The sequence below is a fragment of the Hylobates moloch genome, unplaced genomic scaffold (assembly GCF_009828535.3).
Source record: "Hylobates moloch isolate HMO894 unplaced genomic scaffold, HMol_V3 SCAFFOLD_13, whole genome shotgun sequence".
Lineage (NCBI taxonomy): Eukaryota > Metazoa > Chordata > Mammalia > Primates > Hylobatidae > Hylobates > Hylobates moloch.
The window spans coordinates 50,604,365-50,672,391 of NW_026652288.1; the positions used below are offsets into that span (position 1 = coordinate 50,604,365).

General features: G+C 51.0%; 5 protein-coding genes across 8 annotated transcripts in view; all 5 read right to left on the reverse strand.

The window, feature by feature from the left end:
- Nucleotides 1–12,850: 12,850 nt before the first annotated feature.
- On the reverse strand, nucleotides 12,851–52,599 carry HOXC4 (homeobox C4). Of its 3 annotated transcripts, none has more exons than XM_032173524.1 (4): nucleotides 52,070–52,599; nucleotides 15,612–15,728; nucleotides 14,523–14,967; nucleotides 12,851–14,039 (listed from the first exon to the last, which is right to left on the reverse strand). In XM_032173524.1, exons 3-4 carry the CDS (start codon nucleotides 14,959–14,961, stop codon nucleotides 13,684–13,686), a joined length of 795 nt encoding a protein of 264 aa, XP_032029415.1. In that variant the 5' UTR covers nucleotides 14,962–14,967; nucleotides 15,612–15,728; nucleotides 52,070–52,599; the 3' UTR covers nucleotides 12,851–13,683. The 3 variants fall into 3 exon arrangements, 2 of the variants coding, with proteins under 2 accessions (XP_032029415.1, XP_032029416.1); XM_032173525.2 differs by lacking the exon at nucleotides 52,070–52,599 and adding an exon at nucleotides 16,086–16,137; XR_009209248.1 differs by lacking the exons at nucleotides 12,851–14,039; nucleotides 14,523–14,967; nucleotides 52,070–52,599 and adding exons at nucleotides 15,162–15,465; nucleotides 16,006–16,096.
- On the reverse strand, nucleotides 34,176–36,486 carry HOXC5 (homeobox C5). Its single transcript, XM_032173531.2, has 2 exons — nucleotides 35,960–36,486; nucleotides 34,176–35,258 (listed from the first exon to the last, which is right to left on the reverse strand). The coding sequence occupies exons 1-2, from the start codon at nucleotides 36,411–36,413 to the stop codon at nucleotides 35,044–35,046; spliced, it is 669 nt and encodes a 222-aa protein (XP_032029422.1). The 5' UTR covers nucleotides 36,414–36,486; the 3' UTR covers nucleotides 34,176–35,043.
- HOXC6 (homeobox C6) lies at nucleotides 38,700–52,599 on the reverse strand. Of its 2 annotated transcripts, XM_032173530.2 has the most exons (3): nucleotides 52,070–52,599; nucleotides 40,607–40,952; nucleotides 38,700–39,866 (listed from the first exon to the last, which is right to left on the reverse strand). In XM_032173530.2, exons 2-3 carry the CDS (start codon nucleotides 40,758–40,760, stop codon nucleotides 39,559–39,561), a joined length of 462 nt encoding a protein of 153 aa, XP_032029421.1. In that variant the 5' UTR covers nucleotides 40,761–40,952; nucleotides 52,070–52,599; the 3' UTR covers nucleotides 38,700–39,558. The 2 variants fall into 2 exon arrangements, with proteins under 2 accessions (XP_032029421.1, XP_032029420.1); XM_032173529.2 differs by lacking the exon at nucleotides 52,070–52,599 and having other exon boundaries at nucleotides 40,607–41,087.
- A 4,042-nt stretch (nucleotides 52,600–56,641) lies between these two features.
- On the reverse strand, nucleotides 56,642–60,405 carry HOXC8 (homeobox C8). Its single transcript, XM_032173528.2, has 2 exons — nucleotides 59,671–60,405; nucleotides 56,642–58,315 (listed from the first exon to the last, which is right to left on the reverse strand). Exons 1-2 carry the CDS (start codon nucleotides 60,104–60,106, stop codon nucleotides 58,023–58,025), a joined length of 729 nt encoding a protein of 242 aa, XP_032029419.1. The 5' UTR covers nucleotides 60,107–60,405; the 3' UTR covers nucleotides 56,642–58,022.
- Nucleotides 60,406–65,996: 5,591 nt separating this feature from the next.
- The window catches only part of HOXC9 (homeobox C9), a 3,183-nt gene continuing 1,152 nt past the window's right edge, over nucleotides 65,997–68,027 (reverse strand). Inside the window, exon 2 of the mRNA XM_032173526.2 lies at nucleotides 65,997–66,914. Coding sequence (XP_032029417.1) covers nucleotides 66,670–66,914 — 245 coding nt within the window. The 3' untranslated portion in view covers nucleotides 65,997–66,669. The remainder of the gene's footprint in view (nucleotides 66,915–68,027) is intronic.

The window sequence follows — 68,027 nt, forward strand, 5'->3', positions numbered from 1 at the left end:
ATGGACACATGCACACACATACACGGTACCACACCACACCACTCTTATTCCTGCCTTTTGGGGAGACAGAGCACTAATGATAGAGAACTTGTGCTGACAAGGGCAGGGGAAAGGCCTTGGGATGACTTATCCCAGGTACACATTTTTGTGAATGTGACTCAGGTTGGAGTTTGGTCAATATTTGGCCTATTTGATGGTATGTGAGGGAAAGAGCCAGACTTGGAGCTTGGCCGTGTTAACTGGTCAGTAGTAAAACTGTCTCAAAATGTATTTTCACACTTCTGGGCTTTTCTATTTGGTTCCAGAACCTGCATGTTTGTATCCCTGCATGTTTATATATGTTTGAGTGTTTGGGTTTGTATCTCTGTTTTCCTGCATGCCTGAGTTTGCTGATTTGTATGTGTATATTTGCATCTGCCTCTGAGTGTTTGCATATGTTTGTACATAGCTGGTATATGGGCAGGTGGGTTTACTTGTGTCTCTGTGCAATCTCCTTTTGGGTTTCTAGATGCTACTACATGTATCTGCATGTCTTTGGAGATCAGTAACTCCAAAGAGACCTCAGACATCTTTCAAATGCCTGGCGAGCCGAGGAAGAAATCTGATGCTGGAGAATGGCTTGGCAGGCCCTCAGCTCAGATTCCTTCTGGTTCACTCTGATTTTCATCCAAGATGAGGTCTGCAGTGTCTTCCGAGGATGCCTTCTGGCTGCCTCCACCACATTAGACCTCCAGGGTCCCCTCTCAGCCCATTCGTAATGGACCTAATAAGTAGAGGGGAGGAGCTGGGGGTGGCCTGGGATTTTAAGATAAAAATAAAAAAGGAAAGTTCATCCTCTTCTCCCCATTCTCATTTTCTATTATTGACATTCATCAGCCCTGAGCATGAGACAGAGCGGAGTTAGCCACTTAACATTTCTTTTTTCTTTTCTTTTTTTTTTTTTTTTTTTGAGACGGAGTCTCGCTCTGTCGCCCAGGCTGGAGTGCAGTGCTGAGATCTTGGCTCACTGCAAGCTCCGCCTCCTGGGTTCACGCCATTCTCCTGCCTCAGCCTCCTGAGTAGCTGGGACTACAGGCGCCCGCCACCATGGCTGGCTAATTTTTTTGTATTTTTAGTAGAGACGGGGTTTCACCATGTTAGCCAGGATGGTCTCGATCTCCTGACCTCGTGATCCGTGATCCGCCTGCCTCGGCCTCCCAAAGTGCTAGAATTACAGACATGAGCCACCGCGCCCAGCCTCCGCTTAACATTTCTTAGATCTTTTTTTACTTTTAAAAAAGTAGGGAGGCTGAGGCAGGAGAATAGCTTGAACCCGGGGGGTGGAGGTTTCAGTGAGCCAAGATTGCGCCACGGCACTCCAGTCTGGGCGACAGAGTGAGACTCCGTCTCAAAAAAAAAAAAAAAAAGATCTAAAGAGTTTTGCTAAGAAATTTTAGGTAGGTATTATAATCATATTGTGGTTATGTTATTAATAAACTTTAACTTTTAAAGGTATTCACTGAAATGTTTACTATGTAAAAAATTTAATGTCTGGAATTTGCTCCAAAATGTAAGAGGTACTGTTGAGTAGGGAATAGATGAAATTAGAATGGCTGTGGACTGATCATTGTTGAAGTGAAATGATGATTATATTACTAGTGTTTGATTATATTATTCTCTCTACTATTTTATTTGGACTTTTCCATACAAGAAAAGAATCCTAAAGCTGGGCATAGTGCCTGTAGTCTCAGCTACTCAGGAGACTGAGGTGAAAAGATTGCTGAGCCCAGGAGTTTAAGGCCAGCCTGGGCAATATAGTGAGACTCCACTCCCAAAGCTAAAAAACAAACAGAAAGAAGGAAAGAAAAAAGAAAGAAGAAAGAAAGAAAGGAAGAAAGAAAGCAAGAAAGAAAAGAGAGAAAGAAAAGAAAGAAAAAGAATCATACTCAGACATCTCCTACTGTTTCCCCACCAGACTCCTCATCCTGAGATGTAGCTGAGACTATCATTATATCCCCCCATTATGTGGATGAGGAAGTGGAGGCTCTCACTGGGTAAATGATTTGCTTGAGGCAGCTAGGAGCAGAAAGCTTGGCTAGAATTCAGACAGACTGACTTCCCACTGAGGCTTCTTCTCATAGGATCCTGCATAAACATGAGCCTCATACAGCCATAAAATATAGAATTTGTGAATAAATACCTATCAGATTAATGAAAGAATTGAGACCCCAGTTGCTCATACATTTACACGGGGCTTTCCTAGACAGGTATATGGGCACCCAAGGTTCTACATTTGCATCTGCAGAGACACATCTACACCTCAGCTCATACAACGATGCTTTCCTTGGTTGTACACTTGTAGACCACTAATTTTTGAAAAGGTATGTTAGAAATGATGTATAGGGGCCGGGCGCGGTGGCTCACGCTTGTAATCCCAGCACTTTGGGAGGCCGAGGTGGGCGGATCACGAGGTCAGGAGATCGAGACCACGGTGAAACCCTGTCTCTACTAAAAATACAAAAAATTAGCCGGGCGTGGTGGCGGGCGCCTGTAGTCCCAGCTACTCGGAGAGGCTGAGGCAGGAGAATGGCGTGAACCGGGGAGGCGGAGCTTGCAGTGAGCCAAGATGGCACCACTGCACTCCAGCCTGGGCGACAGAGGGAGACTCCGCCTCAAAAAAAAAAAAAAAGAAATGATGTATAGGAAAAAGAAAAAGAAGGGGACGAGACTGCTCCCCTCAGGTGTGCCTGTTCTGTGTGCTCATGTGACAAGCTGGGCTATCTACCTGCTCTCAGTGGGAATGTACCAGCAGGAGACCTGGAAGGAAAGAGTATCCCTAACAGTGGATATATCCAGCCCAGAACTACAGACACGTGGATAATTTGATGAGGAAGGAGAAACACTGGCAGACTGATGCCTTGTACAAAGCAAAGCTGTAACTTTGCATGCAGGAATACAAGACATGTTTTCTCTCAGATATAAATATGTTCAGATAAATACAAACATTATATATACTTCATAAATGGTTTGTGCCTGGCACACATCCACCCTCCACAGGCATGTTTTGCAGCCATGTCTGTATAGAGAGGGATTCTGAGAGGGTGAGCATAGGTCTAGGAGTCAAAGGACAGGAGTTCTGGCCTACTGCCCACCAGTTGCTGATTGTGTCATCCTCAGCAAGTCACATCAACCCTCTTTGGCTCAGTTTCCCCTTCTGAAAAAAAAAGATTGATATTAATAGTCAAGCTGCCCACCTCAAACAATGCTAAACATGTGAAAGCTATTTTATCTATAAATTTATATTTTACTCTATATACTCAAGCTAAACAATAATGAATAATGCACCTATGACACACATAGCAAGTCTATCTATATCTATCTATCTTCAATCTATCTATGAGATAGAAAAATTGAGTAACTTACCTAAGATAACACAATTCAAATACAGCATGAAATAGTGAAATGATGATGGGTTTTGTAGTCAGAAGCACCACTAAAGAGCTAAAAGGGTGTCCAGTAATATTATTATAGTGGCTTCTGCTGGTTATCATAGTTGGTTAGCTCAGTGGTTCTTAAACTGTAGTCTAAGGATCCCTGGGGGTCCCAGAGACCCTTTGAGGAGTTCTGCAGGTCCTTCCTGCCTTGGTTATATGTCTGCATATGAGGCTATGTACTTCAGATACTTCAACCAAAACAGCATATCAAAATAAACTGAATGCAGAAACAGATATGAGAATCTGTCTTCTATTAAGCTAAACATTAAAGAGATGCAAAAATGTGAAATAATGACATTCTTCACACTAAATTGTTTTGTTTGGGAAAATATAGTTTTGTCATAAAAGTTATTTTAACATATAATATTTATTACTTTTTAAACAATTTAAAAATGCTTTTAGTTTTAATTTTTAGTAAGGTAGATATTGATAGGTGTAACCCATAGAAATAAACAAAAGCTCCTCGAAACTCTAATAATTTCTTTTTTTTGGGGACGGAGTTTCACTCTTTTTGCCCAGGCTGGAGTGCAGTGGCGTGCTCTCGGCTCACTGCAACCTCTGCCTCCCGGGTTCAAGCGATTCTCCTGCCTTAGCGTCCCGAGTAGCTGGGATTACAGTTGCCTGCCACCACGCCTGGTTAATTTTTTGTATTTTTAGTAGAGACAGGGTTTCATCATGTTGGCCAGGATGGTCTCGATCTCTTGACCTCATGATCCACCCACTTCGGCCTCCCAAAATGCTGGGATTACAGGCATAAGCCACCACACCTGGCCTGAAACTCTAATAATTTTTAAGCGTCTAAAGGGGTCCTGAGACCAAAAAGTTTGAGAACCACTGGGTTGGAGCCTGGTGTTGATGAGAACAAGAATCTGCCTAGGTGAGACCAAGCCAGGTAGCAAAGCCCAAGCTAATCTAGGTCCTGCTTGCCCTCTGCTGACACGACCCCCATACTCTCACCAGTGCTCCTTGCCTATCATGAGCAAAGAATTGGAGTGGTTCAGAACACCCACTCTGGGGCTAGGCTAATCTGACTGGAGTCTGGGCTCTGCCAGTGGAGCACATCCTTATCCTCCCGAGGCTCACTCTGCTTCCTTTTGTGTCAAATAGGAATATAATAACTTCCTTACAGTGCTATTATAAGGCTTGAATGAGACAATGAATCTAGTCCAGTGCCTGGTATATAGCAAGCACTTAAGAAAATGCCTGATGATGTTACTAATAATAACAGATTGCACTCACCGAAAGCTTATTCTATTCCAAGCAAGAATCTAAGTGCTTGTCATGCATTAATCCATTGAATCCTCTAATACCACTGTAAGGCAGTTAACAACCCTAGGAGATAGTTATTTGGCAGTTGCTGCTATTGTGGAGTGGTTGTTTTCTAGGTCCTACCTATGGGCAAAATAGGATAGATTGGAGTGTTAAATAAATGTTCGTGGTTTTGATTAACCTTGACACAGAAGTGAGAGGGTTAAGTGAGAGCTCTGCTCTACTAGAGATTAAGCGAGAGATCTGATCTTCTAGAAAGTCTTCTGACTCCTGCCTCATTCCTCTTTAGCCACCCCAGGCCTAAGGAGCCAAATTATGGGATCAAGAGTGAGACCTTAGGCCACATGGTCTCAGCAAAGAAGCAGGCCTTTTAGAGCAGTTTAAGGGCAAAAGGGGCGAGCAAAAACCTCTGGCACCAGTGACATCAGTGGTAAGTCAAAGAACTCACTTCATAGATGCGCTGGTTGGGATGTCATTCTCTGTCATTCATTACTTCTACACACACACACACACACACACACACACACACACACTCTCTCTCTCTCTCTCTCACCATCACCTTCAGCAAAGTCACCTACCCATGCACATGTGAACAGAAAAAATAAAAAATAAGTATGTTAAGGTCCTTGAATGTATGTGTCACATATGTTTTGAGGATATGCCTCTAGGTAAATGTGTACAGAAAGGTCTGTGTGAAATTATAGACTGGAGAGAGGGATTCAATCCAATCTTCTCTTCTGACTAATTAGCAAAGATGCTATCACAAAATTCAGGCTCCTACCTCCTGTATCCTCCTTAGGTAAGGTTCCCCCAGACAAGAACAACATCCTGGGCTGGTCCAGGTCTGCCCCAACCAGAGTGTGTGTGTGTGTGTGTGTGTGTGTGTGTGTGTGTGTGTGTGTGTGGTGTGTGTGTGTGTGTGTGTGTGTGTGTGTGTGTGTGTGTGTGTGTGAGAGAGAGAGAGAGAGAGAGAGAGAGAGAGAGAGAGTAGGGAGTGGTAAGTAGGTAGTTTGCCTCTCAACATCATGGAAACTGGGTGGCAAAGCCACTGGGAGCATGAATCTGGGGCTCTTGGCCAACTGCTGCTCTTCCACGATAGAAGAGGAGGCAGGATCCCAGGCACTGGCTGGATCTCAGGATGGAGCTGGAGGGAAGGGAATGAGGAAGGTTTACTCTTTTCTACCAGTTTTCAACTGTGGGCACCAGGACAAGGACCTTGGGATTATTCCAGTCTGGTGCCCTGGAGATACAAAGCGGGTTTTTGCTAGAGACAGGTCTACCAAGCAGAGTTCAAAGGCCTTGGGCCTGAATTATCTGAACTTGGACCCAAGTGGATTGACTAAAAAGGGGAAAAGACAGGCTACTGTCTACCTCGATTGGGTTTACAACACTCTCTGTATATTCTACGGGTATGAGTGGACGGAAGGAGGATGTGAGGGAGTAATTTTTTTGTTTCTTTTTTATTTTTTGAAAAACAGAGAAAAGAGGCCCTCCAATGTGCACAGTACGGAAACTGCCTTGATCTTCCTAGTTTAGATCAGTGAATTCTGGGAGAGATTGGAGGGGCTTTCTTATTGCTCAGAAAATGACTTTGCAATTAAGGGAAGGGTCAGAAAGGGGTGATAAAAGAAATGGCCAGGTAGAGGTTAGAAAAGGACATCTGTCTATGGTCAGAATATGGATATGTTCAAAATCTAGAGCCCCCAAAAGCCCAACAGAGGACTGGGGTAGTTATCTAAATAGTTCATCACCAAACCCTTCAACCTTGGACTCCTTGCTTTTACCTGAAAAATGGATAATTGTCCCAGGCAGAGAAGAGACTGGTCCCTAGGGGCCAAGACTCAACTCATTCAATTCCAGGACCCTCTCCAGCTGGTAGAATGAAAGAAAAGTAACTGGGGAGGGGCCTAAAAGTTTGGCCTCAAAGGTATCTGGACGTTGGTGTATCAGAATAGGTCAGAGGCCAGAGGCCTTCCCTTTGGGGGCTTTTTGACTGCTTGAGGTGGAGGGAGGGAGAAAGAGGAGGGTGTTGGGGGAGGGTCAGACAGGAACAGATGCTTTCAGATCTAAAGAAACAATTTGGGGGGTGGGCAGGATCAAACAGAGGAAGAGGAGGGGGAGGAGGGGGAAAGGAAAGAGAACAAAGGTATAGTGGAGATGGGAGCCTCTTCAGTGGAAGAGAGATGAAGGGGAATCCGGGTGAGATGGCCGAGCCAACATCTGCCCCGGCTGTAAAATTTTGTTCTATTTGCTGCTGGCCCAGGGGGCACTCTGGAGTGGTCAGATCAGCCCCTGAGGTGGCCCGGACTGGAGGCTCAGCCAGGAACTTTTGAACCTCAGCTGTCCCTCCCAGACTGCCACGCACCACCTTTTGGTTCTTCCTCTGCTTTTACAGTTGGAAGGGAGTCCAAGGATTGGAACCAGGGCCAGGACAGGAGGAAATATGGAACTCGGAAAGCAGCAGAAATGCTAGGCAGAGACTCTGAAATGGCCAAGAAAAGACAGACAGAGCTGGAGGCAGTCACATTCCAGAAAGGTTTGAAATTATCAGAGACTGAATCCTTGAGGGGAGGTTTCCAGCTGGGAGGCCCACATCTCCCCATCACACCTGAGCTGGGTCAGGTAGGATAGCGATGAGGTGGGGAGGCCCAAGCAAGTGTGTATTATGAATATTCCTTGCCTCCCTCCCCCATTTTTTCCTTTCTGTAAATCGGCTGCCCTTTTGTTCCTCCAGCTAAAACTCAAGCCCCATTCGGTAACCTTATTTTCCAAAAACTATTCCAGCTGAATGGAAAGACTCCACATGGACAAACTTACAAACACAATGGTACCACCCAAAGGGGCAGAGCCTCAAATAAGAGCCAGGCTATCACTGTGGTGGGGTGAGATCGCCTCAACAAGAACAGACTAGTTCGGAGGACTTCTCCCAAATGACACACGCCCAGCTCTGTCCCTGCCCATCGGATTTGAGAAGTGTTTCCCCTTTTACAAAAGCCCTAAGCCTAACCTGACACCAGAGACAAAGGCCAGGGAACCGAAGAGGGCAATTCTCCCTATAAATGGGGGAGAAGGGGACATTCTTGGCTGGAATTCCTCTGATGGAGGGGATTGTTGATTTGATGGCCTGGGATCCTTCAGGGCCGTCCTGAGTCCCGGGTCGAGAGTGCTTCTACTGATAACTAGATTTCCCCTCTCCATCCCCACAAAGATCCTGAGAGGGTCCCATTTCCTGCTCTTATACCTCGGGGAAAACTATCTTTTCATTTCTGAAGAAAACGAAATCTCATTATTTGGAGGTGGTAGCGGTAGGGTATCGGTCAAGGAGCGATTGAGGGTCCTCTCAATTTTCCACGAAAAAATGGAAGGTGAGATAGGAGGAAGAAAGGAGAGGCTGGGATCTAAAGGGCGAGACCCTCGGGCCGAGCGGAGTTCACCGCGCAGTGAACCCTCTCAGCCGGCCACGCAGCCCGCGCTCCCTGCCCCGCGCCCTATTGTCCGCCCAAGCCTGGGGTCGTGACCCAGCTGAAGGCGACACCGCGCCCAGGGCGGACGCGGCGTGGAACCCAGAGGAGGAGCCTGGCTGCCGCCGGCCCCTAAAACCTCGTCTTTGCCCCTGCTGGCCCCATTTCGCGATCCTCAAGACCCCGGCCTCTGAGAAGCGGAGCTGGGACACCTCCACCCCGTGAAGACAGTCACATTTCGCCACATTCTCTCGCGGCCAGGCTTCCCGGGAAGCCAGAGCTCCAGAGTGGAACCTAGGGTTTGGCTATCTGGCAGTGCCTCCTGCACACTCGGTTCCAGGGTTTGTTTTTGCCTGGAAATTAGAATACTGTATACTTTTGTCTCCCGATCTTTGAGGCTGGGAAGAGAGAGAGTCAGAAAGGAGGAGTGAGTAGAGGCCACACTTTTTTGGCTTCACTCATACTCCATCCAGGCAGGCAGAGCTGACCCTAGAGGATGCTGCCTATTCAGGAATCTGAAAATTGTTGATGGGGCCTGGAAATTTAAAATAGTCCCTTCCTCTTTATTAGGCTCTGTAACCGTATTCGCCCGCAAACATACTCTGATATTCCCCACCCATCCTTGTCTTCCCTTCCTCCTGATTTATCCTCTAGGCCTGGCAGAAAGTGGAAGCAGGAAGATGAGGCTGCAGAGGCCCTTGTCCCGGCAGGCCTGGATGTGGGCTCTGCTGGATTGGCCCTGCGTTCAAAGAGCTACAGAACTGACACCAGAGAAGAGAAGAAAAACCCGGAGGAGTGGAGGGAGAGCCAGGGGCTCCTGGCCTTGGAGGGCTGATGAGCAAACCTCCAGATCAGCTTTAGTTTCTTTCTGCTCCCCAAGCTCCAAAGGGGTCTGAGCTCCTTGAGCTGCACAGGTTTCAAAATGTTCGAGGGCTCCTCACAGGTCTGTGGCTCAGAGTTCACCGCCCCCATTTTTAATTATCAAGAGGCAGCTAAAACTCCAACACCTGGAGCAGCCACACGCTGCAGGAGAAAAATCAAAATGGGGCTGGCAATGCGGGGTGCAGAAAAAGCAGGCTGAGAAGGGTGGTCAGCTCTATCAAAAACGTTGGTAAGAGGCAAAGACTTTTTTTTTTTTTTTTTTTTTTTTACCAAATCCCCCAAATGTTTATTTTGGGCTCCTGCCCATCCAGATAAATCAAGCTAACAGATTAGGAAGTTCATAAAATTGTATTCTTAGGTAATGACATCCAGAGAGGTAATAAATATTCCCTCTGCTCTGGTGGCCGCTGGAGTTCTGGTGTTCGGGGATCTTCCATCTCTCCTTCCAAGCCAGAGAGGGGTCTCTTGGAAGTGGAACATTTAAATTAAAATTAGCTCTCCATAGCTGCAGTGCCAGACAGAAGCTGTGGAAAACCCGGAGCAGTGGTTTTATGAGTGCAATAGCTTGCTCCCCCAGGACTGGGCAAAAAGCAGAGAAAAAGATGGTACAGTTGCTCCAGCGCACTGCTCCTCCCCGTCATAGCACCCTTGATCTTAAGGGTCCCTTTCAGAGTCAGTCTCCCCTAATCCTAGAAAAGCAGAGAAGGACACCCTGGCCTCAAGCTCCCAGCAAACATTTTAATTGTTTTCACTTCCCTACCACTCCCCCGAACACACACACGCACACACACACACACACACACACACACACACACACACACACACACCCCTAGCTGTGGGAAGCTGTCTCTGGATTTCAGTCTGCCAAGTCCAAGCAGAAAGAAAACTGAAGCACAGATTGCAGAGAAAACTTTGTAGGAAACTTCACACAAACAGCAGCAAGAGACCCTCTGAAAGGCAAAGTGCCCCTGTCCTTTTCCCTCAGTCTCATTTTCTCAGACTCTCTTTTTTGAGCCAAATTTCTTTACTCCCCAGGTACACAGACTCAGCACAGAAACGTCTTTTTCTCCAAGCAGAACTCCTCCACTCACAATTGGATTTCCCGCCTTCCCTGCCTAAGACCGGGAGTTGAGACAAAAATTGAGTGGCAAATGCAGTTTAAACTTTTGTGCTCCTCACTCCCAGAGCAGACCGAGTGCTAACTACTTACATGTCAATGGGATCTTTGGCCTGTGGGGATCTCCTGGCGCTCGGAGAGAAGGAACCCTGGAAGATTGGTGTGGCCATTTCACCCGTCTTCTTTTTACTTAGCCATTGAAGAGAGAGGGATACAATGCACTTACAGGCATTCATGCGTCTTGCCTCTCCCATTACTCTGGGCAAGAAATCCCCAGTCCTACAAAAGCAGTGGCATCCTATCTGGAGACCAGGGCTGAGCAAGGGCTGGCTTGGGAGGGTCAGAGATGGGGGTGGGGGAGAGGTCAGAGGCGCTGCCGAATATAAAGGCAATGGGAGAGAAAATGCTGTGTCCTCCCCGTGAACCTGGGCTGTGTCCTCCCCCCAGCCTTTCCCCACTGCTCAACCCAACTTAAATAAAAGCCCAGCCCTCAGCTTTCCAGCGAGGCTGTAGCAGCATCAGGCAGAGCAGCAGGGACCAAGACCGCTTGAGCTTGGGGCCCTCGGTCCAGACTGGCCCCCCACATCCCACCCCTGCCCTGCCATTCTGGGTGGCCAAGTCCAAGGCAAAGGAGAGCTTTGGGGAAAGGGTAGAAAATGGAGCCCACTGGAGGGAAGGCCAGAGGCCAAAATCTTCAAACTCAAATGTAAGGGATTTTAGTTTGGGTTCATTTGTCAAGAATTATGGATTTCTGATGTTTCCCCTTTTCAGACCAGAAAGAACAGAAGAAGACACACAGAGAATGACCATGTATGTGAGGGAAGAGGAAGGAGAAGAAAAAGAAGACATAAAGAAGGAGAAATAAAATAAGTGTTCTGACCTTTTACGCTGCTTTTCCTGAACTAGAGTGTCCCTTCTGCAATTTCGGGGAGAAACTTAGGAAATAAAATGTAGTAATTTGCCCCCTCCTCACTCTCATCTCTTCCACTTTTGGGAGGATAGGGATAGACTCCTTGAAAGCCACACGAGCAAACTTAGGAAAGAATCATGGATCTCAATTTACCCCTTCCCTGCTTTCCATCTTAGCTCCTTTACAGGCTTGAAAAGACACCCTGGTGCCCTTAGACCTTCCTTCCCTTTTCCCAAGCACAGCTAGAACCCCCTTTTTCTGTTCCAAGGGCAATCGCCTCAAGACGATAGGGCTACAGTCAGATTTGGCCCCTAATTCACTTGATTACATAAAAAACTCCAGATAATTGTTGGCCTGCCTCCTCACACTGCAGGCAGCATGTTTTGTTGTCTCCAGGGTACCACTGAGGGAGGAAAAGTAGACTAAAGGACTAACAGATTCCCCCCAACACACACACGTGTGAGGACATGCATACACACACACACACACACACACACACACACACACACCAAGTAACATCCAGCAAGTGGTTCAAAAGGAAATAAATTCAAAGCACAGTAATGTGATTTGTACAACTTAGTCCTGCTGTTGCCTTTCACTCCAGAATTTGGAGATAGGGGGAAGGGGTATCCCTGGCTTCCCTGCATACCCTAGATCTCTTCTCCCTCTGTCTTCTACTTCTAATTGCCTTTCTTCCTAAAATATGGATAAATCGTCCGAGAAGAAGGTCACCAACAGCTGTCCTCCCATCTTCTCCTAACAAACAAGCAAAAAATTAAGCAGGCCTTGCTAGGGCCTGGTTCTCAGGACCAGAATTATTTGGGAGCCTTTGGCTTGAACGTATTATTCAGGTAATTCAGGCAAGATTTTTTGTTTCTTTGTTAGCCCCAAGGAAACAATTTTATTTAATTAATTTATTTCTTTACAGCCAGAGAAGCTTGTTCAGGCTATCCGCATACGCTGCCAGGACCTGGGAGGTTATAGGAAGAGAGGGTGGTCCTTGACTCTCCCTAAGTCTCTTCACAACACCTGGCAGGTCCATAATAAAAGTTAGAGAATAAAAAGGTAAAAGTCTTTTATTATCTCCAGGCATCAGCCTTTGAGGCCTATCCATAACAAGGGTACCTCCCAGGCCTCTGGCCTCCACCTTACCCTTTTTTCCAAGCCTAAACAAACAGAGAAGGCATCCTGACAGGTCACTTTGCTGCTTCAGAATCACCAGCTCAAAACCTTTCTTCTTTTAAGAACTCAAATGTTGAGGGGATGTCTTCCTTAATCCTTCATCCCAAAAAAGCCCTAAAAGATGAAAGAAAACTCTTCCCCTTCCCACTCCCTAAACTTGCCCTCTTGTCTACAAATTAGGCAAGCCTACTCAGCACAGAGGAGGGAGAAGGGAAGAGAGAGAACAGACAAAAAGAAGAAACTGTACCTAACTATAGAAAAGTGAGACACCCCCCACCCTCAGCTCCACTGAAGTGCCCCCAGAGGAGTCTGGTCTCTCTGCAGACTCAGGGGGAAGGAAGGGGACTGGAGAAATCAGCCTTAATCTTCCACATCCCCTCTTCTGAAGATCCCATACCCCAACCCCCTTGCTGCTTCTTCTAAGGACATTGGAAGACTAATGGAGAGCTAAGATTTGTGTGTTTGTTTAAAGTAAACTTAGGCAACTATAGAGAAGATGGGATGTTACCAGGCCAGAGAGAGGAGGGGGATAAAAAGAAACCATCAGACATTGACGTAAAACTAATTCACATCCACTGGTTTATTATTGATCACGGGGCATTTCACATCGACACTAAAATTCTTTATTGCAAGTTTTACAATAATCAAGTAAATTCAGTCCAAAAACACAATAACCACGATGGGGGTGGGGAGAGATTCTACCTATAGACTGCCTCTCTGAACTGAAAGTTCATTTTGATTTTCTTTTGGCTCCTCAAACTGAACAGCTCTGAGAGGCTCTCCAGATGCATTTAGCTTTGTCTGCTGTCTTCACCCCCTCTCCTCCCGCACCCCCCCCAACAATAATACAAAAGAACTTCATAGCTTTGTTCTCCTTAAAATGACTTCCCCTCACTAACCTCCCCTGGTGCATTTTCAATGCAAAAGGCCTAAGGAAAGAGGGGGGAAGGAGGAGGAGGAGAAGGATGAGAATTGGCTTTAAAATTTCTTTCCTTTTTTCTTTTCCTCATTTCTCATTTCCCCAGAAATTCACCCAAACCAGACCATCACACCTTGCAATATATAATTTTTGCAGCTTTTTTTTCTTAAAAAATAAATAACCCCCAAAATGGCCTTTAAAAAAAAAAAAAACACCCAGCAGGTACCATGCTAAGACAACATCACATGCTTGAAAGGGTCCTTAACAGTGGAAGGGAGAGGAGGGCAGGGGGCTTGTTTGTTTATCTGTTTTGTCTGTTTGGAACTGACAAGGGACAAGGTGAGAGGAAGAGAGAAAAGAACCTATATATATATATATATATATATATATTAAATTCTATAAATAAGAGTCAATTTGTGTGTGAGGGGAGGGTGGGGGCATGGGGTGGGGGCAGGGGTGTGAGTTATGTTTTATAACCTGGTAATGTCCTCTGCCCGTTGCTGCTCCGGCGGCGTGGCGCTCTGGGAGTGGTCTTCAGAAGTACCCGGGGTAGCTGCCGAAAGGGTGCTGGGCGCAGCGCCGGCCGGGGGTGCTGACCTGACTTTGGTGTTGGGGAGTCGGTGGTCCTTCTTCCATTTCATGCGACGGTTTTGGAACCAGATTTTGATCTGCCTCTCAGAGAGGCACAGCGAGTGGGCGATCTCGATCCTTCTCCTTCGGGTCAGGTAGCGGTTGTAATGAAACTCTTTCTCTAATTCCAGGACTTGCTGCCGGGTGTAGGCTGTCCTCGAGCGCTTGGGTTCCCCTCCGTTATAATTGGGGTTCACTGGGGGGGAGGGGAAAAGCAAATAGTGGGGTTCAGAGGCAGCAGGCTCCCCGCCCCCCACCCTCACCCCATCCTCAGCTCTGAGGAACAGGAGGAGGGAGTGGTGGAAATAAAGTCATCAAGCTTAAATGGGTTATAAAGAAGTTGAAGGAAGCTGAAGACTTTGTAGTGTAATAAGAGGGGAATCCTCATTGTAACGACACTGAATTATTTATGCGCCCTTAGAAAGCGAGCATAGTTTTCACACATACATAACAGATCGTAGCACATGGCTCGGACTGCCCAGAGTAGCTAAGCCATAAAATTTATGGGGGATGTAATTACCCATTCTCGCTCGTAAATCCAGTTCAATTGTGCTAACCCAGAGTCGCTCCTGGAGAGAGAGGGGGACGGAGAGAAAGGAGGACGGGGGCCAGAGGGGGCCGAGGAGGGTGGGGAGTGCTAGGGAAGAAGGGGGGGGGAGCAAAAAGCAAAGTTGCCTACCCGTGCTAACGTGAATTTTTTTCATCCATGGGTAGACTATGGGTTGCTTGCTGGCGGCGCTGGAGGGATGGTCGGGGGCTGGCTGGCTGCAGGCTGGCGGGGCTGGGGACGGGGAGGCGGAGGCGCCTGAGAGAGGCGCGGGCTCGCAGAGCGACTGTGATTTCTCGGGGTGGTGGTGGCCCGCCTGGGCCGGCCCGTGGCCTCGCGAATTGCCCGGCCCCTGGAGACTGGTGCAGCTATACTGGCGCTCAGGGTAGCTAGGGCGCGGAGGCGGTGGTGGGTACAGCTCCTGGTGGTGATGCTGGAATCCCGATTCCCTGGTCCGGCCGTAATATTCCGGACTGTGTTCAGGGATGTAGCTATTTTGCGAATATTCTTCGCATGGAGGAAATTTCGGATCGATGTAGTTAGAGTCCATCAAATACGAGCTCATGATCATTAATTTCTGGAGTGGAAAATAATTTTTCTCGCTTTGTCGTTTTTCTGCTCCATAAAGCCCTCCTACTAGCTAGCGACCCTGTAAAGTTACTTTCACCATGTGACTCCGCCGGCCAATCACACGGAGCAACTCAGTCCCCGGATAAGGAACCGAATCGCTTTATTCAAAATGTATCCAATTTTTTTGTGTGTGTGGTGGTGGTGGTGCTGGGGGGGCGGGGGTGGGTGGTGATGTGGGGTTAGCTGGTAGGGGTTGGGGTGCCCCCAGTGCACATCCCGCCAGACTGACAACCCTCCCCTGCAAAAGGAGATGGGAAGCTCCCGGCTCCCCTCCAAAGCCCGGGCATTGGGGGGCTGTTGGGAGGCAGTGATTCAGCCCCCGCCCAGGGTCTCCCCTCAGGCCTCTGCTGGGCCCCGTGGGCCTCGGCTTCTGAGCTTTTCCAGAGGTGGTCTCCATTCATGGCGATCGTGTCTCAGTCTGTGTAGGTCACCGGGCAGCGCCCCTCTTTCGCAGGAAGAGGAAGTTGAATGAGGACTGGAGTGGAGGTTGGATGGGGAAGGGCCCAGGCTGAGCCCAGGAGGCTGGAGAGCCTGGAGTGCTCCCCATCCAAGGATACCAGAGTCCAGCCCCTCTTCCCCATACACACTCACCCAACCCTCTGGCCATGGGGCAGGCGAGGCAGGGTCCCAGCTGGACCAGGCAGGTAGAGGCAGCGGGATGCAAATGATTCTGACGTCATTTCTGAAGGTCTGGGGGTTGAGCCCCCGCTGAAGAGAGACAGGAAGCGGTTGGCAAAAGCAAAGTTCAGAAGTCTCGCCTTCCCCTGCTACCCACTGACCCTCCCTGCCCCAGCCCCAGAGCAGAGGATCTCTTCTACTGCTGGCTCCTGTTTCCACTCCCCATTCAGCCAGGCCTGCTATTTTCTAACAATTATCTCCAAGGAGCTGGGGCAAGGAGGAGAGCTTTCTGCCAGGAGTCAGTGCCCTGTGATGGTGTCCAGCCAAGACCCTGAGAGTTCTTTCTCTGTCCCCACAGAGGGCAGACCTAGCTAAGAGGGAGGCCTGTGTGGGTAGAGCCTGCTTGCTTCTGGCTAGGAGCTGTATCCATGTAACACGTGTGTTTACATGTAAACACGAATTCCTAAGGGCCAGCTCCAGGCGCTTTCCAAAAACGGAAGGCTAAGCTAACCAAGTTGGGGAGGCAGGGCCAGTCTTGGGGGTCTCCAGCCCATTCACACCCCCTGCTCTCTCTCTGCCACCCACTCACAGTAATACTCTGATGGAGGGGGGTGGCAGGGACATAGAGGAGGGAGGGGGCCAGGAAAAGCTGCTTCCCTAACCATCCCCCCCCAGCTAGGGGTGGTCCTGTCATGCCACCAATTCCAATTAACTGATCGCCCATAACTCAGAGTTGGGGAGGTAGCGGAGGGGAGAGCCCAGGGAGGGAGCCGGGTCCCCTTGTTGTACTTGATAACAATTATAGTTTAAAATCATAGCTTGCCAGGGCTCGGCTATATTTTACTTGATAACAATAAAAGTGACACATAAAGTTAACTGTTTATGTTTTATTTATTAGACTAAATCTGCCAGCGGTGGTAGGAGCGCTTGCCTCGTCGCTACAGCTTTTATAGGGCTGTAAAACGTCATAAATCAGTCTCGCGGAATCGCCCGCACTCTTTGTGTCGGCGGCGGCGCGGGGCTGGCGGCCGCTGGCTGCCTGCTCCCTCCTTTCCACGAAAAGTCGTAATGTGATTTTTTTTCTCTCTGATTTTATTATTATGATCGCCGCCGTGATTAGTCAATCTACCTTTAATTCGCCGCCCTACGCTGCCTCCTCCCAGCCCAGCCTGGTTGACACTTGAATAAGTACCTTTTAAAACGGCATAACAACTATTTGAGGGTTTAATTAGAACATCTGCAATTAAGGGAATGAGGAGGGGAAAGGGAAAAAAAATAAAGCCCTTGTGAGAGATAGACTGAAGGCAAGAGATTCCCATCCTTTTCTCATCACCTTTGGGATGTTGGAGAGGGTCCCCACTTCCAAATTAGGGCTTCCCCAGAGGGCTGGAATGAGAGGGAAGCTGGACCACAGCCGTGCCCAAAGGGTGCCGATTCCCGCCTGGGCCCTCCTTGCCTTCCCTCCAATGCTTAGGCCCCTACCCCCACCCCAGGCTCAGCAGGGCCAGGGCTTAGCTCCCAAGGAGCTGGTGCTTGGGGGTCCCTGAATACTCTCTCTCCAAGAGGACAGTGCCCATGCCCACTGTCACTGGGCCAGGTGAAGGAACAGGAGTTCCCCAGAGGCTGACCACCTCTAATGGAGATTCCCAAATTCTCAGAGTTGGCTGAGAACCCTTGCCCACTCTTGTCCGGAACCCTCTGCATGTGAGGACAGGCTGGTTTCGTTGGAGAGGAACTTGAGACTGTGAGTGAGGGGGTGGAGGAAGGCTACTGCTTGGTTAATAGTGGTTTGGGTTGTGTGAGGGTTGTCTTATTTTAATCATTGGTGGTGGGGGTGGGTTCGTTATAAATTGCTGGAAGAGGGCAAAGGGAAACCAGTGCTGAATCCTAGTACCTAAGTCTGAACTGCAGTCCCAGATGGCTCCACGGGGAAGTCCAAAGCTCAGCAAACTTTGGTACCATGTGGAGAGGGTTGATGAAGAGGGAGGAAAACTTCCCCTTCCCAAGCCCAGTCTCCCTTCTAGGCCTGTACCTGGATACGGCTGCCTCACCTGGAAAGGTGAGCTGTGAGCCTGACTCTCCTCCTCTCAGCCCTCACGCTCACGTTTTACCATCCCTGCCCCGACCCTAACCCTGTTTTCTTCAATCTTCACCCTCCTGGACTTGTTAAGGAGTCCTCCCCAATATGTTGCCTGTCACATCCCACCCCCCCCAGGTTTCTGAGCTTCTGCAGGTGGGTCAAGGAGACTGACTTTGGGCCAGTTTAAGTAGTAGACACAGAGGGTTCAGATGCCCCCAACTGAATGTCAAGTCTGTCTTTGGTTATTATGGTTAACATATATGCATGCACACTATTAATATTTATTAATATATTAAATGCCTCTTTATGCAGCTATAAATATGTAGCGTTTTCATTCCAGGTTCGTGCAGCTAATTCAACATGCACATCCAGAAAGTGAAGTCTCCAAGATTCCCCCAAATGTGCCCACACTCATCTACATCATTTACAAAACAACAACAGCAACTCCCTTTGGGCTCCTATAGCTTAATAGCAAGGAAGTCGCCTGTCACATGGGTAAAATACCACACACATACAGACAAACATTTTCACCTGGATATTATTACAAGCACAGAAATAAAATCCATTCTAAGGGCTTTTGCACTTAGCAATGGCTTCATTGGGAGGGGGTGGGGGTACTAAAGCAGCTCTCATCTGTGATGAATCCTTGTATCTGGTCCTGTCTTCTTTTGTGTTTCACCCTCCTGCCTCCCGCCTTGCTGGCCCAGGGACTGCACCTCTGCCCTGTCCTCCACCTTACTTTGCCCCAGTTTTATTTATTTTTATTTTTTCTGACTACCTTTTGTCAGCATCCAAATGCTCTCTGAAATTGCCCCTCCACCTCAACTCCTTTCTAAATCTCGATGTGGTTTCTCTTTCGGAAACATGTTTCAGTACAAAGCGCTTCCCTTCTGACATCGCTGAAGAAAAATATGTGTCCATTGTGTGTGAGGCCTTATTGTGCCTGGATTACCATACTGACCGTTGGATAACCCATATTCCTCCCCTCCCCAGTAACAAGCTGCCAGCTGAGAGAGCTCAGCGGCTCCATAGATTTTCTGCTGTATTAAAATTGTATCCCTCTCTGATTTTTCCAAGGGAGAAAAATAAATGAGTAACCAATTCAGGATTTGGAGGGCAAAGGGAAGGAAAATGAGGGTCATTCCTTTCCCCACTCTTTGAAATGCAGGGTTTATGTGTGTGAATGTTGTTGTTGTTGTTGTTGTTGTTGTTTTAGGGATTAAAAATTGCAACATGTCTGTTTCCTTTCACTCATATAAATTGACTTTTAGATGGTATGCAATCAGGCAATTCATTTCACTTTGATTTTTTTTTCCTTTGGGCAACTTGAAAACCCCAAACCAAATCAAGGCTCATAGCCCATTTTTTTCGTGTGTGTGTGTGTGTGTGTGTGTGTGTGTATGTGTGTGCATGTGTGTGTGTGTGTGTGTGTGTGTATGTGTTTGTCGCTTTCTAATGCCAGCAGCCAGGGCTAATGTATGCAAAAGAATATGCAAATGCTTAATTGATTTTTTCTTAAATCTCTTGTCAGTAAAAGTAATGAATTGGTCTAAAATGATTTTAATAACCTGGATGTGTCACCAGAAAATACTCAACCTTTTTTCTTCTCCTGGAATCGCTTATAGTCTCAAAAAAAAAAAGCAATCATGGAATGTTAATTTGCCCCCCTTTAAAATATTAAAGATGAATTTCTCTTGTTTGTTTGGAGACCATAGGCAAGGTCCTCTCATGGATTTCCCCCGCCTTGCCTTTGCCTTCCTTGGAATTCAATTTTCCTCAAATCTCGTTTAAAGTGGCTTTTTAAAAAGTGGCCGCATTTTAATATTGGTTAGACAGAGTGACCTGCATTTCACCTCGGGTGTTTGACTTGTTCCAATAGGTCACTGCCATGGGGTTATTGATGGGGAAACTCCATTGAAATTTGTCTCTTCGCAAATGGCCTTTAGATCTTCCAGCGAGTTCAATAACTAGTTATAATGTGGAAGGGGAAAAATGAAGGCCCTGGGCTAACGAATTTGATGTTTCATTTTTATGCTGGAGAAATTGTTAGTTAGAGGTTGGGTTCTCCACCACCTTCCTCCCTCATCCCAGCCTCATTGGCCCCCACCCCTCTTCAAGACTGCTGGATGATAGCCTTTTTAAAACTTGGTTTGGGGTGTCCCTTGCTAACTTTGATGCAAGCTTTAATTCTTATTATGAAAATTGTTGTTGTTGAAAATTCTGATGTGTGGATGCAGGAACCTTGCTGTGCTGCAGGTTTGTGACCTGAATTTCTTGCTAGGGAGGGGGACTTTTATTTTTCAAGGAACCTAAATGTGGCTTGAAAAGATCTAGAAATCAGGCTGGCCTTAGGTTAGTTTATGGAGGGCTCCCTGGCCTGGTACTCCCAGTATTAAAGAGATGACAGGAAGCTAGAAACACTTTTAAGAGTTGATGAGGGTATCTCAAAGTGCCTTAATCTGTTCTTGGCCTCTGATCTGCCAGAGACCCATGAGATTAGGCACCCAAGACCAAAGAAGGCAGAGACTGGGAAAAACTAAGGATAGAGAGAATTCTACAGTAGGCAAGGGAATCCTGGGTCCTCTCCAGGGTCAGCGTGAGAATTCATGGGGACTTGGTCGGGTCACCTCTGTTGCTTCACAAGAAGGGTGCTCCAGAAAAACTCAATTCCCAAAAACCGTGCTTTTTAGTAAACTGGATAGAGCCGAGGAAAAAGAAGTGGGGTGATGGAGATTTTATAAGGTTTCTCTTTTTCTGGAGTTTTTAAGGGAGGGAGAGGAAAAGGCAGAGGAAAGGATTATTTATTTTATTTTCCCCAACCATAGTGAAGTTGGGGAACCCTTGACTCTTCCAGAGAAACCTCTGTGAGAAAGAACTTTGGAGAGCGCGGTCTCCTGGGCTGACCCAGCCATACCAGATCATTACCATGATTAACCTCAATAATAAGAACATCTTCCCCTCACAAAACACAGCTCCCGGTGTGCCTTTTGTTCTCTAGGAAAGGAACTGTTCTTTCTCCTTTCCTGCCCAAAGGGGTCCAGTTTGCTCAGCCCCAAGCTCTCCCTTTAATAACCCCGTCTGCCTCGCACACCCCTTCCAAGCCTCGGCCCATAGATTGGAGTCTTTCCGGGCATGCCTTGAATCCTGGGTTGGAGGAATCAAGGTCGAGAGAGATTTCTAAGTGCCTGAAACTGGAGTGTCACCTCCCTCCATCCCCTCAAACCCAAAGGCAGCATCTTGATGCCATTTGGGTTCGCAAACTTGCCTTGGCAAAATCGTGGCACCAGTGGGATCTGGGAAGCGGCCTTCAACTGCAACTGCACGTCTCAACCCCACAAAAATGGGAAAGTCGGAGAAGAGGCCGTCGGCGGCTTCAGGGTCTGGCCTGGGAGAGGGCACCAGAGTCTGCTCTTCCTAGCCAAGCGGGAATCAATAGCGATGTGTTATGAACTTCCCCGAAGCCCCTCCGCGCGCTCTGGTCCTGGCGGGCGAGCAACGTCCCTAACTAAGCCGCTCGCCAGCCTCGGCCTGCACCTTGGCCGCCTCCTCCGAATCCGGGACCCCCAGCCTCGGGCCTCGCCCCCTCCCTGTTTTAATTACGTGATTGATTTCCGCTTTGGCCGCCTCGGGACGCCTCTGCCTCCGACTGTTTAAATCTTTCGGCTCCCTTTTTGTATTTCAGAGTCCTCCCGGCGGGCTGTAATTTAGAGGCGGCCCCTCGGCGGCCGGCGCGCCCCTCGCGGCCTGGGTCCGGGGCGGGCTGCGGCCTCTCCCTACATTCCAACGAAATGTTCCTGCCGCGGTGCTCGGGCGACCGGCTCTGCAGTGGCCCCGCGGCGCGGGACTCTCAGGCTGTGGTCCTGCCCATTCATTCGCTTTCTGAATTATTTTGTGCTCCATTATTCTCTGATAGGAAAACATTTCCTGTGTGGGTTATCCCTTCAGGCCTGGCCTCAAAGCTGGGCTCTCCGCGGTCCTGTGCTTTTCTCCTCCCCCGAATGAGGTGTGTGTTGAAAGGTCTGGATTGAGCCCGGAGGAAGGGGGACGCCTGGCTCCAGGCTTGCGGGGAGCTCGAGCCCCTTCGCCCCAAACACCTGGGCCCTGAGCTGGCTGGCGAGAAGCACCAGAAGAGACGCGAATTCGGCCACGACTTTAAGCCAGTCAGCGCGAGAGGGACCACAGGGCTGGCGGTCCCCGCTGCGGCCCCTACCCCGCAGTAGGCGGTGGATCTGACTTTCGCTCCACAGCCCAGAGGCCCCCTCACCCTGGCAGCCCCAGCGGGCACCTGGCAGCAGCCTGGGGTGGCTGCGCGCACCTCCGCCCGGGAACACGCTGTTCAGCCCCTCCACCCGAGGGATTGAAGGTGAGGCGAAGGAAGGGAAAGAGGGGAGAAATTGATGAGAAGAGTAGACTTAGGTTGGGGAGAGAAAGGGGAAGACAAGAAATGAAGAAAAGGAGCCCCTTCTCCCACCGTGGCTGACTTCTTTCTCTTTCTCTTTTTCCTTCCCAAACTGCTGGTTTTCCACTTAATCTCTCATTTATTTACAACAAATAAACATTGCTCTGCTTATTCGCCCACGTTGTGTTCATTCTTTGATCTTTTCTAACGAGGCAGCAATGAGTTATTATTAACAGTGTGTGTGTGTGTGTGTATATATATATATATATATATGGCAGGATATCTATATATATATATATTTCCCTCAAGGAGAGAAGGGGATTGGGAATGTCTTTCTGACTAGGAAGAAGTTCAGTGACACTTGAGTCGGCCACAACCTTCTCCCTGTTTCCTGACCTACGACACCCCGGTACTTGCCCCCCAGACCCTCTTCCCCACAGCAATGTTGCCGGGTAAATAAGAGTCCTCCTGCCTGGCTATTAGGATTCTGGAGACGTTGGCATCTGTTGCAATCATTAGTCAAAGCCGCGGAAGCCAAAGGAGCCGAGGAGTTGGACAGAAAAAATCTTGGAAATGATATACAGGAGCCGCCGAGGCATCAATCCCAGCCGATAAGAGCGGGGCTGCTGGGCGCAAGGTGGCCGCTTAATTGGGCACTGGGCACCGAGAACAACTGGGCAGGAGGAACCTATGGGTTGTGCAGTAACCCTGGCATCATTTGGGCACCCTACAAAAATAGTTGGGAACTTGGTCCCCTTTTCCCCCACATTTCAAAGGCCCAGTTGCGGGTGTAGGGAGATATACAAGCCCCTGTCAGCCTCTTGCCCTGGGGATCCAAGAGGAACTGGGCTGGAGGACTCTCCCCTTTCTTCTCTCCCCCTTCTTTTTAGTGGCTACCTTGAGAGGTAGGGAGCCTCAGCTTGGATCTCAGGTCACAGAGGCAGCCTGGAGGCAGGCTATAACCCCTAGAGTAGGTTTTCGAGGGACAGATAACTTAGTGGGACTAGATTTTGGAGATGGCCTTGGAAATAGAGACAGAATTACTTGCTTTAGTAAGCCAAACATCCAAAATATATTTGTTCCCTACCCCCACTCACCTAATATCTTTGTATATCACAGACACAGAGATAGAGAGGAGACAGAGATGCAGTAAGTTTAAGTCCTTCTAGAAGGGAGATCTATGCCCCTATACACAGATGCACGCATTATGAAACCATCTCTAAACATATGTTCAAACATGTAAGTTTTTCAGCAAAAATGCAAAGACTGTAAAGATCTCTAAATATGTAGCTTCAATATGTAGCTATTTTATGGGTTAGGATCCTTGCATAAACCTAGATAAAATTTTCAAAATAGACATTGAACACACACATAGTTCTTTCCAACCAACAAAAAGTTTCCAAATATTCACCTAGGTGTTTCAAGAGAGCTGTACCAATACATCCTAGCATATACATCCAACCACTATAGAAAGATTGGTGAAGTGCACACAGGAATTCGACCAAGGACTGTTATGTTCACTATGGATCTATAAATCTAAAGATTTATAAATCTGCATTTAAATGTGGAGCAAAAAGGAATATAAAACATACATCCTGATATAGACATAGAATGATCTACAAATACGTTTTCACATATATAACTATGGGAGCGCTCAGCTCTCTGTGAAGATTATTTGCATGGAGTCCTAGGAATGAAGAGGAATCTCTAGTTCTTGTGGGTTTGGAGTATCCCAGCCCAGGCTTCTCTGAGAAAGAAATGAGGGTGGACTAGAGCCTTCGCAAGTACTAAGAGGGCCCAGGAACTCATATAATCTATGACATATTTCCAGCATATAGGGGCATTTTGCTGGCAATGAATATAAGCCCTGATGCCTGGGCCTGAAAGCTTCCTGACCTGATCTGGCTTGAACTAAGGCTGAGTTAGAGGGCTCTTTTTTTTTTTTTTTTTTTTTTTTTGAGACGGAGTCTCGCTCTGTCACCCAGGCTGGAGTGCAGTGGCGCGATCTCGGCTCACTGCAAGCTCCGCCTCCCGGGTTCACGCCATTCTCCTGCCTCAGCCTCTCCGAGTAGCTGGGACTACAGGCGCCCGCCACCATGCCCGGCTCATTTTTTGTATTTTTAGTAGAGATGGGGTTTCGCCGTGGTCTCGATCTCCTGACCTCGTGATCCGCCCGCTTCGGCCTCCCAAAGTGCTGGGATTACAAGCGTGAGCCACCGCGCCTGGCCGAGGGCTCTTTACTTTGTTTTCCTTCAGCTCCATAGCCCCAGGCACAAGGGAGGGACTTGCCAGCGAGGGAGTGGGGGATCCTTAGGAGGGGAAGACTCATTATCATTAGGAAATGGAGCTATTTAGGTAAAATATATTGTTTGTTTGGTAGATAGAGATGTGAGAGGGCTAGGGGCTTACACATACACACACACACACACACACACACACATACACACACACACACACCCCTGCACCCATCTTAATTACAAAAAAACCCAGGGACAGACTGCAGAGTTTCCTCCATTCATGCAATACACGATGGGGTTCCCCTATGCTCCCCTCCCATCTCCTTTTTTTCCTAGCTCCCATGAACTCTTCCTCTTATACATCTGAAGTTCTACCTTGTCAAAGGGGGTTTGGGGCTTGGGGAAAGAGTGACAGGGAGGGATCAGCCCCAGAACAGAAGAGTCCTGATATCTACAGCCAGGCTCTGAGGCTATTTACCATCAATGTTAGTTCCTTTGTGACTGAGGGGTTGGGGGACCAGGGACTGCATGGGCAAAAGGAAATGAAACGTTGCATTATTTTTTAGGGGAAAACTTTGAGGGAAAAAAAAATCACCAACTAGCCTTTTAAAAAAGAAATTGGAGGCAGAGGATTTTGAAGACTCCAGATGCTCTGTTATATTTCTCCTTTAGTTTACTGGGGAAGGGAGGCAAGGAGGGGCCTCAGGTGGGCTTGGGGAAGTGCAATCCAATCTACCAAGCCAGCTTTGGGGGAGAGTGATTTACAAAGCAAAACCTCAGATGCTACTTCCTGAGAAGTCACCACATCAAAACACCCTCCTCTAGGCGTTTATGACCCTGTCTTTACTCCCAACAGGAAAAGCACCCTCAATAAAACCTCAGCCCATGCCCCCATCCTCCACCCAGGGGATGGGGAGAGACACAACATAAAATGAAAGACCTGACCCTTACTACTCCTTACACACACACACGCGCGCGCACACACACACACACACACCCTGTGTTTTCCAGCCAGAAAGTTGACTTTTAAAAGAAGTATTTACTAGACAAGATTTATCTCTAATGTCTGAGCAAGGGAGCCCTGAGGAGTTTGGAGTTTGAGCTTGGAACAGAAGGAGAGGGGGATTAGATCAGATAAGATTCTGGCCTCCTTAGACCCTCCATGTCTCTTCAACTCCCAACAACTCAATCGGGGCCAACACGACACTGAAGATCACAGAAAGCCTGGCTGCCACCATCCCTGGAGTCAGCTCTAGGGTTTGGGTTTTCCAGAAAGGCAGAAGGAAGGAAACTCAACAGCTGCTCAGGGCTTGAGGGGTGGGGGTGGGGTGGGGAGGACAAATGGTTTCCAAGCTGGGCTGACGGGAAGAATGGAGTGGGAGGGAAGGAGTGGGAAGCTGGTTCCATGCTGGTTACTGCATCCAGCCCAGGCTTCTGACCTCTGCCATACCATCCTTGGGCACATGTATGTATTTCTGTGTGTTCAGGTATTCTCGTGTCAGGGCCAGGGGCTAGGGGAAATGACAATCTTTAGACGGCAGAACCAAGCCTGAACTGCCTCTCTGAGACCTGTGGTGCAGAACTGAAAGGATCCTAGGTGACCAGGCTACACATTTCACCCAGCCCATAAGGGGTTGCAGATCACTGTAGAACTTTCTCTGTACATGTGTACAGGTATAGAGAAGCAGCCTTCTCCCTGCACTGGCTCCCCAGCATGCCTGGAGCAGTGGACTGGCTCAGGGCCCAGCCCCAGTGTTCAACCTCTTCTCATAGCTGCTAAAATGTGGTCCTTAGAGGCTGAACAAGGTCTTCATTTTCCCAAGTCCCACATTGCACACCCAAACCGCTTCCTCTGAGGTATCTCTGTTCCCTTTTTGCCTCTCAGTGAACCTTGGGATTGGGAGAGGGAGATGATTACAAGGGTTGTGTAGGCCTCAAAAATAAAGAGATTTGTATCACCCAAGTTCCTCAGCCCAGACCTTGTCTGGCAGTTCCTTGGGCTCCTGGAGCCCCATCAAAGCAGCTAGCAGAGATATTATCAGAACAGACATATCAATATGGGTCACAAGGAGCCAATAAAAGTGGGGACGGGTAGGAAAGGATGTGACTTTCTTGGCTCTCAAACAGCATCGTCTTCTGCTTTAATTGAATCTCTCACCCCAAAACCCTAGTTTGGCATCCTGATTCCAGATTTTCTTTCTCCTTCACCTCAAAGGGCTTCAGGTGCCCTATTCCCACTAAAGAAGAGGCTCAGGGTGGTGGTGCTCATCTTCTCAGCAAAAAGGACCTAATTAAATCCTAGAACAATGATGTTTCAGCATTCCCCCTCTCAAAAACTCAGTCCAAAGCAGTTACAGACAGAGAACAATAGTCAAAAAGAGAAAGTTTACCTAGATATTAGGAGGGGTCGAGGCACTCATAAAATCTCTTTTCCCAGTGCTTGTGTGGATAGAACCAATCTCCCCCCGTCTTTGTTTCCTAACTCTTCATGAGATCTGGTACCCCAGTGTGAGAAGTCCACATTGAGGGTGAGAGTTGGTCTCCAACAACCTGCCACACCATTCACTGGGGAAGAATAAGTGAGTCCTTTAATTCTAACTCATAAAAGAGGCAAATGGGGCCGGCCATGGTGGCTCATGCCTGTAATCCCAGCACCTTGGGAGGCCAAGGCAGGCGGATCACCTGATGTCTGGAGTTTGAGACCAGCCTGACCAACATGGAGAAACCCTGTCTCTATTAAAAATACAAAATTAGGCCGGGTGCGGTGGCTCACGCTTGTAATCCCAGCACTTTGGGAGGCCGAGGCGGGCGGATCACGAGGTCAGGAGATCGAGACCACGGTGAAACCCCGTCTCTACTAAAAATACAAAAAAAAAAAAAAAAAAAATTAGCCAGTCATGGTGGCGGGCGCCTGTAGTCCCAGCTGAGGCAGGAGAACGGCGTGAACCCAGGAGGTGGAGCTTGCAGTGAGCCGAGATCGCGCCACTGCACTCCAGCCTGGGCGACAGAGCGAGACTCCGTCTCAAAAAAAAAAAAAAAAAAAAATTAGCCGGGCATGGTGGTGCATGCCTGTAATCCCAGCTACTCAGGAGGCTGAGGCAGAAGAATCGCTTGAACCCAGGAGGCAGAGGTTGAAGTGAGCCGAGATCCTGCCATTGCACTACAGCCTGGGCAACAAGAGTGAAACTCCGTCTCAAAAAAAAAAAAAAAGAAGAAAAGAAAAGGCAGGGTGCAGTGGTTCACACCTGTAATCCCAGCACTTTGGGAGGATGAGGCGTGTGGATTACCTGAGGTCAGCCTGGGCAACATGATTAAATCTCATCTCTGCCAAAAATACAAAAATTAGCTGGGTGTGGTGGTGGGCACCTGTAATCCCAGCTACTTGGGAGGTTGCGGCAGGAGAATTGCTTGAACCCAGGAGACAGAGTTTGCGATGAGCCAAGATTGTGCCATTGCACTCCAGCCAGGGCGACAAGAGTGAAAGTCTCAAAAGAGGCAGATGGAGCAGTGTGGTTGAAGGTAACTTGGGAAGTGAGGGCTCAATGATTTCTAGAAGAGCTGCTCTTTTTCTGGCTTCTCATCCTTATCCTTCCCACCTGGCCTGTGGCATTGTCCCCAAACCAGCTCCACTCAGAAGACAAACAAGGAGTGGGGTGTTGACAAAGCCCAGCTCAGTCCGGACTATCCTTCCCATTCTTGTACTCTTAATGCCCCCAGGGGGTGCTTAGAGGTCCAGGTGTCACAGTCCATCAGAACTCCTGCCCCTTAGCTCAAACAGGGCAAGAGATCAGGAAGAGAAGGGGAGGAGAACCCAACCAGAAAATTCACTCTGAAACAAAGCTCTAGAGAAGGAGCTGGGGGAGAATGCCTGGGTCTGGACCCAGCAGTGGACTGGCTCAGGGCCCAGCCCAAGTGTTCAGGAAACACAAGCATTTCTGTCACAGCTGTGCACTCCCTGTGCCATCAGATGCTCTTACTCAGCAATAGTTTCTCGCCTATTGCTTGTTCTTAGCCTAATCCATGTAAACTCAAACACTGAAATCCACACCTTCAGTAAGCTGTACCTTTTGATGGCTATTGGCCAGGACATAGGATCATCACCTAGTCTATTATTACTATTATTATATCCTGTTAAAAGAATGGAAAGGGAAGGGTTTTAAACAAATCCATCAATTATTTAATGTGGAGAGTGAGGAAAGTCGGAATTCTCTGTGCTCATTCCTTTCCAGAACCCTTAACCAGCTCAAAGTAATTCGGCAAACGAAAGGTACCAAACAGAACTTTCAAAAAATCTCCACTTTTGCTCCCTTCCTTAACCATGCCTGAGGCAGTCTGATAAAGCTAATGGCTATTGGAGCATTTCCAGAAAGATAAATCAAAAGGGCTCTCCTCTCACCCCACCTGCCCTCATGAAAATCAGAAGAGAATGAATACTTATAAGTGTATGGGGAATAATCACAGCCAGAATTTGAATTCAGGGCTGGAGTTCATATCCGCATTTGCTCTATAGTCTAATTTAGAGTCTACACCTACAACACCCAGCAAATTGGGTAGAATCACGCTGACGAACGTGGGAATAATCCAGAGGATGCCCCCACAACTTCACATCCTTGTGCATTTGAGATTGACTCCCAGATACAACTTTGTAAGCAACTGAGGAGACAAGCCAAAGACTCCTCAGAGCTGGTTCAGGGACTGAGAGAGGAGGCCAGAATATGCTGGGTATCACTCCAGCCTTCCAAATCTGTGATAGAATAAACCCAGGAGCTAAGGCTGTGGTGGGAAGGGAGGGAGGGAGGAAGGAACAGGGCCGTATGGGAAGAGCGAGACAGAGACCCAAGTACTTTTTGCTAATTGGTTGGTGGGGACCATGTGACCCTGCTTAGTGCATTTCTGATTGGTTGCTTGACCTCTCCTTGGGTTAAAGAGCTAGGAACAAAATTAAAAGCTTCCCGGGTTGGCTGGAAAGCTTGGCACCTGATTGCATGCCCATCCTCCGCTCCGGAGAGACTCCAAATTAGGGTTTGGGGTAGTGGGTGGGAAAACCAAGAATTTCAGGCCTCCTTTGTGTTTGCCCTGTTTCCAGGTGGAACTAGAAACTGTTTTTACAAAACAGTAAAAAACTGAGGCAAACTATTTGAGGGGAAGGAGAATCAATTATCACAGGAAGAGGGGTGGTATTTAAATGGAACATTTGAGCCTAAAGAACAGAAAAGGGGGTGAAGAAGTCATCAAAGGGCTCAAGGGACGCTGTATAAATCTTTAAACACCCTCGAATGCCGTCTACACAGAGAGGAAGGGAATGGGACTGAGATTTGGCCGAGAGTCAGGGCGGGTGTCAGGGTGGAGTCTTGCCTGGGTGTGGGACTGCGGCCCTGGCTAAATTCCGGTTAAAGACCACTGCACTTGCTCCCTAGAGCCCTGGGGAGGCTGGAGGGAGGGGAAGATTCAAGTTACAGACCAAGAGAAACTCCCATCTCCCCGCTGCTTGGATAGGAAAGTTTCCAGAAACCCTCAAAATCACAGGCTAGAGGGAAGGAGAGAGCCAAGAAGGACAGGTAATGAGGAAGGGAGAAACTGATAATTAGCTTTTTCCGATGCGTTGCTGGAGAGAATTCCCTGGGATCCTAGGAAAATAAAGGTATCAGGGAGGAGGGTGGGGGAGGCTGAATCTTGGCCGAGCCTGAGGCCCCGAGGGACGGCGTCAAGGGAATCCTCCATGTCGGGTTCCCGAGCTCCTCATGCAAGTGAGAGACCCCTAGACCGAAGAATGGGGCTCAGCTAAGACTCCCCATTTATTTGGGCCTCTGTGCTCGCTTCATTCTCCCAGAGTCTGCCTGCTTCTCGCTTCTTCCTCAGTCCCTTGAGCAGCGGGGATGAGGCTAACAGCATTCCCTTCTCATCCCCCAACAGCACCTCTCCACGAAGCAGATGCCCAGACACCCCTGCTCCCCAGGCATGCCCCCCTTCTGGAAGGTCCATATCTGGCTCACTCCCTCTGCTCCCCACCCCTTTCTCCCAGCCTGGTGGAGTTGCGCTTATGGGTCCGCTGGCATTCAGCCCTGCTTCCAAAGCCCTGGCTATTCATGGCTGGCCAGTACAGGAGCCTGAATTCACATGTTGTCACTTTCCTGGCTTAGCTCCCAGTGATGCACAGGGAGGGATAGCACTCGCAGGTGTGGAAGACACGTGCCTCTCATGCCCAACGCTTCTGCTGCTCCTTCCTAGAAACCTGAAGGGCGCCCTAGCCTGAGGATTGACCCCAGGGTGCAGTGCTCAGATTGGGCCCTGCTAGCTTCATCCCCGAGGGGCTACTCTGTCCTTAAGGTTGGGGGACTTACTTTCCCAGCCTAGCAAAGACATTGCCTCTGCTCCCTCACCCATTCAACACACAGTTACACTCCACTCACAGCAGGAACCTCTAGGGCTCTTAGGGCCTACTATTATCTGAGGCAAGAGCTGGGAATGCCAGGAAGACCCAAGCAGCTAGGAGAGGAGGAAGCATGAAACCACACTGGCTTCAGACGGACTAAGATGCCAAACTACGGAGGCTGAGACAGCTGCCCATCCAAACCTGGTGGTGAGGGAGGGAGGGGGCACTCTGGGACCTCTGGGTTCAAACAGCCACCTTGGAGATGCTTTTGCCAGTTCAGGCAGCAGTAGCCTGTGGGCTTAGAAGCCACAAAACCCTCCTTCCCTGCCTTTCTCCCCAGTTTCCCACCTTGGGCCACTGGCCAAGGGCTGAACTCACCCCTCCCTGGAACAGGGGGCCCCAGAGGCATTTTGAGCTTGTGTCTAGAGTTTACATACCCGTACAGACACCAAACACGCTTGTTGCTGCCGCTTGCTTTCTTCTCAACTGAAAGGGTCAGGAAGACCTGGCGAAACTCTAAACAACCAAGGCCTCTCTACCCCAGTTAACTTGCAGTCAGAGAGAATAAGGAGTGGGAAGGGGAGGGCTGCTCCGGGTAGACAAGCTCCTCCATCTTCCTACTTCCCAGCGGCTTTTTCTGCGGCTTCTTCTCTTCTCCCACCCCAGCCTGGGAAGGCCTTTTCCCCCTCCCCCTAATGAGTGGGAGCTGCCTTCTATCAAGTGAGAGGGGTGGTTAGGTAAATGGGAGAAAGGGTCTGAGAGAGAGAAAGAGAGAATTAACTCACAGCGTTCGCCTGGGATTCATTTGCGAAGATGTAACCTCTCTCACCATCGTCCCCAGCGCCGTAATCCCCTCTAACTGCTAGGGCCTCTGTCCTAGCATTAAACCTCACCAGCAGCTGCGTGGCTGGACAGTTAAGATTATATATGATGTAAATATATTGTGGGTTTGTCAGCTCTCCCTACACCATAAAACTTGGTTTAATGATATCACGTGGTCCCCCAAGAGCCACTCACGGGCTTGCCTTCGGGCTATTCACATAAATAACCTCCAAAAGTTTCAAACTCCTAAATTCACATAGAAGCCATGCCTATTTCTCTAATGCTCAGTTACACTAAAAAGCCCTGGTGCTGTTCCTTTGCCCCACCCCCACATCCCCCTTGCAGGGTGGAGAGGGGGAAGAGGGTGGATCCTTATTTATTTATTTACTTACTTATTTCCATAAGGACCTGTCGCCTTCGAGGTCGTGTTGATATTTTTGTCCTCTTATTTTTTCCTCCTCTTTCCTCTAATTGCTCAGAGTGGGCCGTGTCCCCCCTCTTCCCACTCCCCCGGGAAGGTAAGTCATGCTTCTTCCCCTTCTTTCTTGCTGCCAGAGGGGGTGGGTTCCAGGGCAAAGTGGAGAGGCAGGCTCCATGGTCTCCGCTTGCAACCCAGAAGCCCCCTCCATGAACTCCCCCAGAGCAATGCCAGACCCTGTTACCTGGAAATACGTTCTAGGAGGCTGGCTGGTGGGGAAACTACCCCAGGCCCCAAAGCAGAAGCCCCTGTTCAGGGAGAAATCAGGGATCTGGGCCTTACGCACCCCCAGTGTAGGGAAGTAGGTATGAGGCCTCTGGCTTGGTTGCCGCAGCTGACTCCCGACGATGCTGCAGAAGCCGAGGCTGGGGCCTGGGCAGACCTGCAGATTGTGACAGGAAGGAGGAGAGCAGGCAGGCACTCTGTGTCCACCCAAGCCTGGCCAAAATGAGTCAGACCTTCAGCTCCTCCAGGGAAGGAGAGGCTCAAACTCTGCCGGGAGGAGGCAGGCAGTGCACGGTGGGGCTGGTGTGCCCTGCCTGGCAGCTGTAACCAACATTGACCCTATCCATGGCAAAGCCCTTGGTTTTCCCCCTGGGGTAGTGCGCCTGTCCCCTGGGGAGGAAGCGCAGGGCCTGGGCAGCCTGGGAGGCTGGAGCGGACGGGTGTGGGTGCCACAGCCTCTTTCTTAGTTAACTGTTACCCACCAGAGACGCCAGTGCTTCTCCACGCTTCACTGCTCGCCCAATAGTTTTACTCAGCATGGAGAAAAAATTAAAATAACTCCCTGAAGAAAATTACACATTTTATTTCAGAGAGAGAGAGAGAGAGAGCGCTGGTCTGGGTTGACTGCTGTGTGCAAGTTGAGGAGAGACAACAGGCGCCCTAACCTGGCCTGAGTGCAGTGCGAAGGGGAAGGGTAGTAGTTAATGGGCACTGTTCAATAAGCATTTATTGAGACTGCCTATGTGCCAAGCATGGGGTGAGGAAAGGCTCTTGGGTCTTTTAAAAAATGACTAATGGGTAGCTTAGGCAGTGGGATGCAGTGAAGTTAGTCCTTATAATAAAGCCAAGGAGCATCAGCATTAATAATCATAAATATTCCCCTGCCCCTCCCCAGAACCTCTCTGCTCCCCTTTCTTCTTGGCTGCTGGTGCAATCCCTTAGCCCAGCTCCAGACCCTCACCCCACCAGTGTGGGGGGCCTAGGCTTGGCTCCAGGAAATCACCCCGTTGCGGGAGGTGGGAGAGGAAATGCAGTAAAGTTTTATGGACCCTTCCCACATTTGTTTCTACTGTAAGGTACTTCCTCCCCCAGCCCATCCCAGGAGCCTGGAGAAGGACCTGAGCCTCAGACACTACCTGAATTATCTGCCTCCTCTCACCCCCACCTTTAACCCATCCTCCCCTCCACACAAAATCCCAGAGACTGAGATAAATGATGGCAAACAGACACGACTCCAGCACTGGTCTATGCAGCTCCTTTCCCAGTTAGTTGTCCTGCATAGCCCGAGGGCCTAGAAGGTGGTGGAAACAGTCTGAACATTTCCTGCCAGGCTGATACACGCTGCAGATTGTCCTCCCTGCTCCCTCTTCCCCAGTATCTTAGATACTGAGGCACACCTCCTCCAACTCTCCCAACACCCCCTTACCAAGCAATATCACCTCTCTCTAGAGGCCCTTCTGGGACCAAATGGGTCCCTAGAGTGAGGGCTCAGCCCTCCCTCTATGTCCAGCAAGGCCTCTCAGGGACCACCTAGGCCCAGGAAAGATCTTCAGAGGCCCAGAAGGGCCTAAGGCTGAGCATGGCGGAGCCACTGGTTCCTGCACCGCAGCTTTGGCATAGAGTGGGAGCTGCTGCCAGTCCAGAGGCCTCATGGAGGGCAGAGGCGTGAAGGCCTTGGACAGACACAGCATGGGAAAAGCAAGTACCCGAGGCCTAGGTGCCCTTCTCTTCCCGCAGAGGCTCTTGTTGCAGCCAAGGATCAGGAAAGGAGCTCAATTTCACCTCCCTCTACTCACTGCCCCTAGATGCTAGAAAATTTTTTAAAGGGGTGGCTTAAAGTTTGTGGGTCTCCTTCTACATCTCACAGCCCATTTAGACAATTTTACCCAATACATGCCCCAAACAGACAGGAGCCACTGCATCTTTAGTCCTGTTCTCTCTTTATTTGATATGACAAAATATAGTTTCAGGAAAGACCCAGAGTCAATAAATAGTTGGACAACAGCAATGGGTCAGGAGGGCACAGAAAGTCGTGGCAGGGACTATGGGACAGCAAAGGGCCTCTAGGACCACTTGCTGGGGTCCAGTGCCAGGAAACCCCAATAGTTGAGCTAGCTAGCAGGCTGGGGCTGCCGGCCTGAGAGGGCATGCAGCAGGCGCAGGCTGGGGAGGTTCCTGGGTTTTGGGGGAAGAGGTTGTGGAGATAAGGTTTGGAAAGCATAGAGCAACCGTGGGGGCCCTAGGCCGATGTTCTCCTTTCATATGCAAATCATTCATAAGTGAAAATTTAGTTTAGTCGCTACAAGGAAGCACCCCGAGTCTGGGGCCAGACTCTCGCCAGCCTTCAGCTGTCTAACCCATCCAGCCGGGAACAAAGGAGAGGGCGAGGCTAGAGGGTCGGGCGAGGGTCCTGTGGCGCGGGCCGGGCCCACCTTAACTCGGGAAGGCCGCGCTGAGGCTGGGAGACGGAGAGACGGCCCAGGCCAAGGTTCGTTCAGCGCCAGCCTGCACGCCGCAGCCCTCCAGGGAAGCCCTACGGAGCTTGCCCTGGGCCCCGGGTACCGAGCTGAGCCGAGCTGAGGGGAGATGGGGCAGCGCGGACAGCCCCGCGGGAACCCTGGGTCAGTAGGGATGAGGAATGCCAAGGAAAAGCGCTTTTGTCTGTGAGGCCCCGGAGCCCAGTGCTCCAGCACCTGCCCCCGCCCCGAAATATAGAGAGGAAAGGCGAAAAGGAAAGGCGCAGGGACCGGAACCGGCTAGGGGCGCGCTCTGCGGGCCTCCCCCACTGCCTCTAAAGAGCCTCTTTGCTTTTCATTTTGGAATCTTTCTTCCACTTCATCCTGCGGTTCTGGAACCAGATCTTGATCTGTCTCTCATTGAGACACAAGTTGTTGGCGATCTCTATGCGCCTGCGGCGAGTGAGGTAGCGGTTAAAGTGGAATTCTTTCTCGAGTTCCAGAGTCTGGTAGCGCGTGTAACTGGTTCGGGACCGCTTGCCGTCCGTCTCTGGAACATAAACCCCACCCCAAGCCACGAAGGGGTGAATAGCGTGCAGCGTTCCCCCGTCCCCACCCCAGCCCAGGCCCCCACCCGCGGCCGGAGGGAGAGGAGGCGAGAGCCGCAAGACAGGCCCCGCGGGCCGCAGGCGGGCCAGCCCAGCCCAGCCCCGGGAGAGGCGCCTCCGCCCAGGCAGGAAACTTTCCACCGCAGCCTTCACTCTGCAGCCGGAGGGGCTGAGGGGGGGTTGGGGGGAAGAGGGAGACCCGGGCTCGGACCGAACAATAAGCACCCTCGAGATCCGAGCACCGGGGACCCCCCTCCCGCCCCTCCCGAGTCGCTGGAATCCTCCGGAGCCGCAAGCGCCGGCGGAGCCGGCTCCGCAGGGGAGAGAGGGAGGGAGCCGCGGGGGGATCCCCGCTCTGGAGCCCCGCGCTCCTCACCCTTCAGATCCCTCTATTTTTTTAACTCCCTCCCTCTCCCCCAAAAATTGAATATTGCCTTTTATACACGTTTTGTTCCTATGATCCAATTATGTCGTCGTAAATTTGGGCGCACACAGCCTCTAAGCCTTTTAGTGGACAGTTTTACGAGCCATTGATGCCTGGATCGTAAAATTTATGGCCGCAGGTTTTTTTTCTTTATTTGCCCCGCATGGCCTATAAAACCCAGGCGGACCCGAGCGCGCAAAATGAAGTCCTAAAGTTTACCGTGGCTCATGTGCAGTTTGGTCATCCACGGGTAAATCTGTGGCGGGGCCGGTGGCTGGCTCAGTCCGGCGGGCTGCCCTGTCTGCGCCTGTTCCTCTTTGATCTCCCCACTGCTCTTAGCTCGCTCCTCCAGCGCCGGGCGAGCCGCCTTCTGACTGTACATCCCGGGGTTCAGAGGAGCCGCTTCGTCTCTGCCCAGAGCGTGTCCCGGAGCGGCCGCGGCGCTGCAGGCGGGGCGGTCGGGGTGAGCCCGGGGGTTGGCAGCCATGTCTACCCCGTGGAGAGAGTTGGAAGGCGCAGGCGGTGGGAAAGTGATGCTTAAGTCCAATCCGCCGTAGCAGTACCTGGATGCCTGCACCTCTGAGGCCGATCCATAGTTCCCACAAGTTTGCATGTTATAGGCAGGGATATTGGGGCTCTGCTTATAGAATGAATTAGCTACGTAGGAGCTCATGGCGGGGAGGGCCCAAAAAAATTTCTGCACCCTTTTTGATTAAGGGTGATTTGTGACTCTTTGAAGTTGAGGGGTTTTTTGTTCTCCAAAGTGCACAATTTATAGGTGGAGATATCTCTTTCTTTATCCTATGCGCTCTTCCCAAATAAGGGAGCCTTAAATAGAGTCACGTGACTCGAGCGGCCACTCATAAATTTGGCTTGATGACCTCCGGAGGTTAGTGATGGAAGCCGGCGAAACGCATCTCGATATGTTGGCAAAGCCCAACCAAGGGGGAGAGGGAGTGAGAGAGAGAAAGAGGGAAGGGGGAGGAAAAAAAATGGTTCTTGGAATTGGGGGTAGCCAGGACAACAAGCCCACAGCGACACCTGGTGCCCATATGGGGGAATTGCATCCTGGAGCGCCAGCTTGCTTTCCGGTGGCTGGATTTCCTACACTGAAGGAGAAGCTGGTTGTTGGGGCAACCCCTGAGCTAGCCTTTTAAATTCTATTTAAAATTTGGAAAAGATGAGGCCCCACTTATAATGCACAGAGTGCTTTTTGTAATGAAAGCCCCGTTCTCCCAACCTCCAGGGTCTTCCAATCTTCAAAAATGGCTGAGGAAGGGGGATTTAGTTAGGTAAGGTGGCCTATGCCCAGGCTGGAGAACCAATGGGGTTTAACTTAGGTTCCCTAAACCAAAGGTAGAAGTCCCTTGCCTCGCAGGCCCTAAGGCCCCACTACTGCTGAAGAGGTGCCTATCAGCAAGAGAAAGTAGAATTAGCCTCTGAAGAGGTAGACAGAACGCCTAGGAGGGATCCTGAGTGGTCAGAACAAGATAGGGGGGTCATGAAGCTGAGGGTGTTGCGGGCTGTTTGGGATGGATCTGGAGGTGAGCAGCCAGGTGGAGTTGGCTAGACCTCACCAATGCTAGGGTCCCCAGAGTGGCAACAAGGCAATTTTCAAGTGTGTATGTGGACACGGACAGAGCCAGACAATGGTCTAGAGGACTGCTCTGTCTCCCTGTGTGCGATCCTTATGTGGTACCTATGCCAGAGGTTTCAGACAGGAAATAGATGTTAATTGAGGGCATGGAGAAGCAAGATGGAAGCCTCCACAAATATTACGTGAGCATGGCAGAGGAAAAGGCCCGTTTTGTGCCCTTTGGGGAAAGGGTCTCTGGGCCAGGCTTTCCAGGGACCTGAATCCATAAGGTCCACAAGAGAGCAATTTCTGAGCTACCAAGAGGAATGGGGCGGACCTGGGGGGTGGGCAGGGCAGGCGCCTGGGTAGCCTTCGCAGGGTATCTGCAGCCATTCGGCCCCATCCTCTTCCCCGTAGCCCCAAGTCTCATACTTTCCTGCCTGCTTCTTCCCAGGAAATCTCCGCCCCTGCCAGGAGAAGGCCCCCTCCTCACTGGTGGAGGCGCGGGCGAGGGTGGGGGCGCTGGAGGGAATCTGAAGGGCCTGGAAAACTCTGGAGGACTTTTTCCCTCCGGAGACCCCCCCTCAACATCTCTCCCTGTAGGCCCACTGAGGTTTCTCTGGCCAGGCTTGGAGAGAGAAGGCCAGGGTTGATAAATGGTTAGGGTCCGGCTGCGCTCCTCACCCGCCTCTTCACCCGTTTGAGGAGAGAAAAGTAAGGAACCAGCCCGGCTGGAGCTGTAATGAAGAAGGAATTTTGTCCCTGCCACGTCAGGAGTCCCAGAGCAGGCGAGAGCTCAGTTTCCAGGCTTTCTCTCTCGAGATGTCCTTGAATCGCTCAATCCCTGCCGACAGGGCTCCAGTTCCGCGGTCTTCTCTTTCCCTCCGCTCTCCGCCTCCGCCACGTTTCGCAACAGCCAGATTGGCGCGGGCCTGGGGCTTGCTCTCACGCGCCCCCCGCCTCCAACTCCCGGGAGTGGGCGGAGGAGACCCTGCTGCCTGGATAGTGCTTCTTTACTGGTCTTTCGGGGCGCCTCGGGGTTCGGACGCCGAGGACACTGGCTGCCACAGGCAGGAAGAAAGGCCTGCGTGGGGTTGGTGCCCAAACCGACTGATCCCGGCTCCCCCCGCAACAAAATCCTACGCAGCCTTTTGCCGCAGGGTGTGTGTGTTGCTCCGCGCAGGGAGCCCAGAGAGGCCTCCCAGCCCCTCAGTGCGATCGCGAGAACGAACAGAAGGCCGGGGCCGGGCGCCTGGGCTCCGGGAATGGCGAGTACAGAGGGCTGGGGGCTTGCAGGCGGCGGGCAGGCGCAGGAGCGCTTGGAGCCTGCTCCAGCTCTCACCCCGAGGCCGGCGGGCGAGCAAATTAACAGAATTCCCGGTATAAACTTTTAAAAATAATATCAGTTTTATTAAATATTCGAGAACGGACCCAGAGGTTGGATTTATACAGAAGGGTAACACGAAGGGATTGATTTATTTATTTATTTTCTCCTACTGGCTAAACAAACTTCATTCACTTTTTTTCTCTCTTTTTGTAATTTTCCCTCTTTTTTTTTCCTTTTTGAAATTGGATAGGAACACTGACGGTGCTAAACATAAATATAAATACAGAGACCACAAATACAGCTAAAAATATTCACACAGAAACGGTCACAGTTTGTAAAATGCCATAATGACCCCCAGGATTCTTTAAATACGATTTGCCTGGGCTGGGCATTTGCTGGGGCAGAGGGGCTGGGCAGGGACTGCGGGGAGGCCCTGGGGGTTGGTGTGGGGCCAAGGCGCACCCTCCTTGGGCCTCCGGCCCTCCCCGGTTGCCAGGCCGGGCCCTGAGTCCCTGGAGCAGAGGCCCCAGGCCCAGGAGCCGGCTCTCGGCACGGGGGGCGGGGGTGGGGGCGTCGAGGGATTGGGGGGAGCCAAGTCCTCACTTGGAGGGCAATCTGTAGAGTCTGAGTTCAGGGTCCAAGCCCCCAAGGCCTGGACGGGGAAAGGGGCCTGCAGACAAGCCGAGAACTAGCTAGCAAGGGAGCGAGGAGGAGGAGGCGCGTGGTGAAAGAGAGTTGTGCGGTGAGGGAGGGGGTCCAGAGCTGACTTTCAGGTCCACGTTTGACTCCCTAATTTTGTTTTAGGGAATCAAAACACATCAATTGTGCCAGTGATAAATACAGAGTGTGTGATTAGGGGAGAGTTGGGGGGGAGCGAGGGATAAAGGGAGAGAGGGGTGGCAGGGACAGTCCTGGTCACTCTTTCTGCTTCTCCTCTTCTGTTTCTTCCCGCTTTTCCTCTTTTCCGCCCAGGCTGTCGGCGGTGGCCCCTCCGCCGCCCCCCGAGAGAGTGGACGTGAGATTAGATTCCTTTTTCCACTTCATCCGGCGGTTCTGGAACCAGATTTTGATCTGTCGCTCGGTCAGGCAAAGCGCGTTGGCGATCTCGATGCGCCGGCGCCGCGTTAGGTAGCGATTGAAGTGAAATTCCTTCTCCAGTTCCAGGGTCTGGTACCGCGAGTAGATCTGGCGGCCGCGCCTCCGGTCCGCTCCGTAGCCGACCCCTAAAGATCCGGGCACAAAACACACTAAAAGCAATCAGCAAGGCGTCCTCTGCAGACTGTTTTGCCTAGCAAAGTCCTGACCCTCCCAACCTGGCCAGCAGCTCACAGCCCCCTTAGGGCTCTAGCCTTCTCCCTTTTGCCCTGCCCCACCCCCACTGGAGGTACAGCGAGGACCCCAACTTCATTCAGACCTCCCATAAGGTGGGACCTGTGTGTCCCAAAGAAAGGTGTGTGGGGTGTGCGGGGTGGGTGGGGGGGGCGGGGCAAAAGGCAAACAGAAAGCTGCAAGTCTAAAAGCAGATTTTTGAAAAATCCCAGATAATGGGGATGAGGGCCCCCTTTCTCAAGGACTGGGCTCCCCCATCTCCCTAAGCATCCTAGTACCTTGGAAACTTCTCCCCACTTCTCTGCCTCTCCTCTCGCCCTCCCTTCTCCTCAGACTGATTCGACTTTGGGGGCTCCCTTATCTTCTGCTCCCTCCCCTCATCCCCTGCCCTGTTCCTGCCCCCTCAGCTCGCCTTGGAGCCCTCCAATCCGTCAGGGGCCAAGGGGGCCAGGCCCCTGCAAGCAAGCGAGAGGCGAGCTGAGGGGGCAGAAGAGGGGGCCCTGTCTGGGCGAGGAGACGAGCGTGATTGTTTTTATGGGGCCATAAAAAACTCTCTCCGCCCGTTCTTCTAGGGAAGCCGATCATAAAGCCAGTTCAGTTTATTTAATTTATATCTCGGAGCTGTAAAACTCACCACTGTGCGAATTCATTCGCTGCATCCAGGGGTAAATCTGGATACTGGCTTTCTGGTCCTGGGGCGCAGTCCTGCCCTGCTCAGAACTAAAATCCTGAGCGATTGAGGTCTGTGTGTTATGTCCTAAGGTGTTTTGTCTGCAGTTTGAGAGCATGTCTTTCTCCTGGTAAAAGGAATTAGATCCATAGTCATACGGCCCCCGGCTGGAACTGAACACGACATTCTCCTGTGGCGAATAAAAGGGAGTCGAGTAGATCCGGTTCTGGGCAACGGCCGCTCCATAGGTCGAGAAATGCCTCACTGGATCATAGGCGGTGGAATTGAGGGCGACGTTGGGGAGGACGTCCTGGCCCCCGGCGAGGTGGCAGGATAAGGAAGGGTTAGTGAAGTAGGAATTCATCCCTTTGCCTTTACCTGGTCGGCTATGATTTCTTTAATATTTATTTCTGTCTCCAGTTTGTACTCGGAACTAGATGGTTATAGGGACGGCTCCAATCCAGGACAGACAAAATGACAAAGTCAGCTGACCCCCTCCCAGCCAATCGCAAGCCAGATGTCAAGAAGGGCGAAAAAAATCGCTTCTGCTTCTGTTGATTCCCTAGTTGAGACTAAGTGTGTGCTTTGAAAGTAAGACTTGGATTTCTTTTAAAAATATATATGTAAAGGAACTGGTTTGGTGGTGAAGGAGGGGTGCATGTCCCTGAGCAGGGCCTTGGAACTCAGGGAAGGAGAGCTGTACTACCAGGAAATCTCTCAGCCCCAGCTAACTTTGCTGTGCTGTGGCCAGAGCCAGGGCTAGAGAAACCCCTGTATTTTCAATCTGGTTTCATCTTTTATATCTGCCCCCTTCTAAAATTACATCCTGATTTCTCCATGGGAGGAACTCCCTCCCAGCACAGGAGGGGGTCCCCAGAAATCCTGCAGGAAATCCCGGTTTGACACTCCATGGAGTGAGTCCCTCACTAAACTAGTATTTTTTTCTCCAATAATTAAAAAAAAATCAAAAGTAGAAAGAAATTTCATAAAACCTGTTCCCCTGAGTAAGTAGAGTGTGGCTGAGAGTCTTGAATGTAGTAGGGATGTGGGGAACAACTAGGTCTAAAGGGGCAAGACTTCAGGGTACAGTGGCAGAGCTGAAGTGGGCAAATGGGCCACGCATCTGCTCTCCTTTGCCTCCTGGCTCCCTTCTGCCTCCTCCTCAGGATCCCTCTTTTGGGAAAACTCTTCCAGCATTTTTGCCTAAAAGGGAAAATTTATAAAAATGCAATAGAAAAAGGAGAAAAAGAAGTAAAATGTAGGGAGGTGGCACCGGAGGGGGAGAGACAGAGAGAGAGAGAGAGCAAGGAAGAACGAAAACTCTGAGAATCTTTCTAGAGACATCAACTCCTGTTTATGTTGGTGAGAATTTATGATTTGGAGCCAGTGAGGGCCGGTGGGGTAATTCACATAAGATCCAGCCAGAAAGAGAAGGCTGGTGGGGCTCTGATGGACAGTTACCTTCCTGCAGGCTCAAGCTCCTGCCTTGGTCAGAAGCCCCCCTGCCCCCTCCAGACTCAGGGCACCACCAGTGGAGGCGCCCCTGGACCTGAGCTATGAGGCTTGGAGACTTCAGAAAGGGGTTCTAAGGAGCTCTCACCCAAGTGCCAGTCACCCCTGGTGGGGATGGGCCTCTCAGCAGCCTCAACCCCCATTTTATTCCCCCATCTTGGGGCTAAAAAAGGGGAAAAGACGATTATGAAAAGGCAGCTGAATCTGAGGCTTGTGAGGGAGACGCAGTGGGCGAACTGAAACAGCGGAAAGTGTGCAGATGGGGGTTTTCTCCTGATTAGTCCAAACTTAATTTGATATCGTGATATAGGCTGAAATGCTTTGAGTTGACAAAGAGGGGTGGTGGGGAGTGTGCAGGGAGCAGTGAAAGCTCATATTTCCCCCCCACCACCACCATTTTTGGGTGGGTTGGAGAGGAAAGCTGGCTATAACAAGAACCCGGATGTCGCCGGATTTTATGATCTTTTCCTTCTGTGTAACAAAGCGGAGTAATCAATGGGTAGCAATAAAGCCATAAACGGGACTATGCTGAGAAAAAACTCGTTTATTCATCTTCTGTAACGTTAAGGTTTCCCTGGAGTGTCGCTAGGGGGGAAAAATAAAGTTTCGAACCCAAAAGCAGACAGTGTGCAGGAGCTGGTGGAGACAACATGTTAGTTAATACATGAACCTCGTTAGGCGGCTGAAGAGTCTTCCTGCCAGACAATTGGCGTTGGTTTAAAAAAATACAGCCCCAATCCTCCAGAAAGGACAGAAATTTGTCAGTATTTGGAAGGGAAGGGGAAAGACTCCTATAATTATAAAGGTTCCTCCTTCTAGATCACACTTTCTTCTCCCCAAGGAAATGAAGGGGAAAGGGTAGAGGATTTTTAAATTAAGAAAAAAAATTTTAGATGAGTTATCTCATTTTGTGGTGACTTGGCAGGTACACAAACATAGACACCAATGTGAGTTGCTTTTTGCCCTAGAATCCAGCTGTCCTCGAATTCATGGCATGCCTGAGCAGAGGTTTCCAACAGCTGGCTGAGGCTTCAGGCCCCCTGGAGGGCAAGAGGTGGGGGAGATACAACAAGGCAGGAGTACTCTGGGGGCTGAGCTAGGGAACAAGTCAGTGCACCCCTGGACACAAGTAGCCTCTCTCAGAGTTCCCAGCCTCCTTTTTGCCCTGAGGGTAGTGGTGTAACAAGTAGAAGAGGCCGGAAGAGAGAGTAACTCCATCTCCCCCTCCAATTTCAGAGAAAGAGAGATTGCTAGAGGGATAAATCATGTCAGTGATATTTCCTTCAAGATATTAAATTGTTGCAATGTACAACAAATTGAATGATGGAAGATATGATGTCTTAATGAGGTTTCGCCTTCAATGAGTGTTGATTTTCTATGTATTTAAAAATCTCTTTTATGTCTGGGTGGGGGAGGGAAGGACCTTGGACGAAAGAAGGGGCTTCTGGGGCAGCATGGACTACAGCCCCCAGCAAGGATGCCTAGGTTTCCTTGAGCCCCTCCTCAACCATGTCTGGAGAGGAAAGGGGCCCCAAAGTTGGGGAGATTCTCTATTAGGGCCTAAAGTCAGTGGGCTCAGGGAGGTTGGCGACCTGAGAAGCAGAATGTGAGCCTCAGCCCCGGAAAGTTAAGTGTTTTATGACGTCCCTAAACAGAGGGCAGAGACTGAAAGGTCTCGCCGATTTATAATGAACAGAAACCAGCTGCTGGGTGAAAAAGGCAGAAATGCTGGAAGGGGGAGAGAGGGGGAAACAGAAATACAAATAAATTTCTCCACTGCTTAAAGACTTTTGGCAAAATTAATTTTCAACACACTCCCCCCCATTACCTTTCATTCCTGAGGAAAGAAGCCCTCTGCTTTCTCTTAGATCTTTAATTATGCAGCTGAAATTTGCTGAAAGGATTCGATCCAAGGGGGGAGAGCAGGTCAGATGAGCCCGATCTTCCCTACATTGGATTATATTTTCTTTTTCCCATTTCATGTTAATTTTTTTTTGGCAAAAGAAGGCTGTCTATAGGGGGAAAGCTGGGACTTAGATTTTTCTAAATATATTTATATTTTCCTGTTAAATTTGTCTGAAAACAATTATGGAAACTCATCAGCAGAAGCAAGAACAGATGTTTTATTAAAACTGCAGTTGTGCTCTGTAAATATGCACAAGTCTTGGGAAGGAAGGGAGAGAACTTGTTCTTTGTTTCTATAAAACGAGCCTAGAGAAATCAGAGAACACTACCCCCAACCCCATCAGGCTTGCAGGTCTCCTTGCTGCTGCTCTGGCCCCTTGGCCTCCCGAATCAGGCATTCGGAAAGGGCTTGGTGTCAAGAGCAGATTTTCACTTTCAGAGAAGCTTTAATTAGTGGATTCAAAAACAGAATTCAAAAAACACAGAAAAAGAATACAAGGGAAAAGTTGCCACTTGCTTCTCCAATCCTCTCCAATGTAAAACACATGCTTTTGATAGCGCTAATTATAGGAGAGAAATTTACTGCCTGCGCCTTGGACCTGTGTGGGGTGCAGTCACTGGCCTGAAGTCCCCAAGGATAAGGGTGGCATTGCAGCCTGGGCACTTGGGGATTTCCCTAGGCAAGTTAAATGCTACCACTCCAACCTTACTCCCCTTTAGGCCAGGGAAAGGCTGGGGGCCTGTGAGCTCTGAACTGGGGAAAGGGTGGGTGGGACTGGACCCAGCCTGAAGAAGTTCGTGGGCAGGCCTCACCTTGCTGGCTTTGCTTTCCACTCAGCTCTGGGAAATATATTAATTTCTTGGGGAGGGATATTTGAAGTGAGCGGGATGAGATCTGGAATTTTTATTTGGGGACAATATTTTCCAGAGGTCCTCCTTAATTGTGTTCTCCCTGTCTCCTTACTCTCCCCAGATCCCCTAACTCTGCGCGGATGTTTGTAACTCACCAACCCTCGCACACAGACACACATACTCCATTCCTGGCTGCCGCGCGGCAACCACAGCTCGGTGCCTCCGGAGGCTGCTTAGGCACCTAAGCACTGGAGCCTCAGGACTCAGTGCTCAGCCTCAGCGCTTGGCCTGGGTGCTCAGCTGCCTGGACGCGACCGCAGCTGCCCGACCCTGCCCCCACCACCCCCAATTCTCACTTTTCTGAGCAAGGGAAGAACGGTTGCCCCGCTGGCCCCTTTTGTGCCACTGGGCGAGGGCTAAAATCCCTCTTACGGAGAAAGCCGAGTTTCAGTAATTGCTCAGCTCCCCTCACAATCACACTATTTGGTTAAGGCTTTGCTGTTCTGGAGCGACTGCTCAGTTGGCCCGATTGGTCTATGATTAGACTTTTTTATTTAGAAATTAAAAAATAAATTCTACTGCAAATGCCTGGTGTTTTGTGTATAAATAAGCTCCTTTGATCTCCATGGAACTCCTAGTCAAAGGATCAGATCGCAAAGAGAGCCTCCTGGTCTGCCAGAGAACCTGAATGCAGGGAATGCTGTTTAAGAACACCAAAGCATGGCTCACCTAAGGGGCTTCCAGTTTCCAATAGATATGATGGGGGAAGCTGTCTGAGCACAAACCTGCCCCCCCTACACACACCGCATTCCAAAAAGGAACACTCCTCCTTTCAAAGTTTAGGCATGGAGAGAAGTGAAATTTGACACACCTAACACGGAAATGGATCCCATTTGGGGGTGCTAATATTTTGGGGACAGGGCCCGGGCTGACCAGTTGAAGGGAGCTGGGGATCAGCAGGGAGGAGGAAAGGAGGAAGAGGCCAGATTGGGCATGAGAACTGCCCCCAAACACCTCCGAGGCCTGTGCTGGTGACTCCTCTTTTGAGCTAAGAGGTTGAGAGGCTACCCGAGCTGCTTTTGCTTTATTGCAATTAAACAGAGAAGAAAGGTATATGGAGGGGCTCTGCTAACTCATGTCACATTTCCTCTCTCCCCTCTTTCTTTCCAGATTTCTGCCTGACCTTTCCTTACCAGCACTTCACTTATTGCTGCTACCATCAGCAGATACAAACTCTCACATCGGCATTTGTTTGGCTTCTCAATTCACTTCCTGACTTACGGTTAAAACGTAAAATAGGTCCCAAACATCTCTACCCCATCACACTCAGCCCTGAGCCCCCTTCCAGCTCCATCTGTAAAAAATCATTTCTGGCTTTTTGGGGCTGGCGCCCAAGCCTCCCACCTCTATTCCAAGCAGCTGAGTATTAGCTGAGGAGGGGGCTTGGGGAGCGCCTGGGGACACAGCTCTCTGTGAGCTGGGAATGGGGAGAGAGCTTAGACGCTTAGGGACACTTGAGGGGGTAAAGCAAGTGGCCCTGCTTGACCAGGAGAAAAATTAAAATGCAGAATATCCAGAATATTTTCAGCCCCCAGAATAGGGCCTCAAGAGGATGTCATATGAGGAAGAAGCCGCAATAGGGGGTGTGCTGCTCTGCACTGGGTCAAAGGATCCCCAGCCTCCTGGCTTCTTCTATACCCCTCCACATGAAGCACTGCTTGGACCCATTTGAGAGGTTCATGAGAATTATAAAATTGAAGAACTCGGTATTATGACATCACAGTGAGTTATCATATAGAAATTGTAAATGTCCTACCAGTTATACATGGCAGAAGTTTTGTGTGTGGGTTCCCGCCCTCCCTTTATGTTTTTTCCTTTCCCCCTCTTTCTCCCCCTGTCTAACTTCTCCTGCTTGAAAATCAAATGTTGTTATGTTCTGGAACAATATGCCAAAAATAAAACAGCATCCTCATTTCCCTATAAATAATTTTATCCTTTATTGTTTGCAGATCTGAAAGAACCATTTAATCTATGCTGGCAAAAAGAGAGAGAGAGACTGGGAGGGGAAAATTAATTTCAGAAATGAGAATATTACTTACTTCGATGATACTCTTTTAAATTTAATAGCCAGGAGCAAAATTAAAGGCCAAAAGCCAACTATCTGACTCTACACCTGGCGGGATTGGAGACATATAGGATCTTTAGCAAAGGGGCAATTTAATTTTGTAGGATTTGCTTAAATTCACTGCAATTTTGGGGGGCTGAGGAGAGGGAGTGTGGGAGGAGAATGAAATGCTATATCTAGCTTTATGAATCCACCAGCATTACCATGATTTAAAACCCAACAACCTGTGTCTCAGGGAAGCTCCTGCAGAAAGGAGTGGGGTAGTGGGGGACTGGGTTGATGGGGGTGGGCTCAACTTTCTCAATGAGTGTGGCCCCCTTAACCAAGTGGTCACTAAGGGAAGGAAGAAAAGCCTAGGCAAGGGAAGGGCTGCTCAGAAGTCTCTCCACCACAGGGACACCCAGAGGTTTATGGTGTCCCCATAATTCCCCTGACCCTATAAACAGCTGCCCTGTTTTAAGACTATTTCTGCTTCCTTCCCTCCGAAAGGGAGAATGCAGGAGCCTGTGAGGGCAGGAGGGGGTTGCTGGAAAGGGGAGGGAGTTCAGGGATAGCGCTGCACTTTGTTCTCCTGGGCGAGTTCGCTGGTTTGGCGGGTTTCTGACGCAGGGTGGCAGCAGACAAAACAAGTAAACAACTCACAGACACAATAAACAGGAGCGTCTGCGGCACCGTGGCAGAGGCCGTGGGCTGGGCGAGGGGCACAATCCTGGGGTAATGTCACCCCAGTGCCTGGGGTGACCAAGGCCCAGAAAGCCTAAGGATGCCCTCCGTGAAGGGCAGGAGGAAGGTGGAAGAAAGCTACATACCTCTTGGTGTAGTCTGTCTGGACAAGAGTCTTGGGAGGAACCCGATCACCTAGAGAGAGTAGCGGAAAACCCCTCCAGCCCCACTCTGGTCCCTTTTATGGGGTTTTCCACTGACATTGATATTTCCCCTCTGCTCTATCTTTTTGTGTCTCTGGAAGGGAAAAAGGCTGGGAAAGGAGGCCCATCAATTCTCAGCCTCAGTAGCCCATACTCAGTGCTCCAGGCCACAGGCGGCGGGCCCAGCGTCCTCTCCCGTGCTGCCCAGACCAGCTGTCTCCCTGACCAGGTCTTGCCCCGGCTCAGATAGCGAAGAGGATTAAAACACAGTTCATCCAGTAACCAGATCTGGTTATTTGGGGGACCTTAGAGAACTCCCGATCTGCCACCACGGATGCAAATCGGGCTGGGGCGGGTGAGCGGCCGGCTGGGGCAAGCAGGGGGAGAAACAGATACTCACTGCAACCCTACCCCTTCTGGCTTGCCTTTTCCACAAGCTTCTCCAAGCACCCTGGCCAGCAGCCGCCCCAGATCACTGTCCAGAGGCCACCTTATTAACCACTCTGATCCCTTCATCGCTCCAGTGAGGCTTCCAGTGCCAGGTCCCTGACTACTCAGAACTGCTTGCAGCTCCACCATACCCGTGAAAAGAATCCCGCAGAACTCAATTTCAAGACAACTGGTCTCCCTCGTAAAATACTTTCTAAGTTGGGAGAGTTTGCCAGGAGGTGTGGAGAGAAAGCAGAAGGTATTTAGTACTTCCCAGTCCAGCTGCTCGGGCAACAAAAGCAATAAGGTCTGAGAAAGCCTTTATGGCATCCATTGGTTACTGGAACCTGCATACTCCGATTCCAGTGCGCACATATTTCCAGCAGGGCATGCACAGAGGGCCTGCTCAGTGCACCCTGTGCCTCCATGAGTCCACTCTCATCTAGTGAGGACTAACAAAATTTTGCATGCACATAAAATGGTGTTTGAGCGAATAGTGGCAATGGTAATATACAATTAACCACCAAGGAAATACGAGTCTGTATGTATTCATGCATAAGCCTGAGTCTGTACATTTAAGCCTGTATATAATAAATATATAACACTCCCAAGCCTAGTTTCAGAACACAGCCAACCCAACAAGGTCGCCTTCTCCAAACAAGGTTGCATTCTGTCGGGATCACAACTGTCAGACCAGGGAGAGAAAGGGTTTGTTCTGCCCAATTCTCCTTAGCTAGGAACCAGCACATGAAATACAGCGGATGGCAGGGCTGACAAAGCCCCTCGTAAGGGGGGCACGCAAGCCTAAGTGTGCCCAAAGAGTGGGCTCAGAGGGGGAGGCTCCAAGGAATGTTGCCAGGCCCTGACCCACAGATTCAGTGTCTCTGTCCCGGGTGTGCAGAGTCCTTGAGCCAGATTCTATTCTCAGCCACCCTGGCTATTATTAGATAATCACAGAAGGGCTCTCCTGCAGTAAGGACCACGTCAGCAGGGAATGTGGCCTGCAAGGTGGCTGACAGTTGCCACTGGTGGGTCCTCTTGTGCTTCTGTTTGAATGCCAGAGAGGGAGAGAAAGAAGGAGAAGGGAAAGAAAATCGAAAGTAACTGGGAAGCAGAGTTGGTGCTGGAGTCCACTGGGGTCCAGTTTATCCCTTGGCCAGAGTGGAAAATGAAAACAGAGGGCCGGTCGCTGCTGCTATGCCTTCTCTGCTTGCCTCTGTCTTCTAAGGATGATGGGTCTGGGGTGAAGGGCATAGGATGGGGGTGGGGGAGCTGCAGGGCTGTAGCCAGGAAGGGACAGAAAATCAATTAAAATATTATATAAAGACACCTCAGGATGGTGCTGTTAAGCGGCCAACCTCGAACTCTAGCACCCCCAAATCTCGCTGTGGGCACACTCAGTGAGGTCGTTCTAGGATTAAGAGAAATACCCCAGCCTCGCCCAGGCCCGCCCCTCGGGTGGGAGGGGGCCCTTCTAATATTCCAGGTGAATCTCCACTGGCCTGCATGGCCTTCTCTGGAAGAGGTTTTCTTCCGGGGGCGGACAAAGGACACTTGTGTTCCCCCCCATCAGTGGCCATCCACAGGGGCGGGGGCTGACAAAATGCAGGCGAAAGAGAGAAATAGAGGCCTCACCGGTCGGCGATTCCCACATTACGCCAGGAGAAAGGCTCCCTTTTTCGGGCCTCTCGGGGCCCCTCCTGTGTCCCACCGCACTCCCTTTGCCCCTTTCAGGTCCCACAGACTCCGGGTTCCGGCCTGCCGCAGGCTGGATCCTCGGGGCGTCAGCCCCTGGGCCGTGCCTGAGCGGCGGGAGAGCGCGCGGCAGCCGGAGCAGGCGGCGGGCTGGGCCCATTTGGGGAGAGCCAAGCGCTTTTCTCGATCGTAAACAAGGAACGCGAAATTAGCCCCTCGTCAGACGCCTCTGCCGACACACAAGTCCTACTGGGGGGGGGGGGGGGGGGGGGGAGAGAAAATGCCATTTCTTCCCGCGGGAGAATACCTCAGAGGCCTTTATGTTGGCTGCGAAAAGGGAATTTTGGGGGGGGCAGAAACGGAAGGGAAGGGGGTTGTGGGGGGAGGGGAGATAAAATTAACCGTCAGCTCTGGCCCAAGCGGTTTGATCTGAATGCAAACTGTATTTTTAAAAATTTGATAAAAACAGGTTTCTTCCCCCTCTCCCGCCCCCCCCCCCCCCCCACAGACGACGGGTCAGGGTTTAAACAGGAAATCGTGGAGCGATCCCCTCCCCCACTGGGACTTGGCGCAGAATCCCAGTCGCGCCTCTGGGCGAGGGTGGGGGTAGGGGGGGTGTCTTGGCTTAGATTGAAGGTGTGTCTGGCCCCCAGGCTCTCTCGGGCCTCGTCTGGAATATGCTCCCCCACGCCTCCGAGTGTGTCTGCCTGGGTGTGTAGGCGTTTGCGTGTGCGTCGCCGTTTATAAACAGAAATTCACACTTACAGGGGCCGCCTCGGAGCCTCGGACCCAGGCCGGGGAGCAGGGCGGGGTCATATATCAAAGTGCAACACATTCAGGGCCACGTACATTTGGAAGAAATTAAGCCACTGTGTTATGAAACCATATGCGTCGGGTTAAGACTATACAACAGGCCATTAGCACCAATTATTAGAGAGATCCCGAGTGCCCAGGACCCTCCAGCCGCCCCAGCCTGACGCCCCTACCCCGTAAGCCAGTAGCCCCCGGAATCCTCACTGCCTCCACAGTACCTAGCAGACTCTGCCAGGAGGACTGGGCCTGTCCCCGCCCAACCTAGGGCCTTCCCCATTCCCACCTCCGCCCCAGGCGAGGCAGGTCCTAGCCCAGAGCAGCCATGCGTGGCGAGCGGGCATCCCGGTCCAGTGGGCATCCCGGCTGGGATGGCCGCGGTTGGGGTGAGGGGTGCCGGACCTGGGAAGGGAAAGCCGGTAGGCCTCTTTTCTCCGAGCACAAGATGGCTTTTGAGTAGGGCATCCCCCACCCCCACCCTACAACCTCCACCCTCCACCCAACGCAGGGCACCTCCCACCCTTCCATCCGCCCGAGTGGGGGCGGGAGCAGGGGGTGGGCAGACGCTCTCCTCTCGGCTGACGCGCACCAGCCACCAGCCTCCCCTCTAATTGCCAATTAACAGGCCCCGCCAGCCGCCTAGCTGCTCCGGCTTCCTGCTCGGCGGCCCGGCCCTGGGCCCACACTGCGCATGTGTGAGCTCCAGCAGTCGCGCTCTCTGGGAGGGAGGGGGCTGCCAGACAGGGAGGGGACGCTGGAAAGTTTGTTTGGGGGTTGGGGGGCTGACTTTGCTTAGGGGGCAATGGGCACAGCCTCTAGGTTCTCTCTCCTGCCTGGAGCTTGAGCTTCCAGGTCCCCTCCGACCCAGTTCCATTAGCCAAGAGGCCGAAGATCTATAATAAGCAGGTACTGACACAGTGGGCAGCAGAGAGCTGGCGCCCTAGACCGCCGGCTTGAGCCCCACAGGTGCTGTTCCCTTGCCTCCCCACCCCCAACTTGGCACACAGTGACATCAGGACAACACAATCGCCCCACTACCAGTTACCAGTATTCCAGTTTAACCCCATTTCTCTCCCCCCTCCAATTTTCCTCCCCATAATTAACTACGCGCCCACCCTCTCGCCAGCCCCCTCTTCTCCCTAACCAAGACAAGCCGCTGCTGTCCTTATCTTGAAACCGCCACCCAGCTACGGACCATTAGTTACATATTTGAACCAATAAGGAAACACTTACCGAGCGCTGCTGTCACTCTCCCTCTCTCCCTCTCTCTCTGCCTCTCTCTCTCCCACTCTGTCTTTCTCGTCTTCCCTCATTTTGTGCCGCCGCCGAGCCTGTCTCAGCTCCACACACACACATATACTTTATATAAATTCAAAAATAAAAATAATTATAATCATCCAAAAGCCAAACAAAATTAAGGAGAGTTGCAAGAAGGGGGCAGAAGGAAGAGCCTGGGAGAGGGGAGGGGCGGAGGCATCTGCAGCTCCCTAGCTCAACTCCTGCTCCTGCATTCCTCCTGCCCCTTGGGGGCCAGAGGGTCGGGAAGGAAGAGAGAGATGCCCTCAACTTCTGTCTCTCCCCTCCCGTCCCCACCCTCCCCAGCTGCCCCCAGCTTCCGCAACTCCACCTGGGAGGAAAAAAAATTAAATGGGGGAAAAATAATTATTAATCAGATTAATTAAAAAAAATACTGCTAATGAAGGGAGCGCCCAGCGCAGGTTTCCCTGGCAATGGTTAGGCTCGTACAGGGAGGACTGTTCTGCGGAGCGCTCGGAACGGACAAACCACAATAAAAAGTTCACGTTCATGGATGGAATCCACATGACTTCTTGTGGCCAATCCAACTTGTGAGTCGATCGTAAACTTTTATTACTCAGCTGTAAATTTTCTGCAAACAACCGGGAATGCGATGCATTTGTGTAGCGTGTGCAAATGGGCGCCGCGGTCGCCATGTTTACCCAATTCTCTCATAGAGGGAGCATCCCCGGACCCCCACCCCACACCTACCCCCCCCAACGCCCACTCCCCACGGGCCAGGCTGCTGCAGGCGAGCGCAGAAAGAGCTGAGGGCGGACGCCCAGACGAAAGAAAGCTTCAAGCACTGAGGGTCAGTTGCCTCTCCTGGCTTGCCGAGTTTTAAATATTGTCCTTAATAAATGGGGGCATTAAGGTTGGATCAGGGGGAATTCAAAGCTTTGCAAAGATTTGTGGCCTTGAGGCAGTGATGGTTGGTGAATTGCAGGGATTGAAAGGGTGCCTCCCTACCCCCCCCCTTTTTTTTAGTAAGAGAACAACATCCCCTCTATGGAGTACCCCTGAAAGCCCCTACTCCACCCTAGACAGGAACAGTAGTCGAAGACCACTGGCAGCCACCCAACCAAACCTGACCTGGAGTGGTCTGAAGAACCTAGGGGACTAGACCTACCCTGGGCAAGCCTGCAGTGCAGCAGGAGAGGTGAGAATTGGGGGCAACTTCTAGGACCCTCAAAACGACCCTCATCCCCGGGGTCCCTTTCTTAGAGAGAATGACATTTTCCCCCAAGACCATCCCTAATTTCCTTTCCCAGTTCAAATGGTGGCTTATTTGAAATCTTTTTACAATTAAAAATAAAATTAAAGCCCCAAGATCTTGGTCTCTACTTCCTTTTTGCGGGGAGGGGTGCAAGGCAGTAAGCCTTTTGGATCGTGTCAGATTGCCCACACCCCCCTGCCTTTCTCAGAAAAATTTCCTGATTCAATGTCTGGGCAGCTGGGATGTACTACCGAGGCCTGAAAAAATAACCTTTTACTGCCCTGAATTCCACCTTCTGTGCTAAAATTTCGAGCAGCCTGTTTTTCCAGACCCCTAATTTTGAAGGTGAGTCCAGAATAAGTTCCCCCATAGAGACTATTTGCCGGGGGAGGGGCTGCAGCCAGGTCACTCTCCCCACGGGCTCGAGATTTGAAGGCCGGCAGCTTTCCACTTGGTCCCGCATCAAGCTGGCATGGGAATCTCAATGGCTGGGTGCCTCAACCCTGACCAAGAGGGGATACCTCATGCTTTCCCCAAACTTCCTCCATAGTAAGCAAAGCAGTTCCCTAGGCCGGATGCAGGGAACTCGTTTCTTTTTACAAACCCACCCATAAATTTTATAACAGGTAGTTAAAAATTACGACAAGGAAGCGCTGGCCCAGCTTTTCACAATGGGCAGCAGGGAGAATGGGACGGCGCTGCGGGCAGTTCACCGGAAATTTTACTTCTAGACTGTGGCACAACCTGTCCTGAGTTCTCCCTGATTGGGACGGGGTAACTTTCCCAGTCAGCAGGGAGTCATTAGGGCATCTTATCTGGGGAAGATAAGACTGGGGAGACCAAACCACTCGCGTATCCAAAGGTCCCTCAAGGAGCCCTTCAGGACACTCACTACCTCTCTCACCCACCCCCAGATCTCTTGCAGGTCCGCACCTTCCTTGACTGATGCAATGAGGGAGTGGGGAGGAAAAAAAATTTAATCCAGAGAAACGAATTTGCCCCCCAACTTAATAGCTGCATTATTCCACCTCTACGGTTGAGATTAGAATAATAAATTCAAGGAGCAATGAGCGAGATGCTTCAACTCAGCATTTCGAAAGATACTATTTTTCACAAATCACAAATGGCTTTCGGAAGCCACTTTGATTGGCTAATAAAGTAAAGAATGGGAGAGAAAGTCCTATCTGCAGCAGCCGAATGGTCCCCATTCCGGTAATGGGACGGCGGGAGCATTTGGGAGGACGCGATTCTAAAGAGAGCGCATCCCGCTCACAATTACGTTCCCCCATAAAACGGGTTTTTACCTCCATTTCTTTCCAAACGAGAAAACAGAGGCGGTGGGCAGGAGGGGTGGGGGAGCGGGTACTGCATGAGGGGGTGGCTGGGGCTCCCTCGGCTTAGCCCTCTCCATGCCTGGCATCTCGAGTAAAGCCGGGCGCCAGACGCACCCCGCCCTCCGACGCACCGGGCTTGGGGCCACGGACATTGCTGAACAGGACAAGGGATGAATGGGACATTTGGTGTGGGGAAAAGGCGGCGAGGCCCTTCGGAGCCATTTAATGCTGGGTTCATTCCGCTGGGCTACTGGGCCAGATATTTTTATTAATAGCAATCATAATTCCACGTTTACAAACGAAACGGGACCTCGGCCATCCCTCGGAGTATGGAGGACACGCCTGTGGGAAGGCCCGAGGTCTGAGCGAAACGCCCTCTTTTCTGGCCTCCCTGGTGGGTAGCCGGTGTGTACCACTGAGAACAGGGTTACCTGGCTGGTGCCGCTGCTCACAGCAGGGACCCCAAGTTAGAGCAGATTTCTCGGAGCTCCTGCTCAAAGCTGCGCCAGCTGCCTGCAGCCTGGGCTTCCAATTCACAGCCTTTCTCGGGCTGCAGGAGTCCCCTACGAAGGAAGCCCGACTCAATTCTGTACTCAGGCCCGATTTTCAGGCCCGGTTTGCGTGAGGGCCAGTGACTGGGACCTGGGTGAAATTCCACAAAACAAGAGTTGGCCTGGGCCTAGGTCTGGGAAAATCATTGACCAGGAGCTAGACAGATGAGGGGTGGGGAGGAGAGAGAGAGAGAGAGAGAGAGAGAGAGAGAGAGAGAGGAGAAAAAGAAAGAAAGAAAATCTGGCCTCAAAAATATTTCAGCCTTTAGGGGTCTGGTTTTTAAGACCAGAAGATCCCTCCCCTCCCTTTTCCCGTCTCCTGACTGAGTCAGAAGACTTGTATCTCTGGAATTTGGGATTATTTGACCAGAATCTTATTGGCATAAACAGAATTTTTAAGTCCAGGACTCTCCAGAGAGAAGTGAGAGACCCTTCTATCCCCTGGGTCCCTGAGCCTTCAATTCTTCATTTTGGGGAATGAAGATACCAATAAAGATTCCCTCTTACCCCGCTGTGGCTGGGGTGGCAGGCTGTCCACTCAGCAGGCCCATCCTCCAGGCCAATGGCCCACACTATGGGGGCTGGGTAAGCTGCCCAATTGCCAAGGTGAAGTGGGGAGTGGACTTTAAACCGTTTGAACAGAAGTTGGAATGGACGCAAGCGGGCTGAATGACAGTGATGACAATCTTCCTGTGCAGAGGACTGAATTTGAATTTCAGGATGTGGGCTCGGGCTGTTCGCCTAAGGGCTCACTTACTTTTCCCTTCCTTTCTCTTCTCCTTCAGGCTTAAGCTTCCTCATCCTCATTCTTAGCATCCCCCATCTTCAGGCATCTTCAGGCAAGCCCTGCAGACAGGCCAGCCAGTTGCCTTGAGCCTCACACATCCCCACCCGGTTCATTATTCTAGTGCTGGGTGCTGGGTGCTAAGGTCTGGCCACAAGGGGCATGTGGAGATCAGAAGGAACCCCACTATCTCATCCTCAGCCCCAGACCCTGGAAGAAAAAGTCATAGTTGCATAGGGCAGATTCTTTGTCTGGGCCCAGCCCAAGGCTGAGGAGGAGGAGGGTGGATGAATGAGGAAATCCTTCTTCCCACTGGGATCCTGGCATCTGGAAACCCACTTTGTTTGGAGCCAAGATTCCCCCAAGGGCATACCTATAGACTCCTTCCTCTCTCAACCAATGGACTGTTCCTCTTCTTCCTCCTCTCAGCCCCTCACCCCTTTCACCTGCCCTCCCAGGCCAGAATGCTTTCTCAATTCCCAGGCTTCTCTTCTCCTGAGTTTCTCAACCCCAAAGCCAGAGCAGTGAAGCAGACCTTTTCCAGAGAGTTGGACAGGGGGATAAGGAGAGAGAGGGTAGAGAATGGGGAAGAGCTGTGGAGAAAAAGCAAGTCATTCCAGCTTCTATTATTTTTCTTCTTTTTTTTATTATTATGACTCACGTATACAATACAAAGTACTTGGACCAGGAACAGGGCTGTCGGGACACAAAATCTACATTCATAGCTGGACATAAAGACAAATGACAAAAAAATTATTCTTATAGATATATTTTTAACGTTTTTTTTTCTTTCGAGCACATTGCATAAACAGAGAATTCAAGACAGAGTTAACTATACATTCAGTGCAATTTAGTTCTACTCTACCGGGGTTAGAAGCACAATAAAAGCGCACGGGACCGGCGGGCTAGGCAGTCTCAGTTGTTGGGTTTTCTTAGTGAAATAAGCAGCAACAAACGACAACAAAACCGCATTACGAATACTCTCAAAGCAGGATTTCTTTCTATAGGTAGTGATAAAATACGCTGGAGGTTTCTTTCTTTTTTTTTATTTTTATTTTTTTCTCTTTTTTTCTCCTATAGCAGGATTTTAAATTTTTTCTCTTTTTCTTTTTCAAGATTATTGCAGGTTCCCTTTAGGTAGTATGTTAAAGATTTATTATTATCATTTTCATGATTATGGTGATTTCTGAGCACTAACACTAATGCAGCTCAGAGGAAGCCGGGCCCAACAGAATAGAAATCAAACAGCGAAGGAGAGGAAGGCATGGGCCCGAGTGACCATGGGATGGTTAGGTAGGATTTTAGAGGTGACTGCAGGCTCCTATCTACCCTTCTGGAAATGGGGGGAGGGGAGAGACCCACATCTCCTTCAGGTTTCCATCAGGTTCCTAGAGAAAGTCAAGGGGGTTTTTCTAAGCAGGGAGCCCTGGGGAGGGGTAGGGGAAGGGGATATTCCTTGCTTTTTTCCTTATTTCTTTACATTTGTCTTCCTTTCCTTCTTTTCCTTTCTTCATTTTTTTCTGTCCTTTCCTTTTTAGAAAAAGTACATCTAGTACACTAGCCTTAGCATAAAAACAAAACCACAAGTCCTTTTCTGCATTTCGAGGGGGCTCCCCTCTCACATAAATACCAGAGAAGAAGGGAGGTGGGAGTGTGGCGAGAGACACACCGAGGAGCATGGAGGCCAGGTCTCAGATCTTAAAATCCAGAAGGACCCAGAGCGGTGGGGGCAGGGACAAGTGTGTGTGGGGCAAGGAGTGAGACAGAGAGTCCGAACTTTCCACTGTGTCTCGGTCTCCCCCCTCCAGCCCCCAAACAAATAAAGAGCGGGGGAAGTCCAAAGGTAATAAAACCAGAGCTGCAAGTATCTGACAGGTAGTTAGAGTTGTGAGTGTCATTCTATTCTCTATAAAAGCAAATGACAGTCGTAAACTTCTCAATTTATCTGCTACCATAAAACGAAACTTCAAGGGAGTTGCTAAAGGGGGGGGTCTTTCTTTTTTGCTTAGTCCTTGTTTTCTTCCTTTTCCTCCTCTTCTTTCTCCTCTTCCTCATTTCCTTCTTCCTCCACCTTCTCCTCATCTCGGGCTCCCGGCAGTTTATCCTTGTTGTTCTCCTTTTTCCACTTCATCCTTCGGTTCTGGAACCAGATCTTCACTTGTCTCTCGGTCAGTCCCAGGGCATGAGAGACTTCAATCCGACGCTTTCGTGTCAAATAAGGATTAAAGAGAAACTCCTTTTCTAGTTCCAAGGTCTGATACCGGCTGTAAGTTTGCCGTCCACTGCGCCTCCCCGGAGCTGGACAGAAGAAAACCCCAGTCTGGTTACGTTTGGGTGGGGGCTAGGTTTTCCTTTGCCACTCTTCCTACTCTAAACTCCCCTCTCTGATCTCAGTTCCCCTCCCCTCTATGAAAAGGCTAGAGCAGAAGGCAGACAAGGGCAGGAAAGTTGGGGAATTGTTTTGGTTTGGCTTCACCTTGGGAGGTGGGGTGGGGGTGGGGGCTGGGGTCTGTTTGGAAACTGGGGCCTTTCAGGGGCTGGGGGAGCCCTGTAGAATCCCCCCCACCAGGCCTGTAATCCTAGGAACTGGTCTTTGCAGCTTTGTTTACAACTGCAGCATGGCATTTAGTGAGCAAGGCTGGGGACAGAGTGTTTCCAAAAGAAAGGAAAAAAAGCTGGGGGTAAAGAAGAGGGGCTCTGCCCACTGCCCTCTCCTTGTCTCTCTCTGCCTAATGCTTTTCCAATAAGAAAAATAATTGATCTGCTGGAATGTATCACCGCTCCGCCTGATTGCTAACTGGAGACCAGCAAATAAATCATGGGCCATCTCCGCCGGAACTTGTCGCTTTATCGCTTCCCCCTGTACTTCGAAATTGGGCTATGAGGGGCCACCCTTGGAGGGGCTCATGACCTGAGCTACTCTGCAGGTCTCAGGGAGACCCCACAAGTCCTTGATTGGGGGGGTTGCTAGGGTCTTCTGGACCTCAGGGACCCCTAATCTCTATGGCCCCTCTCCTTTTGAGCACTCTTTTTCCCCCTCCTCTCAGGCTCCCTTGTCTTCTCCCAACTGGGGGAAGTACAGAAAAGTTGGGGTAGTGGCCCTCAGGCTGGTTCTCTGAGAGGAGATTGTGGGTGCCCTAGAGAGCCAGAGAGCCTGTCCTTAGAGTCTCACCACTCTCTGGCTAGGGCAGAGAAACAGGGGTCTCCCTTTGCCCCAAGACAGCCTGGCCAGTGTCCTGGACTCCAGGCTCCCTGCCTCTGGAGAAACTGGTTTGTTCCAAAGGCTGACAGTCTCAGGGTACTCAGGGTACCATTCCCAGCCACCTCCCCAACTTTGACTTTAGAGATGGGTAGTAGGAGAGTCAGAGAGAGACAGACAGACAGAGATGGAGAAAACGATTTTTAACCCTTTGCGGCCACACACCAGCTTTCCCCCACCTTCACCCCAATCCCCTAAATGTTCTAGGCACCCCCTCTCTGCCCTGCCCCAGCGGAGCCTTCCCAACCTCGAGAAACCCACCCAGGCACGGGGGTGGGGCGGGAGAGACCCCAAAGCCAGGAGAAAAAGCGAGGGCAGACAAAAAGGAGGCGAGGGAGGGGGGGAAAACCCCGGAGCGCGGGAGACCAAGGGGGAAAGAGAAAAGGCTTCTCACCGTGGGGTCTCATCCATGGAAACATGAGGCTGGGAGACGAGTTTTGATTTAAGTGGCCTTGTCCTTCGCTACTGTTAGTGTTGGCGGAGGATTTACAGTCGGGATATTGCACCACGCTCGCCTCTTGCTGAGCCCCATAAAGGGACTGTCTGGGGAGCGCCTCGTAGCCATAGAATTTGGAGGCGTCTCCGTGGCAGCTAAGCGAGCACGGGTTCTGCTGGTAGCCTGAGTTGGAGATGCCGGAGGTGCCGTGGTGGAAGAAGTCTTGGACGTGGTGCGAAGCGTGCTGGAAGCCGGGCGCCGAGCCGCCGGGCCCGTACACCAGCGCATGGCTCCTGCCCACGCTCTGAGGGAACCGGCAGTCGTAATAGGCCGGTTCCAGGGACTCGCCGCCTTTGTATTTGGAGAACAGGGGGTTGACGAAGTAGGAGCTCATGCTGGGTACATGAAAACCCGCGGCCCCCTCCCCTCTGGCTCACGAGTACCCCGCCCGGTACCCCCGAAACTCCCCTCCCCCCGGGACCGAACCCCAGGCCGGCTGGCTCCCCGGGACTGGGCTGGGCTGGGCTGGTGGGCTGGGGGCTGGGCAGGTTGGGGGACGCCTCGGTGCTGAGCTCGGCCGGCTCAGCAGAGCTCCCGGGGCTGGGGCGCGGGCGGCGGCGGCGGGCGGCGAGCGGGCGGCGGCGGCGGCGGCGCTCCTCACTGTCGGTAGGTAGAGCTCGCGCTCTCTCACTTAGCTCTTTCCTTTAACAGCCCAGGCGAATTCCTCAGACTCCCGGCGGTGGCGGCGCTTACACGCGATTCGCGTTCATCAATCCACGACATGAAGACAGGCGAGAGAGAGAGAGAGAGAGAGAGAGAGAGAGAGAGAGAGATGGCGGGGGTTGAGGGGTACAGGGCTGGGGGGACCTGGAGGAAGGGGAGGAGAGGAGAGGGGGAGGGATGGGGGTGTGTGGTGTGTGTAGGGGGGTGGTGAGCCAGCCCCAGCTAATGGCTGGGGCCAGTTTTCCAGGGTATGAATTTAGATGTGAAGGTGCCTCTCGTCCCCAACCTCGCCTCTCTTTTCCTTCTTCTCAGAGAGAGAGAGATACCTGAGCCAGCAGGTCAACCCAGGTTACCTCAACAGGTATAAGACCTCCAAGGGGATGAATACCTGCAAGCCAGAGCAGGGCCCCTAATCTAAAAGATGGGCTCCCTAGGGGGTCCCTAAGTCTGGAGACTTTGAGGAGGAACCAGCACACCATACCCCCAAATACTTCAGGCATCAGACCCTCCATCCGCTGGCCCCTCCCCAGGTCCAAAGCTGTTCTGTCTTCTTCCTTAAATCCAGGAGACTCTCTTGCTACCTGCTATGGGTAGAGGAGAGGGTCAGAGGCGGTGAGGCTGGGGAAAACTCCATATACCCAGTCAGGGCCACACTGCCCCTTCAGACACCAGCCCCTGCATGGAGCAGGAAACCCAGGCAATGGCCACAAGCTTGGCTAGGGGCTCTGAGGGCAAAGCTGCTAGACTAAAAGGAAAGGGCAGCTGTGTGTCCCTGGTTTCTAGCTGGGCTGATTCAGGACATTTCTTCTTAGGAGACTATTTGCATCTGAGTTGGAGGGGACTGGAGCAGGCCTCTTACTTGTCCCCACATACCCCCGTGCCATAGGAAATGCCAGCTCAGCCTGGTGGGGCCCCTGGCTTCACTGCAGCCCCCTCTTCCCCAGGCAGGCTGCCCAGGCCAGGATGTGGATGGGAACTGTCAACAGACACTCTTTAAATATTTATCCACACTTTCTTTGGAGGGTTCCCCCATCCCCAAGACTGAATACATTCAAGTTAATTCTAATGGATTGAAGAACCTTAGTCCATCAGCACCCTTCTCTGGCCATAAGTGTGTACAGTGATTTGGGCTTAACACAGACAGAGAGAAAAAAGGAGAAGGTGAGAATACATGCGTGCTGTGTGCATACGAATGAAAAATATGAGTAAGAATTATTTTTCCAGTCCTCTCCCTCACCAGGGTGTGAGGCTGTTACCCCCAGGAAATCCTGGAGCACACTCAGGACACACACACACTGTATGTGCTACTTCTCACCCTGAGACACATCAAGTCCATGCTCAGTGTAAACTAGCACACACATGACTGGAAGCATCCCTGCCACCTCACAGCCACTGTACGCACATGTGCACAACCAGGCACACATGCACACATGCCTGACAAACACAGATGCATCTTTAGGTCTTTGCATTATGAAAGCAAAATGCTACCTGTTTTTCTTCCACATCCTGGGGGTTTCAGGGTTGGATGAGGAAGGAGGCGGCTAGGCAACCAGACCTTTTCCTTCCCCATCGGGAGCCCAGCTCTGGAGATGGAAGAAGGAATGGCGGTTCAGGGCAGGATGGTTTAGAGAGAATGAACACCTCCCCCCACCCAACCCAGTCCCTCTATTATCTAAGTAATTGCTGGGGAAATGGCCACTCTCTGTCAAATTCCCAAAGGAGAGTCACTGGTGCAGGCAGCAAGAGCTCCTTCCAGGATCCCCTGCATTTGGGGAATCCCACCCCCATCTCAGGAGCTGCCCAAACTCTTAGACACCCAGAACTCTGGCATTGGAGCAGCAAGAGGGAAGGGTCAGAAGAGGGCTATGCCAGGGCTGCAGGCCTCCCTAGGGTCCAGAACAGCAGGGGTCAGGACAGGGCGTCTCTACCCCTACCATAGCTCGCTTCAGCCTTGGCTCCAGCCCTGCCATTTCTGAGCCTGCTCTTCGGGTGCTGCGATGAACAGAGTGGACTCTGGGCTCCCAGCATCTGGGTCACTGGAGACTGTCATAAATACTTTCTCTTCCCAGCCTGGAAAAAGGAGGCCCAGAGGGCTGGATCCACTCTGGGGCCTGCGCCTTATCATTTAGGGGGTGGGGTGGGGGGATATTTCGACATTTTATGGTCCAGCGAAAACCTTGCCAGAGGGCTATTCTTCTGGGCCTTTGTGTCTTGGAATGCGACTGTCCCGAGTGTACCGCCACCGCCGCCTGCCCGGAGGGCCCACCAGTCCCGCAACCCCTGGTCGGACTTGGTTTCCCCTTTTGGGGGTCCCTCACCGTTCTTTCATTTGTTTGTTTGCTTTCTTTTACACGTTATCTGGTTTATTTCGCTCCCCGAGCCTGGAAATAAAGGAACAGAAAGCAGCCATCCTCGCCGAGGCCGTCTCTGTCCCTCTCCCCGAGGCCTGCACCGCCCTCATAGGTACCACGGATTTATGTTCGTTTGTCCGGGTCATTCTGCCTTTTTGTGTTAATTACGCGCTGCCTGCTTTGCACTTATCTCCTCCACAAAGCGATTATTTTTGATGCCTGCCCTCCTGAGCCTTCCGAGCCCGCTGCCAGAGCGAGGGCCCACCTCCCGCTGCCCTTCGCGAATTATTTACACCTCGCAGGTGAGAGGATTGATTTGCTCAGAGCCAGTGGGGCCGGGCCGGCCGAGGCGCGGGGCCTTCTCGCAGCGGCTGCGGGCCGGGCCTCAAATGTCAGTGCGGCCAGGGCGGCCCAGGGCACCGCCGCCTCTAACATTGAGCAACAGCGCCACCTCGCGTCCTTTTGGTCCCATGCAGTCCGGCTGGGAAAAAGCTAACAAGAGGTCCCAGGCTTGACCCAAAGGTGGAAAGTGGGAGGAAGGAACCTCCAGATGGGTGCGCAGGAGAGAGATTCCCCGCAAGGCAGTTGCCCCAGGACTGCTGTTCTTTTGTTTTCTAAGTTCTTGAAATAAAACCTTGTGAAAGGTTCCACACTGTTTTCCCTTTTTGTTACCCTCCCTTCTCCAATTAAGAGACTCTAAGCAAAGCAACTGCCGCGATCTCCCTCCATTCAGGCGCATTTCTGGGCTTGGAACATCTCCGCGAACGCGGATGCACGCCCCGAGGCTCCCATGACCGTTGCCCGCGGCGCGCACCCTAAAGTCCTCCCTCCTCTTACCCTGATGCTGGCCCGGCACCGACTATTCCGCCGCCGCCTGCAGGACTTTGGGGTGGGACTCTGACTTCTCCAGGCTGTTTGACCCCTGGTTTGTAGCCCATCCCTCTCGCGCGCGCGCTCTCCACCTCTCCCTCTCAGCCAGTGAGGTCCTGTTCTCCGTGGGCCATAGACAAAACATTCCTATAATCCGATTTCAAAGGAAAGTGTCCACCTTATTTAAACCATAAAACAATTAAGCCCAGACGTCTAGCCAGCTCCGCGCTGCTGTTTTGTTCGGCCCCATTCAGAACCCAGAACAGGGAGACAAACAGCGCCATAAAAGTGGCATTTTGGGGCTGCGGAAATGTACCTATCCGCTGCCTTCCCAAGTGGAACAACCTTCAGGGTTTTGTGATTCTGACAAAGGAGCAGAGGAGAGGTGGGAGGGGAAGATTAGGGGAAGAGGGCGTTTGCTAGCCCCTCTCTACCCCCAGCTTTCATTTCTTTCCCCAGATGCGTGTTGTGTTGTTGTTTTAATTCGTAAATGATAGCGAATAAAAAATGATTCCAATCCTGACCTGCAGGCTGGGCTGGGATTGAACAGTGGGCCGGGCCGGGCCCGGTAGGCCCGTTCTGCATCCCATGCTTTCCTAGGGTCCTCCAAGCCCGCGGCCCTCCTTCCTGCCCGCAGTAAGGCCGCTCAGGCCGGCTGCAGGAAGCAGGCCGCGCTGATGGACGCTGAGGGGAGGCGACAGGGCCTGGGAGCAGGGGCGGGGTGGAAGCCCGGAAACGCCGCCGCTCTGGGTCTGGGAGAGAAGCCCGCATCCCAGCGCTCCCGACCAGGGGAGAGAGGGGTGTCTTGGCCTCCACTGGGTGGGGAACAGGAGTCAGAGTTCCAGAACAGCAAAATGGTCAAAGAGAGGTGTGAGGAAGGAGAAAAACTATAGGCAAAGCACCTTTCAAATGGACCAAGAAAACAATGCTTCTGCAACTGGGGAGGCGGTCTCCTAAGCTCGAAAGAGGAGCTGGTGCTTCAGCGACTGCGAAGTCCCTTGTTGCGACTTGATTGCCCCCCAGTATTATCGAAACAAAACTTTCACCCCTTCCTACCTTCCTCCAGTCACCGAAATTGGAGTTTTTAATAGAAAGAGAGAGTAGGAGATTCAAATGATGGGGAAGGGGCTGGTCCCTACAAGTGTCTCACCATCCTGTAAGGTGATGCTATGGGCTGGGGTCTCTATTTTTTTTTCACGGAGTATCCCCCAAATATTCAGAGCGACACCCTGTACCTTTGGCAGAATGGGCAGCTTGAGATATTAAAGGACTATATTTCAAGCAGTCTGATTTTAATAGTTTCCAGATTGGGGGATTTCCGAGAAAGGGGGCGCTGGGCCGAGGCATACCCGGCAGCTTGTGTCTGCTTCTGATTAGCAGATTAAAACTGCTGGTTCTAGGAAGGCGCTCTGGGGTGCAGTACAGCCGATCAGCCCCACCGGGCTGTTACACACACATCCCCACATCTTTGCGCTTGGGGTCCCACAGCCACCAGGGAGCACCCCACTCCTGGCTAATCTCTGGCCAGCTTCCTTGGGCCTTGGGCACACCAACCCCCAGAAATGCTGCAGCTGCACAGCATGACCCAGTCACCCCCAGGTAAACATTCAAACTAAACACCAGAGTAGGGGAGACAGAGATTGGGAAGAAAAGAACTAGGAGAAGGGGAGCGAGGAGCTGAGACTGCATTGAGAAGTAGAAACTACATCTAATTCTGATTGTATTGGCTTTGCCATCTTTCTCCTTCCTTCCTTCTTTTCTTTCCTCTCTCCTTCCATATCCCATCTCTTCTCTCTCAGTTTTTCTTCTACCGCAGTCCCCAGTGCCTGTCCTGCTCCCTGAGGCCTGCCTGGCCTTCCTCCCAGTCACACAACCCCTCCTAGCCTTCTTTCCCAGCCATCCTTAGAAGCACCAAAGCACCAATGCAGCCAGGCAAGAATCCAGCCTGGGCCCTCACCCAGCACCCAACTTTCATCTTCACCTATCTCTTCCCTCCGATCTCATGTACTCATAAATTATTACAATTAATTACAGCCAAAGAAAGCCATTCATGCCGTGCCTCTCCCGCGCACTCCATCTAGCCACCAGGAAACTTGTAGGCAGCCAGCCAGGGCAAGCACAAGCTGGGCCTGGGCCTCAGCAGCCTCCACCCCACCCCCAGAGCCCCCCCCACCCCTCCCTGACTGGAGAGAAGCAGCAGCAGGCATTTGCCCTTCCAAGGTAGAAGGAGCCCATTCTCTGGCTCCAGCCTCCACTAGACGACCTGAGCACTTTCCTCCTCCACAACAGCAGACTGGGAACCATAGGGAGGAGAAATAACGAGAACTGGATACAGTTGGGTTTCTGGTTTTTTAAGTGACTTCGATATATTAACACAGGGCTGTTCTACCATAACAAACAGAAGCACGTTACAGGACGGACGCTGGGGACGAACGCTGGGGATGAGAGGGAACACTATGTACAGCCCAAGGCGCCGGCCTGCACCGGCCCGACCCAGCCCACGGCAAGGTTCCCAGCCCTCGCCCCTCAGCTCCTGGGCTGGGAATCATTATCATGTATGTGTGTGTGTCTTTTTTTTTTTTTTTTTGTACAAAATCTGCACGCAGAGCGCCCCAGGCCCGGGGAGGGATGGCCTGGACCAAATACGATACAGGGAAAAAAAAAATAGAAATATAGCGATTCAAGTACTGGCTTCTCTGAAGAAAGGAGGAAAAAAATCACATTTGTGTGTGTCATTTATTTCGGTTGCGCTGGGGAAAGAGAACGCAGTTTCTCTCCCCGCCTCCTCCTCGCTGGGTAGAACTAACTCTAAAACACCAATATCTCAACACTGAACCCTCCCAAATCGCAAGAGTTTTCTTTTCCCCTTCCTTTGTTTCCTTTTTAAGCTGATTGGCTTTTCTCTATCTTGCTCTTTCCTTTTCTTTTTCGTCTCTCCCCCGCCTGTGTTGGGGTATTTTGTGGGGTTTTTGTTTTTCCCTTGGCTGTGCTGAGGCAGCAGGCTGGGCAGGGTTTAGGACTGCTCCTTGTCGGTTTTCTCTTTATTCATCTTTTTCATCTTCATCCTTCGGTTCTGAAACCAGATTTTGACCTGCCGCTCGGTGAGATTGAGAACCCGGGCCACCTCATACCGTCGGTCCCTGGTTAAATACATATTGAAGAGAAACTCCTTCTCCAGTTCCAGCGTCTGGTACTTGGTGTAGGGGCAGCGCTTCTTCCTCGTGGAGCGGGCGTGAATCCAGTTGGCCACGGGGTTGCCTGGAGGGCCAAACACAAGCAGGGGTCAGTGGAGCCCCTTTCCAGCCCAGGACTTCTGCTACTCTACCCCCAGACTTAGCTCCCCAAATGCAATAACTGAACCTGAATTTGGACACATTTTGCCTTAGGAATTTTCCTCCTTCCTCGTTTTGCATTCTGTCCCCTCCCCAGCTTCCCCCTTTTCAGTTTCCAGCAGCTAAAACTGTAGGAAATCCAAAGCTATCAAAGCCCCTCCAGTCTGGTCCTCAGCTTCAAGAGTAGTAATTTGAGAATATCCTCATAAAAAGTCCAAATTCCCAACCGTTTCATAGGCCCATAAACGCTTCTCTCTCTTGTTTTTTATTTTTATAGCAAGGTCTCTCTCCTCCCCACCTCCCTCCTCCTCTGCCCCCTCCCATCCTCCCAGCCCACAACCAAGTCCTGAAATTTTAGCAGTTCTGCTTCCTGACCCTGAGAATCACTAGACCCCTCACCACCCTCTGCAGCACCCTCCTCCCGCTTGGAGTTCAACCCTGCTGAGGCGAATTCTCAGGGTGATGCTGAGACAGGAAAAGTCTTTCTCCTCTCCCCAGAGAGCTGCTGGCCTTGGGGACAGGCTCTCCTATATCTTAGTTTTCTTGTTTGGCCTCCAGTGCCCCCCTCCTGCCAGCCCCAGGACAGGCTCTGCAGGAGCCAAGCCTCCAATTTCAGGTTTATGGGAGTAGCTGAGGGCAGGGAGGGAAGCCTTCAGAGGGGTATAATTAGGCCCTGGCCCCTTATGGGGCTGGAGGAGATTTCCTGCAGCCCCCTCCTGGGACTCCCCCAGACACTTCCTCACACCCAGGGGTCTGCACCCCCTCCCCTGCTGTTTCTCCTTCTTTCCCCTTTTTCTGGCCCTGCAGCTTCCACCTGACCCCCCCACCCCCGCCCAGCCCTCCTGTGCAATCCTCAGAAGGCGCCTGTCTCCCTGATTGGAGTGTGTGTGTGTGTGTGTGTGTGTGTGTGTGTGTGTGTAGAATTCTCTAATCTGGGGAGATGCCCACTCCTCATCCCTGATCCCCATTCTCAACCCTTCCCCTCCAAGACCCTCAGAAGAGGGTTCTCAAGTTTAAGGAGACTCAGACCCCACTTTTG

What these genes read in the sequence shown, in the direction of transcription:
- HOXC8 (XM_032173528.2), bottom strand. Translation starts at nt 60,106, where the DNA reads ATGAGCTCCTACTTCGTCAACCCCCTGTTCTCCAAATACAAAGGCGGC. An exon ending in TCCATGGATGAGACCCCACG is followed by an intron (nt 58,316 to 59,670) that starts GTGAGAAGCCTT and finishes TCTTCTGTCCAG; the next exon opens with CTCCGGGGAGGCGCAGTGGA.
- HOXC4 (XM_032173524.1), bottom strand. Translation starts at nt 14,961, where the DNA reads ATGATCATGAGCTCGTATTTGATGGACTCTAACTACATCGATCCGAAA. An exon ending in AAAAATTCACGTTAGCACGG is followed by an intron (nt 14,040 to 14,522) that starts GTAGGCAACTTT and finishes CCTCCCCCCCAG; the next exon opens with TGAACCCCAATTATAACGGA.
- HOXC5 (XM_032173531.2), bottom strand. Translation starts at nt 36,413, where the DNA reads ATGAGCTCCTACGTAGCTAATTCATTCTATAAGCAGAGCCCCAATATC. An exon ending in CAAACTGCACATGAGCCACG is followed by an intron (nt 35,259 to 35,959) that starts GTAAACTTTAGG and finishes TTTATGTTCCAG; the next exon opens with AGACGGACGGCAAGCGGTCC.
- HOXC6 (XM_032173529.2), bottom strand. Translation starts at nt 41,006, where the DNA reads ATGAATTCCTACTTCACTAACCCTTCCTTATCCTGCCACCTCGCCGGG. An exon ending in GCGAATGAATTCGCACAGTG is followed by an intron (nt 39,867 to 40,606) that starts GTGAGTTTTACA and finishes CCGGATCTTTAG; the next exon opens with GGGTCGGCTACGGAGCGGAC.